This window comes from Primulina eburnea, chromosome 11 (genome assembly GCF_022965805.1).
Source record: "Primulina eburnea isolate SZY01 chromosome 11, ASM2296580v1, whole genome shotgun sequence".
NCBI classification, from domain to species: Eukaryota; Viridiplantae; Streptophyta; class Magnoliopsida; order Lamiales; family Gesneriaceae; genus Primulina; species Primulina eburnea.
This window is the reverse complement of record NC_133111.1, coordinates 39761368-39832869: the sequence shown is the minus strand read 5'-3', so window position 1 is coordinate 39832869 and position 71502 is coordinate 39761368. Positions and strand designations below refer to the sequence as shown.

General features: G+C 35.0%; 7 protein-coding genes and 1 long non-coding RNA gene across 13 annotated transcripts; 1 reads left to right on the top strand and 7 right to left on the bottom strand.

Moving 5' to 3' along the window:
- Positions 1–8951: 8951 nt before the first annotated feature.
- LOC140805624 (uncharacterized) lies at positions 8952–9953 on the top strand. The gene has a single exon (XM_073161882.1). It carries the CDS (start codon positions 8952–8954, stop codon positions 9951–9953), a length of 1002 nt encoding a protein of 333 aa, XP_073017983.1.
- Positions 9954–12082: 2129 nt separating this feature from the next.
- Positions 12083–14923, bottom strand: LOC140805989 (uncharacterized). 4 transcript variants are annotated; one of them, XM_073162388.1, is made up of 6 exons: positions 14342–14923; positions 14095–14265; positions 13453–14014; positions 12941–13377; positions 12396–12853; positions 12083–12320 (listed from the first exon to the last, which is right to left on the bottom strand). In XM_073162388.1, exons 1-5 carry the CDS (start codon positions 14861–14863, stop codon positions 12638–12640), a joined length of 1908 nt encoding a protein of 635 aa, XP_073018489.1. In that variant the 5' UTR covers positions 14864–14923; the 3' UTR covers positions 12083–12320; positions 12396–12637. The 4 variants fall into 4 exon arrangements, with proteins under 4 accessions (XP_073018489.1, XP_073018493.1, XP_073018490.1 ...); XM_073162392.1 differs by having other exon boundaries at positions 12396–12453; positions 14342–14922; XM_073162389.1 differs by lacking the exon at positions 12083–12320 and having other exon boundaries at positions 12647–12809.
- A 4234-nt stretch (positions 14924–19157) lies between these two features.
- On the bottom strand, positions 19158–21248 carry LOC140805988 (nascent polypeptide-associated complex subunit beta-like). The gene is made up of 6 exons (XM_073162387.1): positions 21093–21248; positions 20395–20462; positions 20088–20236; positions 19931–19987; positions 19568–19606; positions 19158–19471 (listed from the first exon to the last, which is right to left on the bottom strand). The coding sequence occupies exons 2-6, from the start codon at positions 20460–20462 to the stop codon at positions 19305–19307; spliced, it is 480 nt and encodes a 159-aa protein (XP_073018488.1). The 5' UTR covers positions 21093–21248; the 3' UTR covers positions 19158–19304.
- A 2561-nt stretch (positions 21249–23809) lies between these two features.
- LOC140805986 (uncharacterized) lies at positions 23810–38747 on the bottom strand. The gene is made up of 10 exons (XM_073162386.1): positions 38710–38747; positions 36879–37761; positions 36672–36791; positions 36226–36274; positions 35644–35858; positions 35488–35556; positions 34111–34205; positions 33357–33450; positions 26482–26551; positions 23810–24955 (listed from the first exon to the last, which is right to left on the bottom strand). Exons 2-10 carry the CDS (start codon positions 37701–37703, stop codon positions 24147–24149), a joined length of 2346 nt encoding a protein of 781 aa, XP_073018487.1. The 5' UTR covers positions 37704–37761; positions 38710–38747; the 3' UTR covers positions 23810–24146.
- A 1819-nt stretch (positions 38748–40566) lies between these two features.
- LOC140805981 (NAC domain-containing protein 82-like) lies at positions 40567–50467 on the bottom strand. Of its 3 annotated transcripts, XM_073162379.1 has the most exons (6): positions 48500–50467; positions 46147–46164; positions 45890–45975; positions 43138–43515; positions 40814–41130; positions 40567–40704 (listed from the first exon to the last, which is right to left on the bottom strand). In XM_073162379.1, the coding sequence occupies exons 1-5, from the start codon at positions 48660–48662 to the stop codon at positions 40999–41001; spliced, it is 777 nt and encodes a 258-aa protein (XP_073018480.1). In that variant the 5' UTR covers positions 48663–50467; the 3' UTR covers positions 40567–40704; positions 40814–40998. The 3 variants fall into 3 exon arrangements, with proteins under 3 accessions (XP_073018480.1, XP_073018478.1, XP_073018479.1); XM_073162377.1 differs by having other exon boundaries at positions 45890–46164; positions 48500–49689; XM_073162378.1 differs by having other exon boundaries at positions 40814–41127; positions 45890–46164; positions 48500–49679.
- Positions 50468–52094: 1627 nt separating this feature from the next.
- On the bottom strand, positions 52095–53393 carry LOC140805982 (uncharacterized). The gene is made up of 2 exons (XR_012112426.1): positions 53087–53393; positions 52095–52662 (listed from the first exon to the last, which is right to left on the bottom strand). It is a non-coding gene; the product is annotated as an uncharacterized lncRNA (long non-coding RNA).
- A 5655-nt stretch (positions 53394–59048) lies between these two features.
- Positions 59049–60383, bottom strand: LOC140804695 (uncharacterized). The gene is made up of 2 exons (XM_073160790.1): positions 60079–60383; positions 59049–59990 (listed from the first exon to the last, which is right to left on the bottom strand). The coding sequence occupies exons 1-2, from the start codon at positions 60206–60208 to the stop codon at positions 59137–59139; spliced, it is 984 nt and encodes a 327-aa protein (XP_073016891.1). The 5' UTR covers positions 60209–60383; the 3' UTR covers positions 59049–59136.
- A 7198-nt stretch (positions 60384–67581) lies between these two features.
- LOC140805623 (transcription factor IND-like) lies at positions 67582–69775 on the bottom strand. The gene is made up of 2 exons (XM_073161881.1): positions 69142–69775; positions 67582–67661 (listed from the first exon to the last, which is right to left on the bottom strand). Exons 1-2 carry the CDS (start codon positions 69773–69775, stop codon positions 67582–67584), a joined length of 714 nt encoding a protein of 237 aa, XP_073017982.1.
- Between the last annotated feature and the right edge of the window lie 1727 nt (positions 69776–71502).

The window sequence follows — 71502 nt, the reverse complement described above, 5'->3', positions numbered from 1 at the left end:
ATGGACAGCTATTTCCATTGATGGTAGTAATTTGACCATAGAATGTGTCATGAATGAAATATATGAGACACTTGGTCTGGCTAAATCAGATGTTGAATTGACATTGAGTTATTTACCAGAAGTAGATTCTTGCAAACCATGCCCAATCTATATACGAAATTCACGATCCTTGGGAACATATCTATCATTTGGTAATTCGCGTACTAGACCTGTTTTGCATGTGGAAGTAATTGAGATTTGTGATATTGGAGTTGATAGAGAAAAAGTTAATGACAGTGATGTGCATTTTGGAGATGCGGAGGGTAGTGCTGTGAATTATAATATTAATGTAGAAGATAGAAAAAGGAAATGTGATTTTGATGTAAATGTAGAATGTGGAAGAAAGGAAATTGATTTGGATATGGATGCTTTTGATCAGGGTCTTCATGATGAATATTTTGGTTGTACTTTTATCCAAGATGGTTTTGAATTGACTGCAGCAACAAAAGAAGTCGTCGTTGAAGAAGATAATGCCAATAAAAACTTGAACCAAATTGATGTCTTCGATCTACCAAGAACACAAAGTCCACATGTTGATTTCTATCATTCTGATTTAGTGGAAGCGAATACACAAAATTTGTTGGCGATTAACGATGGTGATGGTGCATTTTCTTTTACCGATGGATCGAATTTATCAGTTGGTCAAAAGTTCAACAGTAAAAATGAACTTAAGAAAGAATTGACTATCATTTCTTTGAATGCTTCATTTGAAATGAATGTTGAAAGGTCGACAAAGACACTTTATGTGGTGGGATGCATTACAGAGAAATGCAGTTGGAGAGTGCGAGCAACACGAAGGGCTAATTCAACTCAGTTTGAAATTCGAATTTATTGTAACATACACACATGTGACCTTTCTGACAGAAGACGAAGGCACCGACAAGCAAGTTCAATTGTAGTTGCAGATGTATTGCTAGAAAATTTTAGAGGGCAACAAATTACCCCCGCGCCGAAAACAATAATGACGATGATGCAAAATAAAGGGCTTGGTGTTAGCTACTACAAAGCTTGGAAGGGCAAGCAACTTGCTCTTAATCATTCGAGGGGAGATCCAGAATAGAGTTACAGAACTTTGCCAGCTTATTTATTTGTTGTTAAGCAAGTGAACAAAGATACTATAACTCATTTGGAGAGTGACTCTAGTGGAAGATTTAAATACATGTTCCTAGCTTATGGGGTATGCATATCTGGGTTTCGTAGGATGCGAAAAGTTATAGCAATTGATGGGACTTTTTTGAAGGGAAAATATAGAGGTATTTTGTTTCTTGCAACAGCCCAAGATGGAGATTTACTGTAGTAGCCCGAATTCCAAATTGGATAATTAACAGATTAATGGTAATTAAGAAGGTTTAATGTGTAATTTTGACCGGGTCATGATCGGACGGACCGAAGATGGTTCGGTAGCACCGAAGAGTTCGGACGGTCCGAAGTGAGTTCGGTGGATCCGATCATGAGGTGTCAAGTGTTGATCGACACGTCATTTTCCATGCATGTTCGGACGGTCCGAAGTGTATGATCGGAGGATCCGATCATGAGCTGTCAAGAGCCAATGGACACGTAGTGTTCGGACGTTCCGAAGTGTTGTTCGGAGGATCCGAACATGGCCTATAAATAGTGCTCGGATTTCTCATTTGTGACTTGCCAATTCATGATTTTGCCTCATAGCTGAGAGGATTTGGAAGGTTTCTAGGGTTAGTTGTTGGTCGAGCGATAGCCAAGAGCTGCCAGGAGTAGTAGCGTAGCGGCGCCTGAGTTTCGAGGCAATCGACATCAAAGGGCTGTCGACGGACGAAGGTAAACCCTAAACCTTTGGTAGTACTAGGGAGTACTGGTTTTGCTAGTCGAGCATGGTAGTATTGTTCATTGAGTATGCTTTTGATGCGTAGGCTTGTTCTAGACCTGATTAGCGGTGTTGCGTAAAGCTAGGTTTGCTGTGATAGAGGTACGAAAGTACTATCCGAGATATCCTGGTTGAGTATACATTCATATATGTGTTGCATGATTATGTGTGCATTGTTATATGTCATATTATGCATGCTATTATGTCACGTTTTATGATGCATGTTGCATTTCACGTTGAGCCGTATCTCCTTCGAGATAGCCTTTACTGTTGAGCTGTATCTCTTTCGAGATAAGCTATATATATCTTGGGGCCGCTCAGCCCTATCTTGTGGACGCATGGACACCGAGAGTACACAGTGGCCGACGGGTCGGGAGGGCTTCGGTGGTCCGGGACATTTTAGGTCCACGTCTGTCTTGTAGTGGATGCAGTGACCCAGAGGTTGGACCGCGCGGCACTATCCACTTGGCGCCTCTAGACTGAGCATTTTGAGATCCTTTGTGACTCCTGTTCCTTGACTACCCTGGTATCATATCATAGCATGTGCATTTCATATAGGCTTGTATACTCATACTTTTGTGCTGGGCGTTCTTATCGCTCACGTCCTCGGTTTTGTTTATTCTTGGACACCCCATTCCCACGGGGCAGGCCTCAGGTTGGATGGCTCAGGAGGAGCAGGAGGAGGACGTTGAGTAGCTGGTTGGTTTAGTTTTCAGTGTTTTCCATTTGATTCGATATGGTTGTACTGGATATGTCATTTGAGTTAGTCTAGACTTCGATTTCGATTGGGTTGTATAACTATTGTTGTTGGCCATATTTCCGCTGTTATCTCTGATTATTGTTAATTATGGTAATTGCATGCTTAGTTCTTGATTAGTAGGTGATTCTGGAACGGGTCACTACATTAATGGTATCAGAGCATGCTTATGATTTTGGGATATAGATTTCTGTTTTGGGATTTTCGTTGACCATTTTACCATTTTTCCCCATTCTATCTTGTAGTGATGGCTGACCACTTTGATGACGAGAGTAGTCAGGGGAGTGTAGGTCGTTGGGGCGACCAGGATGATTATAGGCGTCATCGTGAGCATCGTCATCGTCGGGATGGTCCTAGGCGTTTCGATATGCATCGTTTCATGCAGATGGGGCCTAAGCCTCTAGTCGGTGGAGAGACTCCCGATGATGCGGAGGATTGGTTAGAGCGCATGGAGAGTTGTTTCCGCGCATTCCAATGCACCGATGAGCAGAAGATGGAGACCCTTAGTTTTCTTCTCGAGGGCCGTGCTCGCAGGTGGTGGCGATCGACTTCTGCGCCGATAGTCCAGTCCCAGGGTAGGGTGACTTGGGCTGATTTCCGTGCAGCTTTCATGCAGCTGTATTTTCCTCCAGCCCTTCGCCAAGCGAAGACGATTGAGCTCCTGAACCTTAAGCAGGGGAGTATGTCTGTTGATGAGTATCAGCAGAAATTCTTTGAGTTGTTACCCTTCGCTCCTCATATCAGTGGCAGTTCTGAGGCCAAGTATGATCATTTCCTCCAGGGTCTTAACCAGGAGATCTTTGACCGAGTCACTGTCTGTGATAATCCTACTTCTTATGATGGGTTAGTGAACCGGTGTCGCCAGGCAGAGATCAGTCTCCAGCGTGGTAGGGCTATTCTTTCTTCTAGACCTTCGAGCACTTTGAGGCCTCGATCTCAGTCGTTCAAGAAATCTGGTTCGTCTTCTTCTGGATCTGGATCTCGATCTAGCGGTGTTTTCCGTTTTGGTAAGAAGGAGTCTTGTGCGCATTGTGGGAAGAACCATCCATCGGAGCGATGCCGAGCAGCCGCAGGAGCTTGTTATCAGTGCGGAGAGATGGGACATATTAAGAAGAATTGTCCTCAGTTGCGAAGTGGAGCAGGATCCGGTTCTGGATCTCAGGCGACTGTTCAGCAGAGGAGGCAGGGTCAGGCAGTGGGTAGTTCGAATCTTCGACCTCGTGCCCAAGGTCAGGTTTTTGCGCTGAACCAGGATCAGGCTGCAGATGAGACGGAGAGAGTCATAGCAGGTACTTTTTATTTATGCGGTATTCCTGCTTTTGTTCTTATAGATACCGGAGCATCTCATTCATTCATTTCTTCACGATTCGTTAAGCGTCATAAGTTACCGTATGTTTCTCTAGACGTCATTCTTTCTGTTTCTACCCCGATGGGTCATTCGGTTTTAGCCAAGCGTCTAGTGATGGGTTGTCCCTTAGATTTTGAGGGTAACGAGTTGACTGCGAATCTTATGATTCTGGAAATGGAAGATTTTGATTGTATTTTGGGTATAGACATTTTGACTACCTACCGAGCTACTGTGGATTGTTACCAGAAGCTTGTTCAGTTCCGTACGACTGAGAGTTCTAGTTGGTTTTTCTATGGTGAGGGAGCGCGACCTCCGATGCCAGTGGTATCTGCTCTGAAAGCCTGTCGTGCTTTAGAGGCGGGCGGGGAAGGCTACCTCATCTATGCGATTGATACGTCCACATGTAGTGTTGGTATAGAGGATATTCCAGTGGTTTGCGAATTTCCTGATGTGTTTCCAGATGAGATTCCTGGTTTTCCTCCGGTTAGAGAGGTGGAGTTTGGCATTGAGTTAATGCCAGGGACTGCACCGATTTCTCGTGCCCCCTATCGTCTTGCGCCGTCAGAGATGAGGGAACTAAAGCAGCAATTGCAGGATCTTATTGATAAAGGTTATATTCGCCCGAGTGTTTCACCTTGGGGAGCTCCAGTCCTGTTTGTCAAGAAGAAGGATGGATCGATGCGATTGTGTATTGACTATCGCCAGCTGAATCGTGTGACGATCAAAAACAAGTACCCATTACCTCGTATCGATGACTTGTTCGATCAGCTTCAGGGTACCTCTGTTTACTCCAAGATTGACTTGCGATCGGGTTATCATCAGATGAGAGTCAGAGATGATGATATTTCCAAGACTGCATTTCGTACTCGTTACGGGCATTACGAGTTTCTAGTTATGCCATTCGGATTGACGAATGCGCCAGCGGTGTTCATGGATCTGATGAACCGAGTCTTTCGTGATTTTCTGGATCAGTTTGTTGTGGTTTTCATCGACGATATCTTGATTTATTCTCACAGTGTGGAGGAGCATGTCCAGCACTTGAGGATTGTGTTGCAGATTCTTCGCGAGAAGCAATTGTATGCTAAGCTGAGTAAGTGCGAATTCTGGATTGATCATGTAGTATTCCTTGGTCATGTGATTTCCAAGGAAGGAATTTCTGTGGATCCCAGCAAGATTGAAGCAGTGCTGAATTGGTCACGTCCTACGACGGTGGCCGAGATCCGTAGTTTTCTAGGTCTGGCCGGGTATTATCGTCGCTTCATCGTGAATTTCTCCCAGGTAGCTAGACCTTTGACGCAACTTACTCGGAAGGATGTTCCATTTGAGTGGTCATCTGAGTGCGAAGATAGTTTCAGAGAGCTTCGTCGACTTCTGACTTCTGCACCTGTTTTGGCGTTACCGTCAGGATCTGATGGTTTCAGTGTTTACACCGATGCCTCTTTTCAAGGCTTAGGGTGTGTGTTGACGCAGAATGGTCATGTGATCGCTTACGCTTCCAGGCAGCTGAAATCTCACGAGGAGAAGTACCCTATTCATGATCTAGAGTTGGCAGCTATTGTATTCGCACTGAAGATCTGGCGTCATTATTTGTACGGGGTTAAGTTTGAAATCTTTACTGATCATAAGAGTCTGAAGTATCTGTTCACTCAGGCTGAGTTGAACATGAGGCAACGTCGTTGGATGGATCTATTGAAAGATTATGACTGCGAGATCAAGTACCATCCAGGCTCTGCGAATCTCACAGCCGATGCTCTTAGTCGCAAGGTGAGAGCCTCTGCACTTCAGACCAGTGCTATGATTAGTACTATCCAGGATTGTTGTTCGTTGGGATTTAATTTCAAACATCGGAAAGGTATGGAGAGCATTCGTGTTGCTACCATTTTATCTGAGCCAGCTTTGTTCGCTCGGATTCGAGATGCTCAGATGTCTGATCTCAAGACTCAGAGATTAGCTCGGTTGGCTGGTGGAGATAGTAATTTCCATTATCAGTCTAATGGTCTTCTGTGTTTGTCTAATCGGGTTGTAGTACCAGAGGATGATACGTTGAGGGAGGAGATTTTATCTCATGCTCATCGAAGCAAGCTGAGTATTCATCCAGGAAGTAACAAGATGTATAAAGATTTGAGGACACGATTTTGGTGGAAAGGGATGAAGCGCAGTGTTTATCAGTTTGTTTCCAAGTGTCTTGTTTGTCAGCAGGTTAAAGCAGAGCACCGTCGACCTGGAGGATTATTGTTGAATCTACCTATTCCTGAATGGAAGTGGGAGCATATCACGATGGATTTCATTACTCACTTGCCATTATCGTCGAGGAATAGTGATGCTATTTGGGTAGTGGTGGATCGACTCACCAAGTCTGCTCATTTTCTGCCTTACAACCGTGACTTCACTTTCGATCGTATGGCTCGATTGTACATTCAGGAGATTGTACGTTTGCATGGAGTGCCTGTCAGTATTGTTAGTGACAGAGATCCTCGTTTTACCTCACGGTTTTGGGGTAGTTTCCAGTCAGCTTTGGGTACTACACTGAGTCTGAGTACTGCTTATCATCCGGAGACTGACGGTCAATCAGAGAGGACTATCCGTACGCTTGAGGATATGTTGCGAGCCTGTGTTATGGATTTCGGACCCGCTTGGCAGGATCATTTGCCTTTGATTGAGTTCGCGTACAACAACAGCTACCATCGTAGTATTGGTATGGCACCATTTGAGGCGTTGTATGGGCGACGTTGTCGTACTCCATTATTCTGGGATGAAGTCGGGGAACGACATGTTGAGGGACCGGAGTTAGTCCAGCAGACTATTGATAAAGTTGCAGTAATCAAGAAGCGGATTAAGATTTCCCAGGATCGACAGGCTAGTTATGCGAATACCAAGCGTCGACCTCTTCATTTTCAGCCAGGGGAGAAAGTGTTTCTCCGAGTTTCGCCTTTTCGCAGGATTTTGAGATTTGGTCTCAAGGGTAAGCTGTCTCCGAGATTTATTGGTCCATTTGAAATATTGGAAAGTGTGGGAGATTTGGCTTACAGACTTGCATTACCGCCGTACCTATCCAGTATTCACGACGTGTTCCACGTATCTTTGTTGAGACGATACGTAGCAGATGAGTCTCACATATTGCATCCCTATGAAGTTCAACTAAATTCGGATTTGTCTTACGTAGAGCGACCAGTTCAGATTCTCGATCGCAAAGACAAGGTGTTGCGGAATAAGATCATTCCTCTTGTCTTAGTTCAGTGGCAGCGCAGAGGCACTGAAGAAGCCACTTGGGAGCTAGAGAGTCGTATGCGTTCGGAGCATCCAGAGCTCTTTTGAGTTGTGCTTTGTATACGTTTGTGTTTTCAGTTGTAATCATAGTATCAGTTGTATTCAACAACAATTGAGATGTATTAATGATGTTGTTATTTCGTTTTGTTCATTCTCTAAGCCTGATTTCGAGGACGAAATCTTTTTAAGGGGGGGAGAATGTAGTAGCCCGAATTCCAAATTGGATAATTAACAGATTAATGGTAATTAAGAAGGTTTAATGTGTAATTTTGACCGGGTCATGATCGGACGGACCGAAGATGGTTCGGTAGCACCGAAGAGTTCGGACGGTCCGAAGTGAGTTCGGTGGATCCGATCATGAGGTGTCAAGTGTTGATCGACACGTCATTTTCCATGCATGTTCGGACGGTCCGAAGTGTATGATCGGAGGATCCGATCATGAGCTGTCAAGAGCCAATGGACACGTAGTGTTCGGACGTTCCGAAGTGTTGTTCGGAGGATCCGAACATGGCCTATAAATAGTGCTCGGATTTCTCATTTGTGACTTGCCAATTCATGATTTTGCCTCATAGCTGAGAGGATTTGGAAGGTTTCTAGGGTTAGTTGTTGGTCGAGCGATAGCCAAGAGCTGCCAGGAGTAGTAGCGTAGCGGCGCCTGAGTTTCGAGGCAATCGACATCAAAGGGCTGTCGACGGACGAAGGTAAACCCTAAACCTTTGGTAGTACTAGGGAGTACTGGTTTTGCTAGTCGAGCATGGTAGTATTGTTCATTGAGTATGCTTTTGATGCGTAGGCTTGTTCTAGACCTGATTAGCGGTGTTGCGTAAAGCTAGGTTTGCTGTGATAGAGGTACGAAAGTACTATCCGAGATATCCTGGTTGAGTATACATTCATATATGTGTTGCATGATTATGTGTGCATTGTTATATGTCATATTATGCATGCTATTATGTCACGTTTTATGATGCATGTTGCATTTCACGTTGAGCCGTATCTCCTTCGAGATAGCCTTTACTGTTGAGCTGTATCTCTTTCGAGATAAGCTATATATATCTTGGGGCCGCTCAGCCCTATCTTGTGGACGCATGGACACCGAGAGTACACAGTGGCCGACGGGTCGGGAGGGCTTCGGTGGTCCGGGACATTTTAGGTCCACGTCTGTCTTGTAGTGGATGCAGTGACCCAGAGGTTGGACCGCGCGGCACTATCCACTTGGCGCCTCTAGACTGAGCATTTTGAGATCCTTTGTGACTCCTGTTCCTTGACTACCCTGGTATCATATCATAGCATGTGCATTTCATATAGGCTTGTATACTCATACTTTTGTGCTGGGCGTTCTTATCGCTCACGTCCTCGGTTTTGTTTATTCTTGGACACCCCATTCCCACGGGGCAGGCCTCAGGTTGGATGGCTCAGGAGGAGCAGGAGGAGGACGTTGAGTAGCTGGTTGGTTTAGTTTTCAGTGTTTTCCATTTGATTCGATATGGTTGTACTGGATATGTCATTTGAGTTAGTCTAGACTTCGATTTCGATTGGGTTGTATAACTATTGTTGTTGGCCATATTTCCGCTGTTATCTCTGATTATTGTTAATTATGGTAATTGCATGCTTAGTTCTTGATTAGTAGGTGATTCTGGAACGGGTCACTACATTTACACCAATACCCCATTGCATGGGCTGTTGTTGACTCAGAGAATGAAATGTCATGGACTTGGTTTTTGCAGAAATTGCATGAACTGATTCCAGATGATCCTGATTTGGTAATTATCTCTGACAGACATGCTGCCATTATCAGCTCAGTGGCCGTTGTTTACAAGCACTCACATCATCTACATTGCACATGGCACCTTTCGCAAAATATCGGTACCCATTGTGGTAAAAAGGGTGGTGGGGTTGAGTTGTTCATGCAAACTGCATATGCTTGCAAAATATCCGACTTTAACATGTTGTATGAGAAGTTGAAAAATCAATACCCAAGTGTGGCTACATATCTTGAGAAAAGCAGTTCACCAAATAAATGGTCTAGAGCTTTCTGCCGAGGTAACCGATATGATATTATGACAACTAATGGGGCTGAGTCGATAAATTCTAGATTGTCTGAGGAAAGAGAGTTACCAATCATAGCACTGTTGAATGCAATTCAAAATATGGTTTCAGTTTGGTTCAACAAACACCGCACTGCAGCAGAGTTAGCTTCATGCAGAACGAAGTTGACTCCATCTATAGAGTTGATTTTGCGAACTAGGTTTACTCAATCACAGTGTCTAAAGGTAACTCAGTTGAATTATTCTGAATATCATGTAGTAGGTGATGATACAGATGAAATAGTTGATTTCTCCACCTACTCCTGCAGTTGTTGTGTGTTTCAATGTGATAAAATTCCATGTAAACACGCATTAGCAGCTTGTCATCTAGCAAATTTGGGTATCTATGAGTTGTGTTCACCTTATTATCTTGTGCATATGTGGCGTCAAGCCTACTCGGGTACCATTTACCCCGTGCCTCATTCAAGAGATTGGAAGATTCCCGATTATATTTCTAATTTGGAAATGCTACCTCCTAACTTCAAGCCAAAACGGGGGCGACCAAATAAACGAAGAAGACCATCTATTGGAGAGTTTGGACGACAACGAAAAAAGAAATGCAGCTTATGCAATGATGTTGGACATTATAAGACGAAATGTACTCGTAAAACTACTTGATGTATTAGAAAATATTGTTTTTTGAAAGTGGATGGTTGTATGTTTTTTTTAAATGTAATTGAACATTAATGATTTAGTATGGATGAATCGAAGATATTTTGTACTAATCACTGTATACAAGGTGATCAAATTAATGTTTTGTGGACTATTTACTGTATTATAGTATATTATAATTGTGTGAGTATAAAATATAAAAGTGGCGTAAAATAATTCAAAAAGCGACTGAGAGCGACTGAGAGCGACTGAGTGATATATGATTCTTATAATACAAAATAGGAGCAACTTCACGTTTGTGGTCTATTTACTCTATTTTAGTATATAGTATAACGGAGTTATAATGTAAAATATAAAAATAATGTCAGAATACAAATAGCGACTGAGAGCGACTGAATGATATATGAGTGATCCTAATAGAACCACTTGAAGTTCTATAAAATATAGTTTTTTGGAAGTGCAAGTTTGTATGTTTTTTTTAAATGTAATTGAACATTAACGATTTAGTATGAATGAATCAAAGATATTTTGTACTATTCAATGTGTAAAAGGTTATCAAATTAATGTTTTGTAGACTATTTACTATATTATAGTATATTATAATCGTGTGAGTATAAAAAATAAAAGTGGCGTAAAATAATTCTGAGAGCGACTGAGAGCGACTGAGAGATATATGATTCTTATAATAGAAAATGATTTGAGCAACTTCACGTTCGTGGTCTATATAAAACATGAACTTGGTCACTATTTTTTACTATATCACTCAGTCGCCATTCGGTCGCTCCCAGTCGCCCTTAGTCATTTTTGCCTTATCACACTGTTTAATTTCATAATTTCTTATACATGAAAACACACCATAATATAGTAAATAGGATATAAAACACGACTCACTTTATTTTTACCATATCACTCAGTCGCCATTCAGTCGCTCCCAGTCGCCATTCGGTCGCCCTTAGTCATTTTTGCCTTATCACACTGTTTAATTTCATAATTTTTTATACATGAAAACACACCATAATATAGTAAATAGGATATAAAACACGAATTTTCTCACTTTGTTTTTACCATATCACTCAGTCGCCATTCGGTCGCCCTCAGTCATTTTTGCCTTATTTCACACTATTTTTAATTTCGTAATTTCTTATACATGAAAACACATCATAATATAGTAAATAATGGATATAAAACACGAATTTTCTCACTTTGTTTTTACCATATCACTCGGTCGCCATTCGGTCGCTCCCAGTCGCCATTCGGTCGCCCTAAGTCATTTTTGCCTTATCACACTGTTTAATTTCATAATTTCTTATACATGAAAACACACCATAATATAGTAAATAGGATATAAAACACGAATTTTCTCACTTTGTTTTTACCATATCACTCAGTCGCCATCGGTCGCTCTCAGTCGCCATTCGGTCGCCCTCAGTCATTTTTGCCTTATTTCACACTATGTTTAATTTCGTAATTTCTTATACATGAAAACACACCATAATATAGTAAATAATGGATATAAAACACGAATTTTCTCACTTTGTTTTTACCATATCACTCGGTCGCCATTCGGTCGCTCCCAGTCGCCATTCGGTCGCACTAAGTCATTTTTGCCTTATCACACTGTTTAATTTCATAATTTCTTATACATGAAAACACACCATAATATAGTAAATAGGATATAAAACACGAATTTTCTCACTTTGTTTTTACCATATCACTCAGTCGCCATTCGGTCGCTCTCAGTCGCCATTCGGTCGCCATTCGGTCGCCCTCAGTCATTTTTGCCTTATTTCACACTATGTTTAATTTCGTAATTTCTTATACATGAAAACACACCATAATATAGTAAATAATGGATATAAAACACGAATTTTCTCACTTTGTTTTTACCATATCACTCGGTCGCCATTCGGTCGCTCCCAGTCGCCATTCGGTCGCCCTAAGTCATTTTTGCCTTATTTCACACTATGTTTAATTTCGTAATTTCTTATACATGAAAACACGCCATAATATAGTAAATAATGGATATAAAACACGAATTTTCTCACTTTGTTTTTACCATATCACTTTGTTATAAAAATTTAAAAAAAAAAAACTAAACTATGGAATCCAAAAAAAAAAAACACACACAATTGCATAATATCTAGTAGAAACACTACAAATCATCAGTTTTTGTTTGCAGTGGTACATGATCAAAAAAACTATAAAGCATCTCAACAACCACCATGGTATCGCTACAAAATCCAATCTTTATTCCAAGTACATGCTGTTAAATAGGGTCTACATGAGTCGACTATCTTGTCATTTATTTCATAGGGATTGAGACGAGCTAATTCCACCTCGATGGTCTTGATCACCCATGCACCACAATCACCTCTGCAAAATTAATATATTAAAATTAATCATGGAATAAATGTAAAATAAAATAAAATTGAATTTGGTAAAACAAACCCAGCAATATTCTGAGGGAATGACGACGGTCGTGTAATCTTCCATGTATCGGTTGTTACTACACCCACAGTATTCAATAATCGAGGTATTAGAACTTGTAGCGGACGAACATACGACTCCATGTTAATCTCTTTAGTTAAACAGATTCCACAATCATAAATTATGATAGATGTGGCCTTTATATCGATTTTTACAGCAACCCAATGGTTGGGGACATGGTAAGGCACAAGGATAAATGATGTTTATTTCCATGGCAATGATTTCCATTTTCTACTTGATCCTTCAGCCATTTGAATCAAATCATCCCAATGACAATGAGACATACCCTTTTCAGCTTTGGAATGGACAACACCCAAAAGTCCACTAAAATAACCACCCATTATAGCAATGTCTTGTGCCACTAAATGAGGATACCTTTTTTGAAGAACCAAAAACCCATTCATGCATTCGTTAATGTGCTATAAATAAGAAAAAGATTAATGATTAGCACACAACACATGAAGAACATATATATTAATTAAATAGATGAAATCATATATACTCACAGAAGATCCAAGCCATGACCTAGGCAAGAGCAAATCATTAAACCATTTCTTATCGTAGGCGGCCATTAGGCATTGACGAGTGTCTTTCATTGTTTTAATTTGCTCCTTCAAAGCTTTAGTTAGCTTCGGTGACTTTGCTATTTGAAGTGGTTGAAATGTGCCATTACATGATCCAAGTTGATGGCTAACTAATACAGGGGGCGTCTCTGACAATTCCATGAAGGGCGACGATAAGTACGATGACTTCTTGATTTGCCTCTTAACCCTGACGTAGGTTAATAACATGTTATTGTAAGTTTTCTTATCATCATTATTGTTTGCATCTCCAACTGGCTGGGCATTGGAAGCTCCTTCATCAACTACGAATCGTTGGGGAGTGTGCAATATATGTTTGCTTGGTTGGATCATGGAGTGTCCATTTTGAGGAGATGTAGAACCTGTATGTAAAAATATATAGATCTTAAAATATTTAATCAGGTGACATGACTTATCCACTAAAGCATGTGACTTACCTTCTGATGGCAAGACTTCTTCATTAACACATTTGATATCAAACATCTTTTGTCTCTTTGCTTCCGGAAGTGTACTAGTTGGTTGACGTGATGTCTCTGCTGGATTTTTTTCCTGTTTTTTTACCTGGACAGATACCTCTTCAAGCTTCTCCTCAATCTTAGTAAATCTTTCATCCACGTATGCTTGCAATTTTGTAAACTTCTCATCTATATAATCTCGAAGTTGGACAAAATAATTTGGAACACTGGGAACCTCTCCAACAAAAGCAGTCGGATCAATATGTGTGGAGGTGTGTGGTCGATCTTCTTCTTGACGAAGTGGAGGTGATTGTTTGTCATGTGCATCTACTCTCTGGCTTTGCATATCTTCAAAAGATTTTTGCTCTTCTAAGGGTTGATCAACGTTTTCGGGACTGCTATCTGCATAGCAGTATACATTTTGTCTCTCCGACAACAATGGCAGAACATGCGATAAATTAGGATCTGAATTAGAAAAGTGACCATTTGCGATGTATGAGGCATGTAGTTCCAACTCTGTAGGTGTCAACACGCTAATAACCATCTGTATATTTCAAATTATAAAATTCCAACACTCAATTACAATTAAATATCTTTGAAATAATAAATAAATTATTGGCTCACCCTATTTAAACACTCATGTGATGCTTGAACAACTTCATTGTACTTTGGAGATGATTTCACATGCCAATCATTTGAAATCCATCCACACATACGCGGAAGTATCATGTTATATCTATCTCTTCGCTTAGCAAACTTCTTTGCAATGCCAGGAATACATTCATATGCAAGAATCTGCATTAAAAAAATTATAGCCAACTTAATATTAAATAAATTAACTAAATAAATACAAAACAAATAAATATCTTACTTGCAATGGATGAACAAATCCGTTCAAAGTAAACGCTCCATATTCGACAATCTTTTCGTTCTTCTTCTTTTTCTTCAATTTGATTGAAGTTAAATCTCGCTTTATACTTTTAAGAACTTCGTTATAAGCTATCGTACCCCAAGGATATTTGTTAAACAAATCCAAATCCTCCACTAAACTTAAAAGCATGTTGTCAACTTGAGGAACCGTCTTTTGTCGAACTGGCCACAGAACAGCAGCACCAAAGTACAAACATGCTAACTTCAATTTTTCCAAATTTATAGTGCGTTCAGGTGTTTTTCTCATTTCCATTAGCTTTGTCGCCACCTCCTCAATATATACATTTTCATTTCCACAAAAATGTCTATCCCGAAATTGCATCGTCTCTCCAACTTCAGGAAAATCTTCTGAACAATCAAGCCCAGTTATAAGTGCATACTCCATTTTCGAAAATCTCAACGGTCTTTGATTCACAATCATCCACAACTCATCACTAGTAGTCTTACATGACTGTCTAGCCATCAAGAACCATATAATCTGACTAGATAAATTGTAATCTCCTACATACTAAATTAAATTACCAAATTGAGTTCCATCAATCATATTCTGCATCTCTGCATCATTGAGGCATTCCTTGATAGTCTCTGATACACTTTTGAAATGAGAGTTTAAACTTAACTTCCATTCAAAGTGATTCTTTCTCAATAACTGAGGTTTCAATTTTACCTACACTCGAAAAAACATAAATGATATAAAAAATATAAATATTTTTCAAACATAAACAACAAATACAATGTTGAACACAATTTCTCAACAAAAACACAAATACTTTATTCATTTATCAGTTACAGATATGTAAGAAAGTTTAGGCAAAAACTCAATTCCACAAATATAACTAAAAGTAAAAACTCAATAAAAATCATATAAAACGATAAACTTACCCAAACTTCTTCTTCTGCCATTTTAATTACAAATGCTAAATGTATGGTTGTTTAAATGGTCCTTGATTAGTGAATTAGACCATTGATTGATGGAAAATTTCAATTGAGCTAAGAGAAGAACGGTCAGTCACCTAAGGAGAAGAAGGAATGATATTGTTAGTTTAACGTCACTCATAAAATACTTATATCAAAGAGAATATTCAAAACTAAGAATTGAACTCATGCAAAAACAATTTTATAAATGATTTACTAAAAAGAAATAAATTAACATCAAACACAAATAGTTTATTAATAATAAATCGTTTAGTTGAACTTGCGGGATGGGTATCAATTATAGACCATTGATTGATTCAATGGAAAATTTTTCTAAGCTGGACTTGCGGTCTGGGTATCACCAAATCCGGATGGATTCCAAGGACATTCACAAGACAGTTTTTCGGACTCATGGGGATCATTATGAATTCACTGTTGTGCCATTCGGTTTATCAAATGCACCCTCTACATTCCAATCTGCTATGAATCGGGCTTTTAGCTCTTATTTGCACCATTTTGTTATCATATTCTTCGATGCTATCCTTATCTACAGTCAATCAGAGGATGAACATCTCGTACAGCCACAAAAGATTCTCGAGTGTATTCTTAATCAGAAATTCTTTGCGAAGAAAAGCAAATGTCTATTTTTTCAAAGCACCATTTATTATTTGGGACATTCGGTGATGACAGGGATGGTATGGCCAATCCAGGAAAAATTGAAGTCATGACACAGTATGAAATAGATGTACAGCAACTTGTGGAGCAACATCTAAGCCTCGTACATAATGATGTTCAAAGAACTTGATTTCTTTATATATCTCTATTCATGTGGAGATTAGGAATCCAATTGGGTGTTAATTTTCCCTTTCCGTGAGACAGGTTAGAGCTCAGAACTACGCCTAATCATTCGTTCACATATTTTAAATTTGTCAATGAATTTTGTTTCTTGTACAAAAATAAATAGAAAATATAGACTAACAAACAATATGATCCAATCATGAAATGGTGAATGATAACTTACCTGTGAATGATATTTCTTTTCAACGCATGCCCGTTTGGTTCATAACAAAATACAAGATTGAATCATACAAAATCCAGGACATGTCAAAGATGCATAAAAAAGATGACACAAGTTATTACATTATTGCAAGCTAAAATCCTACGCTAAAGAGGCTCACACAGACATACCTCAAAACTAGTAAGCAAAAGTTATATCATTCTTTCAACAATTAATCACATGGACAATAAATTAATTACAAAAGTGACTCTCTCAATCCCTTCTCTTCAAAACACATATTATTATACAGATTCAATCGTCGATTTCATACCTTTGGACTTGCAACAATCAACACAGCTAAGTCCTTTGAAAAAAAATCAAACGCATACAATAAAATTATGAAAAGGAATCGACGGCGGCTCACCTTCTGTTTAAGATTGTAACGGTGCCACTCAGATTGGTAGTGAAGCTTCTGCTCAGAATCGTCGAGGAATTCCTTGTTGCAAGCCAATCCCGTGTCTGATGGCAACCAATGCAGAAGATGACAGGGAATGAGATTTCAAAAAACAAAACGTTAGGGTTAAAAGAAAAAAAATAAGGATTTTTTAATTTTTTAAATGAGGGTAGTATAGTCATTTTAAAAGTGTGGGCTAGTTTTTTAAATATGGTTTTGCAGAGTGTTAATTGCCTAAATTTCCCCACAAACACTTGTTATTTAAGCCATTTTTCTTCTGCGCATAGCGTGTCAAAATCTACCAGAAGTCTCGGATTTTTTTTAATATAATATAATATTTACCAATTAATTTTGAAACAATTAGAATTTTTAGACTAAAATTTTAATTTTATGAGTGAGTTTTATATGAGACCGTCTCACGGATCTTAATCTGTGAGACGGGTCAACCCTATCAATATTCACAATAAAAAACAATACTCTTAACATAAAAAGTAATATTTTTCATGTATAATCCAAATAAGAGATCTGTCTTACAAATACGACCCGTGAGACCGTCTCACAAAAGTTTTTGCCTAATTTTGTTGAACTCTATCTTTCTTTTCTATTTAAGCTATCTAAGCTAAATACAATTTTAAATTATATCATCACCATAAATTAAGCTATAATTTATGGTAATGATATATTTAAATATTTTAAACTATATAATAGCTTATACATTATGTTTCGATCGCTCTTATGACATAAACAAATTAACTCCCCAACACGGCTATAAAATTAGCTACCCCTTTAAAAAATTCACATAACATTTAATATGAATATCATATTTCGATCGTTCTTCTGACATAAACAACTTTAACCCCCGACATCGTCTTTGAAATTAACTGTCCCTTTTAAAACTTCATATAACGTTTAAATTTAATCACCAAATCCAAATGTATACCAAGTCTTTTGCGTTTTTTTAACGTCCCATCATTAAAAAAGAGTGTTTGTTGGTTAAAGTGAGGTTGAAAAATGATTTGCTTGATTTTCTTTATGGGGTTTCAAGTTTCCACATTCCTTTAAGAAACCCAAAGTTGCTAAATAATACAGAGTTGCAGTCATTTTTGGGAGTCTCCGATATTACATAAATTATTATTATCCCAAATGGATTGAAATATCAAGAGACTTAGTCCTGTTTTGACATTTTCTTGGCCACAACAAATCTTCAAGATTTAGTTTTCGATACGATTGAGAGACGTGAATTAGATATTGTCAGAATAAGTATTTTGAATATCGGTATGGTTGATCGTCTCATAGATAAAAATTTATGAAACCGTCTCACAAGAGATCTACTCATTAGAGATAGAACTGTCAAACGGATCGGTTCATCAGAAACCCATATTATTACGGGTTGAATAATCTGTATCGACGGTTATTTAAATATCACTGGATAAATAAAAAATAATACATTTTCATGGATGACCTAAATAAGAGATCCATTTCACAAAATACGACCCGTGAGACCGTCTCACTCAAGTTTTTACCTTTCACGAAAAGTCAACTTAAAATTCAATGAAAATAATTTCCCTACATCATATACGAACCTGTCAAATAACACAAGGGAAGATATTTTTCTAATATTACATTAATTTCAATTCTTTAACGACCATTTTTTTATCATTCAATAATTTTATTTTACTTAGGTAGTTCATATATATTTATTATTATATAGAAATAATTGTTCAAAAACTTCTGGACGGTTTCAATTAGTTGCAACTTCCCGAAGATGACCGGCAGATTGATATTATTTTGGTGTAATTAATTTTGAGCAGAGTTGAAGAGGAAGAAATTTGGAATATCATCGTGCACGGGCACACATATACTTGTCACGAACTCGAGTAAAATGCTTTAGAATACTAAATTATCCGAAATTTAGCCATAAGTTGAATATGAAACAACTAACTTAACAGAATTAAAGGCTATTTTCAAGTTAGATTAATGCTCGAAAAAATCGAACTGTCAAGCTCAAGTTATCCGAACTCGAACATATTCGAATATTTTTCGAATCGAATTCGAGCTAAAATTATATTGTTCGATTGTTTGCGAATCTTAGTATTATATTTAAAAAATAAATAAAATATTATTAACTATATATATATATATATAATATTATTAAGTCTAATCGAAAATAATAAAAATTCGAGTTTCAAATCGAACTTCGAATATGTTTATTCGGATTCGAGCTCGAATACTGGAAATTTCTTAAAATTCGATTCGTTTATAGCCTTAGTCCGTTGCAATTTAAATATTTTCATTCAACAAAAACTTCAGCATTTGCTACAAAATCTAAAATATTTCATTGAATTTCCCGTATTACATATGTTTCGATATCCTTTCAGGAAAAAAGACCTCTCAAGAAGCGAGTATCGAATAGAGAACTTTGTGAAAACATAAAGCCACTAATTTTTAAAAGCATCAAGAACCAATCTTCAATTGTCCGAATAGGTATTGAATAAAGCAACATAACATATTTCAAAGAAAAAAACGAAAAAGGGAACTCTAAGAAGCGTGAGTATGGCCTTCCTCTGCAGCTGCTTCAAACGTCTCACCTTCAACAAGATCTGGCACCTCATCACCATCGTCTTCTGGTGCTCCGGTGCCAGAAGTGGGAGCTTGTTTTTTAAACTGTTCTGCTAATTTCTTCAAATTCTCCAAGTTATCTGGACCTGCGGGTACGGAAATTAATTATCGTTGAGTAAAATCCTTGGAGCCAGCCGAATTACATGTAATATATATCAAGAATATGTATATACAAAGCTTACCTAATTGGTGAATAATTTGAGGAAGAATGTCTTGCAAATCTGGAAAAAATCAAGAAACAACATTTTAAACTTAAATGATGAACAACAGCATAAAGGGATAGCGATCAAGTAAAAAAGGTTCCCTCCTAACTATAACCATATACAGGAAAATAGATGTCCAGTACTAGGTGCCCAAAAACAAAGGAGAATTGGAGACAAGGGCAACCACTGTCATCCCAATTAATAACATATCACATGCTTCCCACATAAAGAAAATTCATAGGTATCATAGGGCAATAACAAATTAAACTAAAGGAAGAAAAAAACACCATTTGGATATAACAGCTATCAGAGAAGAATTTGATTCAAGAAAAGAAAACATACTCTTGGTCTGGGGAGTTCCACTGACAACCCAAGTGTTTGCAGCAACAGAAGCTTGAACTGAAACAACAAAAGAAAAGAAACAATCAATGGCAATAAGTAAAAGGCGAAGAAATTTCGATGAACAAAATGAAAATTCTGGTAAAATATCTTATAGTACCTTTTGGGTTAAGGAACTGGATAACCACATCCTCCTTGAAAATGTTGACTTCTTCGATTCCAGGTATGGCATTCACCCCTATTCTTTTCAAGGTGCTTTGTAGCCTCTTGTCATCTGTTGTGGTTGTCTTGTGAACAGCCTTCTTCTTCCTGCATTTGAGGGTAACTATATAATAACATTAAGGAGAGAAACATATGAAAGTAACAGACACTCAAATTCTGACTTCATGTTACACTAAAAATAAAAATCTCAGAATCACTCGTCGCAGCCAAAAATATCTCAATTGCAAACAACAAAAAGACAATACCTTCTCACAGTACCCTTCCCACCGGTCCTGACTGAACCAGCCATCTTCATTAGTTTCTCCACATTCATCTGCATTCAAATGCAAAAGAAAACTGGAGCTATTTTCTACCCCTAATTTCGCATTTACGCAAAAAACACAAGGTAAAACAGTATTCCACAAGATTCTAACCACAATCACTTAAAACTTTGCCTTTACAATGCTATTAAATAAAAGAAAAGCAAGCCCATTTTGATTTTCTACTCATATACCAGAGGTAAGATTTAGATTAAACCTTAAATCTTAGAAAAAATAGCAATATACATGGCACTTTAACCGAGCAAGTCTAAAAATTCAAATTCAAGTTCCGTACAATGAAGTTTAAGAAGTTTCTTCCGGAAAACGTTAAACCAACTAAAGATAGCTCGGACTTACTAAAAAACCTGAAAACCGAATACATGAAGAACAAGCCCATAGAAGTACAGATTCAAAGTCGCACAATTCAATAAAACGCTACGTATTCGCACAAAATCAAGAATCAAGAAAAGATTAATACCAAAGCCACAATAATTCCACGAACACATGCTGAAAATATTATACCCATAAAAAATCCCAGAAAAAGAACCCCGAAAACCAGCAAAAAAAGGAAAAAAAATCACGTCCATAACTCACATTCCGAACTCAATGGAAAATTAAGAAGAAAACGGAGTTTCTTGAATCACCTTTGCGATCTGTAAGAACTTGAGTTTTCGAGATTGAAGTACAGAGCAGGGAAGAGTGGGGACGGGGGCAGTAAAACAATTGCAAAACCCTAAATTGAACACGGAAGAAGAAGAGCAGGCCAATTTGGTAATTCCACACTTGTATTAGGGGTTAAGGCAGTAAATTCAAACTTTTCATGCTGTTTTCCATTTCATCTCATCTGGCGGTGAAAACGAGTCGAGTCTATATATATATATAAAAAAAATTTAAAAAACCATCTTAAAAAAATTTGAAATCGAGTTTTTCAAGCTTAAATAACTCGATTCATTATTGAGTCGAGCTCGAAAATAATTACTTGAGTCTAATTGAACTCAATCTCGAGTAATTCAATTTTTTTCGAGCGAGTGGATTACAGATTACACCACTAATTTCATCTTTATTATTTTTGATTTTCTACAATTTCATATACTTATAATTGATTTTTGTAAATTTTTTAAATGTTTCGGTTCAAGAAATAAAATTCAAGCAAGTCCAAAAATCGAATCGAATCAATCCAAATCAAAACATTGAACCAATCAACCCTATAGCTTGCATCATTTTTTTTCCCTACAAACTTTCTGTAACGCTCAAGATTCGACGACTGTCCTCACTGTACCCAGACAAGTCTTTCCAACGCGCTTATGTCCTCATTCACACGCACCTTAAGAAACTTCACAGGGGTCACCTATCTCAAAATTGCTCCAAGTCAAACACACTTAACTTTGGAGTTCTTATGTGATGAGCTACCGAAAAGAAGTTGCACCTTCTTGATATGAGTAGTACCAATTAAATCTTTAGCCCTCTTCAACTGTACAGTCCTATACTTAAACAATTTTGAATTTCCTCTTCTTTCGATGTAAGATCGGTTCATTAATATTCCATCCACCTAAAAACCTGCCAGGAGCCGCTTATTGTCCGTGCAATCTCATGGCACCGACGATCACTCATCGCCCTCTTTGGACCGGGCTTCACATGCCCACCAGCTTCCGCTTGATTCGTCCCCGAACCACACCGTACTAGGAGAGGTCGACTCTGATATCAACTATAATGTTCCAAAATAAAAAATCATTATCCTCTAGCTTGCAACCCTTTTTTTCCCCTAAAACTTCCAATCCTATTTTAAGGAAAAAGATAGATGATTGTTTTTCAAATTATATTTTAAATAATTCAACATCTTTAAAATTAATTTTAATTTCTTCCTATCACATAAAAAAAATTTGTTTCATATTAATGTTTAAAAATATCAAAATATATAATTATTACATATACATTTACTTCACTCACAACTCGTGTGCGTGATCAGGGCTAGCATATATAAATTGGACACGTAGTTTAAGCTATTCTTTATATTAAGAAAAGATAAGAAAAATAATATTGGGAGAATTAGACACACAGTCCTCAACATGTATTGCATGCATGCAAATCTTTACTTGAATGATAACAAATTTAAAATCAATTACCGATATAAATGAGTTCTGATACCATGTGATCAATATTGAGGTTTGTATCTAACTCGATCTCAAAAAGTTAGTTAAAAAAAGAAGGATTGTTCAAGTCCATATATACAACACTCAAAGACTTAATTTAGTCGATGTGAGACATCTAACACACTCCGCACACGTTCAAGAACAAACAACTGGAACATGAAGTTTACAAGACATTATCGAGTGAAACATATGATAGCCCAAACATAACGGTAGGCATGGGCTCTGATACCAGATTAAGATTGAGACTTGAGCCTAACTGAACCCCAAAAACTAGTTCAATATGGATGATTGTCCAAGTTCATATTCACAACTCCTAAAGATTTAATTCAGCCAATATGGAACACTTAACACACATCCACATGCCCAAGAATGAAAAAGTGGATCGTGAAATTTACAAGACATTACATTAGCACGTCACCAATATGACAGTCCAACTCATAACTACTGACTTGAGCTCCGATACTATTTAAAGACTGAGACTTTGATGTAACTCAAACACAAAAACTAGCTCAAGGGAGAAGCATCGTCTAAGTTCATATATACAACTCTCAAAGACTTAATCCAGCCGATACAAAACACTTGACATTTACGACCTAAATTTCTTCAAGCCATAACTCCTCAATCTGTTAATAATCTAATTTTCATATGGGAATTTTCCTGCGGTTCCATGCATAATTCGTAGCTCTCCTCCGAGTGTCACTATATAATTAACAAATTCACACAAATCTGAAATATATCTCAAGGTCCGAGCATGGTAGATAGATAGATACAAGGAGTACGATCCACATTTACAGCATAATCATCCAAATTAATAAAAGTCTTGGCTTCAATAAAAAAATATAAAATGTATAAGTTTTATTTGGTCAAATTAATACTAATTTCGCCATAAAAAAATTCTCTTTCTGGTTCAGAAACTCTACTTCAGAATTTACATGTACAAATTTATATTTAGCCTACTCTGCCTTTCCTTCTTAACTTTGGGTTCAGGTTTTGCCATAACAGAAGTATGATTAGCAAAGAGACCGATGAAGAATTAATACTGCAGACCTGATTTTAGTTTTAAAGGAATTGTTCTTATCGGAGATCAAAATAATTTGTCAAATAAGCTATCAAAATGAAAAGATATGCATGCTAAACATACTTTATATTAAAATTTGATATAAAGATAAGACAATGTTACATGTATCAATAATTGTGACATATGCTCAGGAAAAAAACTCATCTCATACTGAAGCAATAGATTCTACGAAAATCCTAGATACGATTCATGTTATGAATCACATTTATACAACAATGATGTCGTCGTAACCATGATCATAACTTGAAAACCTTAAAAAGATGCACACAACAGGCACAAAAACACACAAAAAAGAATGAAGAAAACCCAAAAACTTATAGTCAAGATAAGATGTTTTCATTTAGAAGTATACTTCCCAAGAGGATTCAAGAGAAATACAGAGAATTTATGAGCTATGTTTATAACATTTTGTTTCAAAGAGCAAAAGATGATCAATTTAGAAGTAACAAAGCACATCCTTGACAAAAAAATTATTTTAGGAGTTCAAATAGGCCATCAAAGTCCACGAATTCTTCAAGGAGGAGATCATCAAATTCTGGCGATAGGTACTTGCCTTCGGCATTGTGAGGGAATACGTCCATGTCCATAAAATTGCTCGGATTCATTTCATTATTTGGAGCAGAAAAACAAATCTCACTGTTTTTTACCTCGTACTTCTCAAAATCCATATCCACAACCCGATCTGATGCAGCTGAATTGCCATAATTGCTTTTGTCACCATTTGCATGCATAATCCCATTCACATTTTCAGCACCATTGTAAGATTGAGCTGCCAGGACCCTTTGAATGATTTTATTAGCAGTGCTTGGGGAATTAATAGGATCAGCTAAGTTTGGGCGATGATCTTGCTGCAATAGCGGTGAGATTTGGGGTTCCAAGTGTCTTTTTCTGACAGTTGAATCTTCCCTTAATTTCCCATGAAAAGATTGAGACCCTAGAGGATGACTGCTTAATAATGGAGTTGATGCAGCAAGTGCAGGGAAGTTCAATTGTCTGTCGGCAATGGCTGAGAATCCAAGAGATGTCATCTCTACTGGGGTCTGACTGTTTGAATCATTACGCTGCCGTTTCTGGCCATTTGATCCCATAGAAGTATAAACACCAGTGCTACCAAATCCATTGCGGCAGAAGCCAGTCCCAGTTCCAGAAATGACAAGAGAGGAAAACTGAGGTGGCAAGGAAGTTTCAGGAGGTGAATGCTGCAGCCCAGCTCGCTGATCTGAATTTCGCCCAGATTGTGATATGCCAGAGCCACATTGTAGAAACTTAGCCATACATTCTGATAGATCATAACACGAGTGAGCAGATGGCTGTAATGTTTAATCACATCTACAATAATGTATTTTTTCCAATATTGGGCAAGAAAGGTAGAAATTCTATGAAATCAGTAGGACAAGAGGAAATTTTTAAAGGAAATATACTGTGATTATTAAAAGAGTTACTTTACATGTAGACCTTCTGGGGTGGGCATTTCCCACCAGATCTTTCACTTATCAATGTGGAAGACAGCAAAACTTGAAAAGATGGTAATCGATTCCTTCCAGTATAGTTAGAAAAGTGTCATGTATTCTTTTTTGACTTCTCCTACATTAGTAGAACTACTATTCCTAACAACATGTCATTACTCAGATGTCATCTTATGGGTTAGGCCAGTGGAATAAAATGTTCGCTACATGCCTAAAACGTCAAGATGGTTAATGGATCGCATTGATCCAAAACTGATCCAGTTTAAGTCCAACAAAATCCGATATTCTAAATGAATCAGATTTTTTTTAGAAATTTGATCCGGAACCAGATCCAAAACGGTCAAAAACTGAATCCAATCCAGCCTCGAACCTATTTGTGTAATTAAGTTATTCTTCCGCTATAATGATATTATAAAATAGTTTACTATAACACATTATCTAGACATGGAAAAATATGATTAATCAATATTTCATGATTTAAAAACAAATAAAAGCTTCAAGTTTAATTACTGAATTTAAAATGACAATATATTGGATCAAGTTAAAAAACTTGAGGTTTGACAAGTTGTTCCACATCATATTTTACTAATCCCGTGCTCCTTTATATTTGCTTAAAATGACTATTGATAAGAAAATAAATTTAGCGGCACGTCATGGGCCCGAGCCCGCCGCAAAAGCGCGACATCACAATAAGCCACGCAGCAACTACTCCGTATTCGTAATCGCTTTATGAAAATGATTAAATCAAATTGTAGTAAACGTTCATTGTAAGCTATCATAACCAACTTTAAACTTTCATTTTCAACCAATAAGAGACAAGAATATTACATTTAAGAGTGTTAATTAAAAAATTATTCTATTTCAATCAAAATCGGTTCAATATATTTCATCTTGACCCAATTTTGGAGTGGGTTATACACCCAATCCAGTCAATATGGAACAACTCAAATCCGTTATACTATCGGATTGGTCCAATTCCCTCACTTTACACGATGGAACCAACTTAATCGGTCCGACTCGGTCCGGTGACATGCCTACTAAACAGATCCATTTTCCTAAGCAATATGATAACATGATTTTCCAAAACCAAAACGGAAATAAGAAGCTTGAGTAATACATGGAAATAGCATCATGAAAAAACATAGCATACATTAGATAAACTAATATAATCGGTACTATTGAGATAAAGTCAAGCGTGATATTGTCACATTATTAATTCAGTATTCCATATCTACTGCATGTATCTTGTCTCGGTATATGATAAATTACATACTCACTGAATGATAATAGTATTGAGTAAAGCAAACATAATATTGTGAACTGATAAACACTAACTTACCCGTTGGCCTAATCCCACTTTCTCGGCTGTAATGAATCAAATCATTCATTAAATTGAGCACCTCTGATATCTGTCATTCAGGGACAGAAAACATCAGTTAATGAACTGATAATCATATACACACTTTCGGTGACAGCGATATAGTTTTTCAGTTTATTCTGAAGAGCATGAACATAATTTTCCTTATCGCAATTGTATTTTTCCTCCTAACTGCAAAAGCCAGGACTGCGGCCAGCCATGACTATACTGGTTTCCCTTTTCCGTAGTACAATATTTTCTCAAGTAATACATCACACCGATCACATAGAGCAAACATCTTTTACTAAAGGCAACCGTTAATATTTTTCTACCAGTTATCTGACAAGTTATGTTTCGCTCTAAGTTATCCCAAGTGATCCAAAAAATTATTTGATGTCGTTTGCATAGTTAAAAAACTATCATTAATCCTCAACGCTTTGAAGTACCAACATTTTGAAAAATGTGGTTACTCATGTTCCAGTACAGTGTACCCTTCAAGACAAAAAATATTAAATTTATTCAACATTTTCTGAAATGTGACCATTTTTTAACTAAGTTATAAATCTTGGATGTATAAAACTGTGGTGACCTAAAGTCAATCACATATAAATAATGAAGTGAGGAATTTGGGTTTACCCAAAATTAGAACAAATAAGTATAAGATTTACTAATATGCTTTGATGAAGAATAACATTTGGTAAAGTAATGTCTTCTTGAATTTACGCTCATAAATGCTTTATAAGCGGCTGGGTTCAGGTCCACGCAAAGCATTGGAAATTACATGTTCAGCCAATAAGGTAGACTTCATATCCACTAACGTGGCTAGCAGTCATATCCGGACAGTTACAAGTAATGCGCTACCCAATTATGATAGCAGACATGTTGCATTGTACACAGTTCAGTCTCAAATATTGGGACAGAGGACAATTAATGGAACACCCGAGTCAGTCATGGTACACTGTTAAACCTAACATATCTTTCCAGGCTATTTTTGGCAATAAATATAACGGTGAAGAACACTTGAAAACAGAACATGGAAAGCTCATAAGATGGAACTAGAACAACCTATTGCTTCAAATAAGATGGAACTAGAACAACCTAGTACCTACTGCTTCAAATATAGCTGGAATGGCTGTTCCCCACCCATTTTAGAATCAGTAGAGGGGGAAGTTTGTATTCTAACTAGAAAACACGCATTAGGGTACACAGTCGGACACCTAGAAGAGTTAAAACTCGTGAGGGTTTAATGAAACCCCTAAAGTTCTGACTGAGTCGAAAAACACACTGATGATTGAGACATGCCATATTCATGCAAGAAAGCAAGTCTATAGTTTGACATAGTCCTCTACAACAAACATACATTGGGTAATACGGTGGCCGAAGAGGTGGCATCTCGATGTGAAGCATTATGAGTCTGGATCAGCTCCCAGTTTACATTGGGAATCAGCGAGATAATACCACAACTGATTTTCCAAATAGTGGAAGCAAGTCCAGTGAATAGGAAAATAGCTCTATATGATACACGAGTAGATGTTGGAATATGAATAAAAAGTTTGTTTATGAATAAAAAATTTGTTTACCTAAGTCCTCACTCCTCACTTAAAGGACCATAGCACTTTTAGTAATACAGTTATTCTGTTTATGAAGATGGTTAGCCAGGATGATCCATGCAAGATGATAGTATAGGGGAGCAACCACCTCTTAGCAGGCGGCTAGGAGAAGATCTTGCTAAGGATGGAAGGCTTCAATTAAACAAGACTGCCAGTACAAACAAATTTAATATCTAAGATCAAAATGCATGTGGCCGAAGTTAAGTCAATTTCAATGCTTAAAGTGCCAAAAGCACTATTCGTAGGCAACAAAGCAAGTTGTGAATTTTAGAAACTGATTAACACTTTACCTCATAGAATGATGGTTTGGTTCAATAGTTTGGAGGAAGATATCCGTTTTCTTGAGTTTTTGGTTTCTTAATTAGAAACAAGCTCCCAAAGTTCTATTGTTTTAAGGTTGCTTCACAATATCTTAGAAAAGTGCATGGTTTGAACCAAACATGTTAAATTTGGGCTTCTAATTCATCGCTAGCGACTATTTCTTTTGGGGGTATTGTCATGACATTGTCAAATGATATCTTCCAGGTCTCCTTAAAGTGCACTTATGGCACTACAAGACACATCCCAGAATCATATGAAACGAAAGAAGAGAATAGGGGAATATAAAGGGTATGGGAAGATGATTGTGAGGGGGTCGGGGTGGGTTTCTTGGAGATTTCTTAGAGTCTCTCGACCATATCTTTTGTAATAGAACATTGTATTATGTAGTTTAAATATGTTAAATGTGAGAACATCTAATTTATCACTAATACCATATCAAATTTTAGGGACTGAGTCTGGATATTGTAAAAAAAAAATCTTCCACGCTCCTTAGAGCGATTAGAGCATTGCATGATAACAGTGTGGAAGGGCCGAAGGGGTAGATTAAGATTCTAGGAATATGATCAGGAAGGAGTAGAATTTTCTAAAAGTGGATATCCAATCCATCCCAATTATTCTCCCCACATAATAGGCTTCTACTGAATTTTTCAGCAGCTGAGAAATTTACTGTGTTGCGAACCTTCATTTTTGGAAGAGAATTCCCCCAAGGAAATGGCAGTAAAGTCATGATTTTCATGCTTAGAGAAATTTAAAGGCACCACTTGACTTGTAGGATGAGATAATAAATGATTTACAATATGAAAATAATTTGAATTGTACGGATAATATAATTACTTTTAACTTAAATTATCGTATAACTTGAGCAAAATAGGAGAAAAATCAAAGATGTGAAGTCTTATCCTTCGTTCTAAATGGTGCCAAAGACTCAAAGAGTAGGAAATTGAATCATTAGAGATGTCTGGCTGTAGGAGAGACACAAGCTCATTTTCATGTAAATCCCTTTGTCATGGACCTACAAGATGGAAAGTTCAAGCCCAATGAATTATTCATTTATCATCTTTTATATAGAAATATGGTTTGTTTTTATCTTATCTTCATTTGAATAATATGATCATTTTATAGATATGGTGATCTTCTATTTATGACAGGATTTGAGTTTTTCTTTAGTAGTTAATAGGAAAATTTATCATGATCTTTAAGAAGTTGAATGGAAGAAAGATTTTATCAGGGGTGACAATTTTCCTCACGGGTTTGGGGTCACACGGGGAAAAGCTGACATAGAGACTGGAATCCCCGATTTTTTCGGGTTCGAGGCGGATATGAGATTACTATCCACATCCCCGAATCCGTCCCGAAAGTAATATTAATAATAAAATAATAATATTATTAGTATTAATAATATAATAATAATATTGTTTTTTAAAATATTAATAATAATAATAATATTATTAATATTGATATTAATATTATCACTGATAATAAGACTATAAGAGATAATAATAAGTTTTTGTTTGAGAAAATCCCCGAACCTTCCTTTGTCTTGTCTCATTAATATTTTTGAAACGGGGATGATAATTTAATTCCCGTGGTTTCGGGTTCGAGGAAAAGCGGGGATCGAGGCCGGTACGAGGGTGGGGATGGAATTCGGGGGTGGGGGCGGAGATGGAAAACCCGGCCCCGCCCTGACCTATTGCCATCCTTAGATTCTATGTATTTATAAGTGTGTGCATTGTATGGAAATAAATGGTTAAGCATAAATTTTCTTAAAAGCCTAGTGCTAAAAGATCGCGGAGTTTTCTTCAACTAGCCTCAAACTATCTACGAGATCATGAGGTTCTCTCCCAAAACGAGCCTCAATTTTCATCATAATTCCACCAACCCCTATAACTTGATCCACAACTTGGGATCATAATAAATTGGTATCAGAACCAATTGTCATGGGAAAATCCCAGGCACTACAACATCAATTTGAAGCTTTCATGAAGCTGTATCGGGAGGACATGACAGCTACTGAAAAAAAGCAGCAAGCTCTAGTTAATCACTTAGAGAAGATGCTCAATTATCTATCAACCATGCAGACTAGTATTGGTGAGGGCAGCAGTAACCACCGGCATGATGAGGAAGCATGTTTTGTGTACACAATCCCCATGCCACGATCGAGCTTCTCGAAAGTAGTAAAATCTCATATTTCCACCACAGGATTGCAACAATCAATAAATAATGTGCAAGAAGGTGAATTGGTCATTGAATGTGAGGGTCAAATCGCAGAGAATCTCCAACTACCGGAAATTAAAAAATTCACACCATGTTTCATTTCTCTTTCTTAAAAAAGGTCAAAGGAAATATTGATTGCAGTCTACAACTCCCACCTGAAGATTTTCAATCATTGCCCCAAGTTTTTGGGGATAAGCGAATACATAAGAGTAGAACACAATTTTCAATACCCTTCCCTCATGGTTGAGGACAACCATGATCTCCAAAGAGGAAATAATGTCATGGGCATACAAGAAGATGGAAAGTTCTAAGCCCAGTTATTTATTTTGCTATCATTTTTTATTTAAAAATATGGTTTGTTATCTTACCTTCTTTTGAATAATATGATCATTCCATAGATAGGGTGATCTATTTATGTTAGGATTTGAAATTATCTTAGTAGTTAATACTTCTACAGAAATTCATCTTGATCTTTTAGAAGTTGATAGGGAGAAGGATTCTATGTATTTATAAGTGATTACATGGAAATAAATGGTTAAACATAAATTTCCTTAAAAGCCTAGTGCTAAAAGATCGTAATGTTGTCTTTAACGAGCCTCAAACCATCTACGAGATCGTGAGGTTTTCTAGCAAAACGAGCCTCAATTTTCATCATAATTCCATCAACCCTCTTAACGCGATCCACAACTTGGGATCATAACACCGTTATTCTCTCTCTTATTGATAACTCCACCACCTTCTCGTACATATTCATATTCACATTTAAAAAACTCGAATTCCTTCCAAATACAAGGATTTAACTTGATATTATCTTTCTATAAATCGAATACCACAACCTTTAGAAAGAAAAAATAATCATAAGGTCTCTTTAACAGATATACTATAATAAAGAATCGTATGATTCAGTATAAGCATGCTAAATAGGACATCTAATTCATCACCAGCATCTATTCTGATTTTGTGGGGGCTATCCGAACGTTGACAAGAAATATCTTCTTCCATGTCCCAAGAGAATTGTTAGGGCACTACAAGAAACATTCCAGAGTCACAAGAAATAAAAACAGTGATGGGAGTATATTAAGGTTCTGGGAAAATGACGGGGAGAGGTGGGGTCTCAAAGAGGTCACAATTCTTTCAACTATCTCTGCTGCATAATGGACCTCTCAAAAATTTCAGTTGATGAGAACTTCACTGCAAGGAATCTTGGAGAAGAATTACTCCAACTGAAGAAGAGAAGGTAAGGTTCTTACTGTTCTACATAAAGGAATCCAAGTATAGAAAGTTGAATGATGGGAGGTTTTGGTTGTCAGAAACGATCAGCTCATTTTCAAGCAAATCACTCTCTTTCCCTTGCTGATGATTCAACCTTCTTCTCATACAAATTACCAACTCTCATTTAACAGGATATTATCGTTTAACAAAACTGAATATTCATATTCAGAAATAAAAAACTTTCGAGTTTTTTTCCCCAAATACCATGTCATGGGAAATTGTATGCTTTAGCAAAAGCATGTTGGATTTGAATTTGGACTCTTAATCCGTCAGTAGCACCTACCCAATTTAGGGGTTGGGTGCAAACTGTGAACATCTACAAGTGATATCTCTTCCACGTGTTTTTAGAGAGCAATCAGGGCATTACAGGACAATCTAGAATCATACGGAATGAAAGTAGGGGAAGATGATTGGGAAGGGATGATGTTTTCTTTGACAAGTTTCCGAATAATTTATATCATCTTGTCATGGACCTTTCTTGAACTTTTGAGCAGATGATAACAATAAAATTCTTGAGAACCCCAAATAATGGGGTTTCAAAACGTATTTCTTAAATATGTTTCCAGAGAATAAATTGGTATTTTAGTGAAGGTCTCACTTTGTTTCCTGAAAGAGACATTTCGTTCCGCAAACATCTCGTCATGTAAAAATGCGATGACTTGTTTAATTTTATAATAAATAGTGGGATACTATAAAATATGACAATATAATTTATTGGATTTTTAATATAATATACAATTTAAAGTTGCATTTCCATGTAAAGAAAAGATGAATTGAAAATAATGATTGTATAGAAAAATGTGAAACAAGAAGGAACCGTGTTTTGAAAAGGAATCGTCGCTCAATAAACTAAATACCTACAATGGTTAATAAAGGAAAAAATCTTGATATTAAACCTAAATTGATGTATTTTTCAAAGATTTTAATAAAACTAAAAATCAATGTTTCCCCTCTTTGCAATTTCATAGCTATTTGGTATAAAACTATGAAGGAATTCAATTTTTACCACGTTTGGCCACACTAACCAACAAATTTATGGGAAATCAACCATATGGTTGGAGGAGGAGAAAATGCAATTTTTTTTGGAAATTTGTGATACTTGAACTGCATAGAAGCCACATAAATAAAGGTTCGGGATGATTTTCGAATAACGACAAGGCAAAATAACTGAAATGTGAGAACATCAAGTATCAATCACAATGTGATAATAGTCGAGCAAAGATCTCGAAGGAATTCCATGGAGTTCTTGACCGACAGGATGAACTCGTGTTCTTAAAGTTTGTAACTCTGTGAGAAGACAACAATTGGGGTTTTTCAGGTGGTAATCTTTTACAAAAATGTGCAGTCCATAACCACAAAAATACTAAATATAGAAAGTCCTATGCTATGAGAAAGTAGGTTGAAAATAGAACAATTCCATATAACGGACATTAAAAGTACCTGAAGACATCGCACAAATCGCTTTACAATTCCTATTTGACTAATAAAAGGCATTTTGAGAGCATCCACAATTTGATAAGCAGATGAAACAAACCTGAAAAAGGAGAAAATACCAATTAAAACCCGGTATAGATGATGACAGAGAACATGAAACAAAAGGACAAATAGTAAATTCAGATTTCATATCCACAAGTCCACAAAATCGAAATCAGAAAATATTCACATAAATCATCAAGGGTTCCTAGTAGCAAAATGAGAGGCAGAAGCAAGGATTAAAAATTGAGGATGTTAAGTCGACATTATGATGCAGAAGATTTCAACCAGAACAAGCAGAACGTCACTAAGCTTCAAGAATATGGTGACAGAATTGGCTGGCTGAGCAGGTATCTTCAGCTGATGGGAACATTCTTAAATCAAAGGACCATACAACATATTGTTTCTGTAATTTTTACAATTCAACATGATTTTCCTCCGATGAGCAGATGACCTTCAATTATGTGCCAATAACTATCTATAATTGCTCAATCAAAATTCTTCTCAAACGGAACGATGATTAAGTAGCATCACTGATGCTTAGACTGAGTACAAGCACAAGTGTGTTTTAGCAAATGTAGAAATTAAAGGCAACACAAACATCATTCTAATCAGCACATATGAATTATTATCAAATCTCAAAAGATAGGTAGCTCGTTCATTTGACCACTAGATCTAAGGAAAAAGAAAATACGGCTAAAGGTACTTGATATAAACTTACATGTCAGAACTTTTTCGTAACTCTCCAAAAGGAACTAGAGAAACATCATGAGCAGAAAGCTGGTAGTTTTGCGCTGCAGCTCCAAGCTGATGAACCTAAATGAAGCACACTTAAGTATGAGAATTCTATTCCACATTCATCACATAAAACAATCACATAATTTATATGATTTTTAGGATTATAGTTGATTTATATTAAGAGTTGAAAAAATCTTTAATCTGTTTGGCAAGTATGTATCAAAAGGTTATATCCATATTCTAAGGGAATAAATATGGTATGTTTTGTGCTGTTTGTCAAGTGACACAACCTTTCGATGGCATGGTGTCATACAAAGGAGAGTAGAAAGTGTTTAATGGAGCGCCGTGCAGGTGATGACAAATCACCATGTACGGTTTCACATTGGCATGCCAACACAATGCCATGTAAGAGCTGCCTTAGTTACGTTACATAATCAATACAGTACAAAAATCTGGTCGGATGCCTAAGATGATAAATACGGGTTGACCTGACTGAACTCAATACGCACACTCCCGTTCCCATCCTTGCTCCGACCTGAGCTCGGACTAACCGTTGCCGGAAGAGACTTGAAACAACTTATAATAATGAACAAACCATAGATAAATCGGATGGTTTAGGACTCACTACTTTAGGACTATCAACTTTAGGACTCACTACTTTTCTGTGAGTCTGTTTTGGCACACACTAACTTGGCCAGTGGTCCAACCATACTAAGAAAGCCATCAGAGTTACAGGTCCTAGCGATAGGAGGGCTAACCCAGGTGTCGTTTCTCTCTTGTATGATATATCAAATTTCCCCTCAAGGAGCCCCCAATCCTTGTATGATTTCATTTGGATCTTATTAACTGATAATATTTGTTTTGAATTTTATAGCTCACACCTATTCCCACAATAACTTCAATAATTTCAAATGACCAACTCTGACCGTTAATTTCTAAGTCATCCAATAATGGTTTCGAGAAAATAAGCTTGCTATGATAATTACCCGCAATATAAATCACAGTTCATCCAAATTATTTTGATAATCAACTCAAGGAATACATGCAAAATATTTTCTGAGAAAGACTGATAAACATGAACCAAATGCACATCAACACGTAATGACATAATTCCACCAATGACCACTGTATTTCTATTTCGAGCTTATAATTCAAAGTAAATATAGTAATACCATTAAGACAATGTGGCTACTCGTGTTCCGACATACGAACTCCAAAATTTAACAACATTTTGTCCCATGATAGCATGTGATAAGCTAATGAATTTTTTTAAAAATTGTCAAACTTTCTAAAATCTAATCTCTAAATCTTGAAAGACGTCCCCTACAACATTGAATCAACTGGAAAAGCGAAAATTTACCTGAGAAGTTATGGAGTTGCGGCGTATAAACTCTTCATGATTCCGGGAACAAAAATCCCAAGAACAAACCTACCAGACCCAATCGCAACAAATTAAAACACAGGAAACTTAACTCCCACTAAAAAAAAAATCAAGAGCAGAACTGAAAACTCAAACCTTGAGGTCCGGAGAGAAAACAACGCGAAGCTGACCGTATCGAACGATTCGCACTTGCTCATATTCCGTCTCCTCAACTGCCTCAGAATAGCGGACGTAAATCTGACCAGATTCATCTCGATGCTCGCTGGGTGCATCGATTCGAAGATGCTCTTCTAGCAAACCAGTATCGTACTTGATTTTGTATAGCCTTGGCAGAGGCTCTCCACTGATTTCTATAAATGAAACATGTCTAATTTATTTATTTATAAATAGATTTTAAATAACTAAAAATATATATAGCTCAAATATCAACTTTTCTTAAATCTTATTCTTATTATTGTTATTATTATTATTGCTCATTCGACGTATGCGTTGCGTTGCATGTACATAAATATAATTTTGTAAATTTCAATTTATTTATAACTTTTTCTTCCTTGTTATGATATTAAAATAATGATAATTAAGACTCGAGATAGAAGAAGTTTCGGAGTGATCGTGTTTTTTTTTAAATCTCAATTATTAAATAAATTGAAAAAATAATACTATAAATAGAGTATATACAACATAATACTAGAGATCAATATGAATTTAAAAACATACCGAATCCACAGCCTGCCTTCTCATTACACAAGTCACATTGCCAAACTGCCTGCAACAATTAATGAATGCAAGAACCTAGATAAGTTAGCAACAATTACTTGGGAAAAATTGCAATATTTGCTTTATTTGTTTGCTTTTTCGTAATTTGATAAATAATACGATGAAAACTAAGTTTTAATTTCATATATCAATTTTTTTTTTTGCAATTTCAATCATTTTTTCTTGTGGTATTAGTGATGTGATGTTGAATAAGTCAGTAACTGTCGACGTCATAAGATGTCAGTATTTCTGTAAAATTGTACCAAAACAAAAATAAAAAACAAAAAATTAATTTTGACTAAAAAAAACAAAAATTACAAACTTTTCTAGTTATATGAGCCTCGATTTTTTATAATCCAAAAGGTTAAATTTTTTATAATCAGTGAGTGAAAAGGAAAGCAGCAAACCTTGGAGAAAAGAGTCTCTATCTGCTTATCTTTTTTGTAAAGAGAGACACACCATCTTTTCTTAGCATGGGGAGCAAAGAAATCAGCGACAAGTTTCTTCCAAAACTTGATATTGTTGTCCTGCATGTACAAAAGATTTACGCTGGTTAAATGTGCAAGTGCTAGTCTTGCATTCTTTTCAAACTCAATCATAAAAACAGCATATACTTTGGGTCTGTTTCGCAGCTCCGATACGAATTCATTCACACGTTCGCCACCACTTCCAGGTTTATAATCTGAATTGGATCCACATTTCTCAGGTGGGACATCTTGTTTTTCAATCATGATCTGTTTTTCATAATCAGTTCCGTTTTTTTCGATCTGTCGAACCAGATTTATCTGAGCCCAAGTAGTCATTGGAGAGACTGAAGATAATGTAGGTGCATGTAGAGGCTTAGCTTCAGCATTAATATATCCCTGGTTCTGGCCAAGATTTTGTGGAAAAGTACTGGAATTCGTCAACAACCTCGAAAACTTCTTGGGGCCGTTTAGGCCGCTTGTCGTAGTTGCGGTCCTCGGGGAATTGAACATGATCAATCCACAATCCTTTGTTTTCTGCTGATCCCAGATAGACTGATCCCTCACTTCTAGCATGTTTGGAACAGATGATTGTCCTGGTATCCCTCCATCCAGAACTGCTAGAGATTGATATTTCTCGCTAAACATCGAGTGTTTCCACGAATCTTGAATCTGAATTTCATGAACAAGGGGAGATAAACCGGTGTTTCCTTGATTTTGCATCAGCTCAGGAGAGTAAAAGTCAGCGATTCGTTTCCCATTTTCAAGAACTCCTCCTCTTGTATATATATTGCTTGACGATCCAATCGGCGCTCCTGTCGCGTGCTGCGGGCTAGGGTGGGGGAATGAAGCGTTCCTCGCATGCTTCGACACAGGAACACTTGCTAGTTTCAAGCCTTCGGAGCTTAGCTGCAGAAGTACTGCTGATAGGGGCTCGGATCCGCCGATTGGGATTGGTAGACCGCTCGACTCCATGTGATCTCGAAAAGAAGATATATAAGTTCAAATTTCTGATGCTAGAGCTGTTCTTCGTCTGCAAAGAAATGGATTCGTCCACAGATTGAGGATGTGGGTGTCTTAAATTAGTCTTTGAAATTATATTCATGTTGAAGAAACATGTAAAAATACATCGGTATTAAATTTTCTTTACCAAAAACTGGATTTCATTCCTTTATTTCCCTGCTTTATTATCTTCTCCTAAATTTTTCAACAAAATCCTAAAACAAACATAATCTACACCTTTAATTTCTTCACATGCATTATTTCATTACTTTCTTTTCTCTCTTTTTATTTTCTCCATTTGCAATTCTAAATCTAAACACACACTCGCACGCAAAAACAAAAAATGAAGGAACTCAAACACAAACGACTTTAAGTACATCAAACAGACACAACCTTAAATCTTCATTTGAACAAGATCATATATATCTTGTTTAAACTTGATTAAAACAGAAAGAAATTTTCTAGATTCATATTCAAATAAAAAACTTGGATCGCTGAAATATGGTCTTGATTAAAAATATATATTTTTAATTTATCACCCTTCTTAATTTTTTTCCGGAATGAACTTCAAACATATAGGAAACAAAGAGCAGATGCGTATTTCAAAATATTAGTCAAACAAATATTATATTTTCAGTATGTGTCTACATATGGAATAAACAGACATAATCAGAATAATCCGATCAGCATCTGCAGTAGACTAATTGATTTTAAGACACAATTCAACACAAATTCAAGAAATTGGACAAACGAATGAACAAAAACAAGAAACTTCAGACAAGAAGATACCCAAATTAAAAGAGAAAAAAAACAACAAAGAACAATGCTAACATCTCAGAAACTCACAGAACTTCGTTTCTTGTTCAGCGAAAACCTTCGAAGTTCACAAGATATTTATGAATCAAACATTAATCATAATAACATTAACATATAATGTAAAAAATTGTGGGCATTCTGAAAAGCTAAACAAGAAACTGACCTGTATATGTAAACCCTATATATATACTTTTTTCTTCTGCATGCAGAGAATTGTAACCGAAGCTAAAAGTAAAGGGGATGGTGAATTCCAGGCAGTGGGGATTATATAGGAGAACGTGAAGAGGTTGAGGCTGGGATTTTGCTTCGGTGTGCAACTTTGTTTTGTAACATGAAATAATTGACGTGTGGAGGGAAAGACAACAAAGTGACCGTTTCTTGAATTCTTTTCTTGATTTTTCTTGAATTGGCAAAAAGCTAAAGATAGAAAAAAAGTAGTGGCACGAGTTGAATTTCTCACTATCAAAAAAAAAAAAGTTGAATTTCTCAAATACTGACTATACTATCAGCATTACGCTAGTATTTATGGAATTCATTTCTTTTTCACAAGTCAAAACAATATAACAAATTTGACTTCTATTTGGACTTTTTTGAAATTCCAATAAAACCTTTATTTCCCTCTCACTTCTGTATCCGAAAATCAAAACTGCTTCTTCTATATATAAAAACTTCTAAACTTATCCTACATATAGCAAAAGTCGACTAACAGCTTGGTCTCTACTCATGTATCTTATATTTCATGGTCCATAGATTTTAAAACCGAGTCAACTATCAATATTAAAAACTAGTCAAAACACATATTTTAGGGTAAAAGCCTTTCTTAAATCGAGTTATGGAATCAGTTAATTTTTGTAATTGAATTATACATAGTCAATTAGTATAGATATCACAAAAACTCATGTGACCATCTCACAAGTCAAATTTGTAAAACAGATGTTCAATCCGACGTAATTCAAAAAAAAATATTATTTTTATGTCAAAAATATTATTATTCATGATAGTTATAGATTGAACTAACCCGTCTCACAAAAAACTTATTTTATATGTAAATTATATCGCCACCTATAGTTTACAGTGAAAATATGTGGAATTTCTTATTTTCTGAAGAAACATTTAATATATATTTTAATTAAAAATGTAAATTTTATATTTTAAAGAACTAGCAAATGAAATTAAACTATTTTCCGAACAAGCATGCTTGTCATAGCGACAACTATTTAAATTTATTGCCTAAGTCGAGCTACAGTAGATCCCATAAAGAACAGAGAAAATCTGACCAGGTTCATGCCTGAAAAAGAGTAGAAACTCTATTAAATGAGAGACTAATTCTAAGGTTCATGATCCACGAGACAGAGAAATAAGACCGTATATGACAGATTGAGAGGGAACTAAAAATGGTGGAATCAGTTCATACCAAGCGTAAACGAAATAGACAAAGTCCCAAACAAAGCAGCAATACCATGGATAATTAAAACTTCAGTCCACAAAATAAATCCAATGAATCCCAAGTGACAGTCATAATAGGTGAAACTGCTGGAGATAGTTTCTCCAGCTGCTCTAACAGGTAGACTCCACCCAACAGAGATGGAGAGAATCTACATAAAAATAACCATAATTTTTTAATTCCTTTTTTTTTTTCCGAATGCTCATGGTCTCAAAATGAGGAGTACGAAGGCAAAATCCAAATGCTAAAAGAAACATCCCAGTTTTCCAAGCCAAGATGTGCTTGCAAAATGTCAATGCTCACCAAAAGTTCCAAGTTCTAATATTTTCTTAAGTAGATGCGACAGAAGCTCATCACATAATAACCAGCTCCATCACAGATTGTCATCATATCCAGCTGTTTCCGTTTCATGATAAAAAAAGACCCCCGTTCTGCAGTTGTCCATAAGAGGCGTCCAAGCCAAACATAGCATTAGCTCCATGGTAATAATCATCATTTCCTACGTTTCAAGGTTAAAGTATAAGGATGGAATGTGTAAAAAGAGGAATACTGAGTGGAGTTCTTTTACAATTTAAAAACCAAGTTACTGGTCTCACCATCTGAACCAGATTCAGAAAACTGTCTGCCATATTTGATTCTTCTGGCACCACAGGTGGTTGACTTGAGAAGTCTGAGGCATACAGCATTAGATCCACGGTAATAATTATCATTTTCCTGTATTTCAATTATTAATGTTAAAGGAAAAAATAAAATAATAAAATACAGGAATGAAATCTATGGGAACTCCGTTTAAAATTTGAAAAATCAAAATTAATGGTCTCACCATCTGAGCCACATTTAAAAAACCTTCAATCTCAGATTCTTTGGGAAGCAATGGTAGCTGACCAATGCAAGAAGCATAATGGGCCGCACCAGATAAATTGCATCCTTGCATATTCTCATTAAAGTAGGATCCCACTCTGTCACACATTTGAAATTGTTCGGTGCCACAGACTGCAGTAGAGAAATTCACACTGAGAAATCAATTCCAGCTTCATTTATCTGTGTATAATGTGCTTGGGCATTGGTGCTGGTGTTAACATCATTCCCATCAAAACCAGGTAAGACAATGTTCTTTCCCTTGCCAATGAGGTCAGCCTGCTAAGCACAACATACTTCAGCACATCTTCAAATCAATACATAAAAGTGGATGAAGTTTTATTTCACTCGCATTTAAAAATATGGATCTATCTTAATATTTCAAGTTGTGGCAACCAGAGACTGAGAATTTGTTTGGCATAAGGAGCATCAAACAGTCGAATATTTGTAAGAAAAAAAGAACAGAGGTGTATGCCAATGACACAGCATTTCAATACAATAACAAGGGATAATCATAAACAAACAAATTTATTGAATAATCATAAAAAAAGAAGAAGAAACCTGGGACCTCTTTCCCTAAATTTTGATTATTAGCGTTACAAAGTCAGAAATTTAATTTTCACCGACAAATTCAATAGATCAGTGTCGCTGATAAGCCACCAGAATCATAAAGATGTTAGTAGGACCTTCATGATTCATATGCAATTTTGGAAATACCTCAGAGCTGATGCAGTTAGGTGTGTAGATAATCTGATAAATTGTATGTCATCATTGGTACTTCACAGGATATACCCTTTCCACGTTTGCACCTCATCGCCCAATTTTGAATAAATCTAGTCTTATGATATATCTGATTTGTTCAAGATCTGACCTATCAAGTACATGTTTGATATTCTTGCACTCAAAAGTGATGTAGATGTTATTTTTTGCGATGTTACTCCTATAATTTTGCTTTTATATACCACCTTTCAGTATTCTCCTTATTTGTTTCAAATGATGAGCATAAATTGAGACTTTCTCCATTTTTACCTCAGCCTACCAATCCATCAGCATAATGATGTATCTGTTTCTATTATAGGCAATCGAAGCCTACCACAAAGCATTTGTTCCTAGTAGATACCTCAATGCTATCGTAAGGGCTACTGCAATAAAAACAAAATTAGAATTGTCTCTCACAAGCTAGAAAATCCAAAATCGAAACCGAGGACTTATAGTTCGTTTTGCTTCCTAAATACAAGAAACTTGAATAACGTAGAACCAAAGTTAAAACCAGTATTTATTCATAAATTTAAGGTCCTGAAATATACATAGATGACTTAATTTATATAATCAAGTTGATTTGATCACTTCACTAGTCATACCTTTATTTTATTCTTGACATTGATAATTTAAATGAATAAATTTCATTTTAAACTGGTTCAAATCATAACATAATCGAAACCATATTTAGATGGTTCTGTTCTGAATGGTACCTTTCACTGGAACTGGAACAGGAACCATCAATTTTAAAATCCTGGTCATGTTTACAAGAATCTATTTTCAGTGTATTAGTGTTAGTTTGGCAAACTAATCTAATTTCTTAGTTCCACGTCTTACACTGGCTAAAGAAACTAATACATTTGTTTTTGGCTCACAACAAAATTGAGCATAAATGAACAAATATTATAACCACAACTGCTTCAAAAATTTGGCTCATTTTGGTTTATGCTTTGTTTAACCCAAAAAAAAACCATATGATGCTTGCCACAGCACTACTAAAATATTACCGCACTAAAGCAGACCAGACAAAATCATGAACTCGTGGTTGGTAGTCCTAATCAAATGATTTAAGAATGAAGCTTCTTTCTAATATTTTAAAAAGGGATGCACATAAGGGAAAAAAACTGATGATTGACTGCATGATTACTATACAAATTAAAGCCTTATACCAGCTCACACCATTTATGTGGCTAGATGATCAAATTGGGTATACGTATGAAAAGACCCAAAAATGACGGTACAAAAACAAACACATTTGAAAATTCAAAACGAGTAATGATGCCATAGTCATGTGGTTGATAACATTCACGTGGTTATATCATATGCAAACACGTTGCATCTCTTTCATAGTTCATATTTTTATCTTTCTAAATGATACAGGTGGCCACGTTCACCACTTCATGCATGGCCGAGATGTGCCAGGATGAGGAAATAAAGGAACAGGAGGACAAAACAATCAAATGCATATTTAACTAAAAGGATATGATGAGATCAAAAAAACAAATCAAAGTTGATATAAAATATAACTACCTCGAGATTTCCATTGTCATTCAAAAGCAACATAGTGTCATTCACATTACAATCCACAAGCCAGGCTAATAAACGCTCAAGTTCAGCATCTGGTTCATCCACAAGAACCTGGCTGGTAGAAGGGCCCACTGAGGATAGTGGACAATAAGCAGAAGTGCTCCCAGGATCATTTATGCCTGGTTCAACTGAAAGGCTTTGCTTTTCAGGCAAAACTAATGCAAAAGTTGGACCATTACATTGAGAAGATATGATATGATTTTGAGCAATATTGATATCATCACTAGCCCAATCTGCCTCATCAAATAGGGCTCCAACACGTGAACCATTTCTTGGACCCAAACCGTTCTTCTTAAAGACTTTACAAAGCACATAATTGTCCTGCAAAAACGGCAACACTTGAATAGGAATTTTATAACTTTCTCATCAAACATATATCAAACAGGATGAGTGCCTAGAACTATCTAGCGGTTCATAATATAATTGAAGTGTTAATAGTTTCATGCAGTTTATGATAATCACAACTTCGTTTGCAACATCGAAGAATAGAAAAAGCAACTGTAGTCAAGAGACAGTGTGAATGCAAGTCATAGAGTTTCATATAAATCAAGGCCTTATCATGCATCAAAACAATCTTATTTGATTGCCAGAGACGCTTATGATCCCTAAAAATTCATACTTTAACCGGAAAACATGGTCTATTACTTCTATTGATAATCATACTTGACTTAGTTGGATTTATCTGATGATTTGAAAAATTATTCAAAGATTTCCACAATATATGGTCGAAAAACAGTTTTAACCAAAATAAGCATTCCTCAAACTAATAATGGAACTTCATCTTTAACAAATATTTGGGGAAATTTTTTTAAATAAAAAGACATTGAACATCAATCCACTTGTCGTGTTACTCCTCAACAAAATGGACTTCCTGAAAGAAAATCCGGCATCAACACAAAGTTGCCCAAGCAATAATGTATTCTATGCATGTTCCAAAGTAATAATGCGAGAAGCTGTTTTAACATCATGTCATCTAATTAACAGGAAGCTAACATGTATTTTAAAATATACAATGCCCCTAAAGAGTAAAAATGGTTTTCGTGAAAAATGCATTGATCTTAAGCTGAAAAATGCATTGTATTGGCCATGTGTTACGGACCCAATTATTGCCTAGATCCAAACAGCCCAAGAGTTACAAAACTTTAGAAGAGTCTAGAAAGAGGGAAAGAAATAAATATGTGAAGGAGGGGAGCTGTTATTCATTCTGTTTTTCTTGTTTGAGTGTTGAGACTAGCTTTTGCTAATGGAATTACGCAGATATATGAAATCTATTATCAAGAAACTTTTGCATAAGTTGCAAAAATAGACTCAATCTAAGTTCTTATGTCTCCAGCAATACTTTGATTAGCCATTACACCAATAAGATGTGAAGAATGGCTTCCTAAATGAAGACTCAGAATAAGTGTTCACAGAGTCACCACTAGGTTTTGAGAAGAAATATGGCACATATAAAGTATGTTGCTTAAAGAAAGCTCTTAATGGACTCAGCAGTCTCCCAGAGCTTAATATGAGCAATTTAGAAAGGGTTTCAGAAGCCAGGGGTATTGCCAATTCCAACAGGATCACGCATATTTTCAGATGCTCTAAAGTAGGGGACGATTGTCATCGCATTGATGAAATCATCTCCATTAGCGATGATCATGTTTAACTTAAAAGATCGAAAGAAGCACTTGTTAATGAATTTGCGATCAAAGATCTAGGAGCATTGAAATACTTTTGTGCAGTGTAGAGTTTATATCATCCAGAGAAGATAAGCCTTCTGAAAGAGGGGCTTATAGGCTGCAAAGCAACTGAGGCACCAGTTGATTGTAATGTGAAGCTCCAACAAGTCACGCCTAAAGAAGTAGCAGAAGAGATCGGTACCAATGACTTGTTTTAAGACTGATCTATCTTTCACATACTTGCCCTGATATAGCTTTTGCACTTGCCAATTTAAGCACTCCCAATGCCAAACACACATAATTTTTAGGTATTTGAAAAGAACTCCAGGAAAAGGTTTATTATTTTAAAAACATGGCAGCCTCAAGCCACAGTTTGCATCAATGCAAATTGGACTGAAAATGTCATTGATAGAGATCGGCTTCTAGCTATTGTACGTTTGTTAGGGGTAATTTGGTTACATGGGAAGCCAGAAGTAACTTGTGGTGGCTAGCTGTGTCGGGCTGAGTTTTGAGATCTTGCTTGAGGTGTTTGTGAGGCAATGCGGATCAAGAGATTATTGGAAAAATTAGGAGTCTCTCATTCTATGCCTATGAAAGTATTATGTGACAATTAAGCATCTCCATCTGACATAACTCAGTTCTTCACAATGGTGTGAAGCATGTCGAGATTGATAAGCACTTTTATCAAGGAAAACTGGATAATTATATGGCTCATATTCCAAGTACAAATAAGGTTGCAAATATTCTTACTAAAGGACTACCCTCAAGAGAATTCGAGTACTTCGTCCGGAATATTCAAGCTGTACAAATCTGTATTTTCAGTAAAATTAATCTAATATAATTAGCTTAAATTTAGCTTTCCTTTACAGTTCCTTTGTATATCTTTGAACACAAGGCATGCAAATTAATTTTATATTGCAATGAGAAATTAACAATCTTGATTTCTCCTTTCAACATTCTTTTTACAAAGCCGGTCAACTTAATTAAATTGTAAACTTTAAATATTTCAATCAGTAACTAGTTCGCCAATATACCTGAGCGCCTGTTGCCGCCAATTCTTCATCGAGGATCTTGTACTCATGAATAATCCAGTCAGTTCTTTTCCCTACTGGTGCGTGACCTAGGTGGAATACCAAGGTTTTCACAGTTCCAACAATTTTATCATTGTAAAAGACATTTCTGTCTTTTCCAGTAATTTTCCAATATCCATTATCTGTAGTACGTTTCACTCGGAATTCACTTGCATACTTCTTCTCTCTAGGGCAAAAGAAAAACCATTCCAGATCCTTACCTTTTAAACAAGCTTTATCTGCAGAAGAACAAATAAACCATTACTACTCTAAAATTTGTTGACACGATAACAACAATTGGAATTGAGACTAAACAAACAATATACATGGCTGGCATGGATGATGGTGTGAGGGAGTCAATTTTGGACCTATTTAACTTCCCTTCTCGGTTTGTGGGATGGATCATGGAGTGTGTCACAACAACCTCGTATTATATATCTTTGAATGTACAGATTCATGGATTCTTTCTTGATCAATGGGGCCTCGCACAAGGTGACCTGTTATCCTCTCTTCTGTTTACATTATGTATTGAAGCGTTATCGATGTCTCTGAATCACATGTCTTTATCCCCATCTTTTGAGTTCCACCCGAGATGCAGTAAGCTGGGTATTACACATCTTGCATATGCAGATGATTTACTTCTATTCTCAAAAAGGGGATATCAGCAGTGTTTCTATGATGATGGATTGCTTGAATCATTTTGGTAATACGGCGGGGTTGACAGTAAATATGATGAAGTCTAACATATATATGGCTGGTATGGATGATAGTGTGAGGGAGTCCATTTTGGATATGACATGTTTTAATGTTGGCCATTTTCCGTTTCGATACCTCGGTATTCTTCTTGCATCTAAGAAGATGTGCACTTCAGATTATACTTGTGGATGCAATTGGGGCTAAAATTAGCTCCTAGCCAAGACACTCACTATCATATGTCGGGAAGATCAAAGTACTTCGATCGGTACTTCAAGAGGTAGAATACTTCTGGTTATCTATTCTACCACTCACTTCTAATATCGTGGATGACATTTATAGGATTGTAGGAAGTTTGTGTGGCCTTCGAAGCAACCTCCTATCTCGTGGAACATGTTTTGTAGATCAAAGGAAGATATGGGCATGGAGCTTAAAAATTTATTTGGCTTGGAACTGCTTTGATTGCAAAAACGTTGTGGAAGATTCATATGAAAAAGGATAGCCTGTGGGTGAAATGGGTGAACGAGATAGATGTACAGTTTGGTGGTGTTTGGGAATGAAATTGGAAAAAACACGAGTCTCATTTGATTAAACAAATTGTGAGAATTCGAGAAGTTCTTCTACTTAGACAACCCTCGGCTGAGAGTGGGGGATGCTGTTGGAGAGTTGGTTAAGATTTCATGGTGGTCTTGCTCGAGCTTATGAATTCTTTGTTCAAAAAGAAGGGAAAACCTACCATTTGGAAACATTGCATACTCCCCAAGCATCGTTTTGCCACATGATTGTTTGCACACAGTAAATTCCTAACTATAGATAGACAATGCGATATAGAGAACAAGATGTATGTACTTTGTAATAACAATAATGAATCAGCTCGTTATATTTTCTTTGCATGTGATGTGTCGAAGAGAAATTGGAATGACATCAAAGATTGGCTGCGTAAAATCAAGGGATCTGCAACATCGGTTCAGAAAGCTTTCCGAGGTGTCTATAGAGATAATTCTGCATTGTCGAAGTTGACATGCATTGCAGTGGCAACATGTGTCTACAACATTTGGAATGCATGCAATCGAGCTATTTTTGAAAAAGAAATGCAGTGTCCCGAGGGTATCATTAGAAAATCAAGATCCCAACTCTTTGATATTCGCCAAGTTATATGGATATAAGCTCTTGATTGCATTATTATTATTTATGATGTGTGTGGATACGATCATTTTTGCTTGTTTCTAGAACCGGGGTATGCCTTGTGTAGTTGGTGATGATATCATGGATTTTATTGGTTCGATATTTGCTTTCTCCCGGGTATGCCTGATGTACTTGTACAAAAATCTTTATACCTTATTTTAATGGATTTTATTCTTTAAAAAACAAACAAACAATAAAATACTAAATAAGTATCGAAAGTTGAAACGGAGGTGGCCAAACCTCAAGCCTCCACCTCTAAATACAGTTTGATGCCTAGGAAAAATAGGAAATAAATTGTACTTTTTAGGTAATTGTTTTTAAATTTCTAGATTATTTGCGTTTATCCTTTATAATTTAGAATTTACTTGGTGGTTGAATGGCACCGTTGGTGCGTCTCAGTTGTACTAGGGCTTCAACTACACCATGTCCACCCTAAATTTTTAATATTAATAATATGGCATAATGATCTTTATTAAAAATAAAAGAAAATATCAAAATTAAGATGCATCTTTCTTAGCATGTTCTACAAACAATAAAGTTGACAATTATTGCGCCTACAAATTCATTCCCAGAATATTAAGAAAATCTATGTAAGTAAAAATGTTTTGCTCATGTGGTAGAGTATAATTTTTACTAGATAAAAACAGAGAAGTGCCACATAGAATGAAGGGGAAAACAAACAAGTAATACATTTACCTGGAAGATCCCATGGAGCGAAATTATGAATGTTGATCTCTGAAATAGCTTCAAAATGAAGCTTCTTTCCCGTAACCTTTCTCTTGAGATAGTACATCACCAGCTCAACATCAGTTGGATGAAATCGAAAACCCGGGGGTAGGGTGAGGGACATCCTTGCCATTGAAAGAAGAGAAAAGAAAACACGGAATCCAACTTACTTAGACTTCCAAAAAAAAAAATTATCCTGCACCAAACTTTTATCTAACCTTTTTCCACGGAAAAACACCCCTATGGCAATCAAAAACAAAGAAGAAAATAAAAGATTAAAATGTAAATACACCACAATTCCCTGGATGACAAACCTTCCACTAAACTACAGGAGTGATAGTCAGGTCCAATGACGAAATAAAACATTGGTGGTGCATCAAAGCCCCTCTTGGTTCTTGAAATATAAAGTACTCCAGATTAACCACTGATGCTTTTTGTTGGGATCAAAAGGCATACAATGTGCAAAACAAGCCCTACCGTTTTCACAACATAGGTTTATAACGCAAAAACACCAATAAAACCCTCTTCAAATAATATGACTAAATTAAATAACAAACAGATCACAAAATAAATGTTGTTTTGAAATACTACATTTGGAACTCGACTACAAGGACAAGAAGCCAAATCTAATCGTAGATCCAAAACCATAGAAAGGCTTATGAAAGGTGACCGATTCAACAAGAAAGCACGAGAAAACAAAACAAACTATTTTATAGCAAAAAATTGTTAAAAAAACAGACAAACAAACCTTGAAGGAAGCCCTGCACAGAAACAAAGAGGGGAAGGTGGATCAAAAAGTACTAAGGTATAGAAATCTTATGAATGGGAGAAGGAAATGAGAGTAAAATTATAGGTAGCATTGGATTTTAGATAGAAGATCACGGGAAAAGGTTTTAGAGAAAGCGAGTACCACAAGAGAATTTGCGAGGACTTCTGGGGGAAGCTTGGCTTCTCATTGGTTGATTTATACAATCCTTATACTTTCTATGCACAAAAAATTGAAATTATTAATATTTGCGGATTTGAGTTCACTAGATTACATCGAATTAATGACCTGCATTATATCTTTTAGCGAGTTAGGCATATGCGTCGTAATTGATTATACAACTAGTTAACGGTTATCATATAGAAAGTACTTCTTTGAAAAAAAATATATAATAATAATAATAATAATAATAATAATAATAATAATACCTAGGCATAATTCTACACGGTAGTGTGTGCACGATTTTAGGGAAAAAAATAGTTGTGCAACAAAATCTACCTGGATATGGTCGTTGTTTAGTAGTCTACGCCATGGCAGTTACTTAACTCTTGTGAAAGATAGAAACATTCCATAATGTTTAGAAGACATGGAGTAGTAAATTTAGTGCTACCCTTTGTGATTTCATTGCAAGGAACCAAATCCAGATAAAAAAAACATGCCTGCAATTACATTTTCATGTCATTGAATGCAAAATTTAGTGACACAAAGGAACCGCTAGAATGTAGATAATAAAAGAACAAAATACTATAAAGTAAATGTATGTGCATTTAAATAGAATTCTTAATGTGTGGCCTTGAGTGTAGTAAAATTAAATTTTGGATGCCACTTCCAACCGTATTAGATTGAAAACGCTGGCATAGTTCAGCAAAAATTACAGAGCCTAGGAAACAGGAATAATATTATCTTACAAATATTGAGAAGCCTTCTGATCAACCCTTGAATCCAGCTCAGGATAAAATACACCGATACACTCTCAGTTTGAGAATGAGTTACAGAAAATATTTCCACCAAAAGAACGAACTTTTAACATAACAATCAAATATAACATTTTGACAAAATGTGAATCACTAAAATATGCAGATGGTATTTAAAAAGTAAATTTATGTTGAAAGCAACATTTATTTAGCATAGATGTGAATGCGACCAAAATTTCCTATACAGAAAAAAATTAACATGAATAAACTAAGATTGGTTTTAATAAAAACATATATGACATACTTTTATCAGTTTTACATAACATTTCCAATGAATTTTATTGCATGTTAAAACTTTTGTAAATTTTCAAGAATTTTTCATCATACAAACAATTTTTTTAATCATTGAATGTATATACTGTATATAAGAATATATTCTGTCCGATTTACTTTAATTGTTATATTGTTATTTATATCTAGTTATTAAGATATTGTTTTCTATCATTTTTTGGTGAATGTACAATATGTTAATTGGGTACATATATATCCAAATAAACAAATAGTTCAATACTTTTCTTAAAAAAAATATTAACATATCGTTCACCAGCAGGAACATATAAAAAAGTAAATGTCAAATGATATATACTTTATTATCATATGATAAATATATATTAATCATAACAATTTTATCAATTGCTCTCGGAGTATCAACTATGTCACAGTCGACCACATGAAATTTGGAGATTGCAGTGTCATACTCCGAAAATCCAACTCAAAAGTCAGGTCCAGTTTACAGGAGTGAGGATTAAAATTCATTAAGCATAGCAACTAACATCTGCCAGTGTAATGAAACCAATTCAACATACTCAATCCATAAAGTTCAAGCTAATTTAGTAGCCTCCGACATATATGGCTTCTTTTTTTTTTTTTTTTGATAGGAAACATAGACATATATGGCTTCTCAAACACTTTGCATGCTAATTACTAAGTGAAAGTCAAATTAGTGCAATACATAGAATAATGCATTGAATATTTGATCAACTATGGGGTACCGACCCTTGAAAACAATAATCTGATTGAACAGTTTGGTACCCAAAAAATGTGTTAGTTCCAATTCAAGCCACCAACACAGTAAAGGACAAAAGTAAATCAGAAAACCATACTCAACTATGAGCCCAAATCTAACAGGAAACTTTCTGATGAACAATCATCGATTTATATCAAATGATGTTGACATCTGGAACTTAACATAAACAAGGACAACTTTCATTCTTGATTCTATAATGATGCAGGAGCATACCTGGTATATCTCCTGGTAAGTAATGACCATTCCAAACAATAATGTGTGCCCAAATCAACATTTAAAAATCATTACACCATGAAGCAACCAATTCAAACCTCTTGGCCTACAAAGAGAGGACCAGTGACCACGTGGACCGGGAGCAGCAGACTTGTCCCATTCCAGCAACACACAGAGTTCACACGAGTCAACAAATGGACCGTAGTCTAAAATAAACAAAGTTAGTCGAATGACGAAATGGTCTTCAGAACGCAACTATAATACTATATTAGAAAGACTAATCCTAACAAAATCTATAAACAAAAACATTCAAAATCTGAACAGATTGTTTATAGTTTGAAATCACGGACACTATTCATAGAACTTAATTCCTTCCAGCTAAGGATATACCAATTTTTATTTGTGGACTCTCACAATGAAGTTGCTTCGGAAGAAATCAATGCTAGGATTTAACACTGAATAAGAGCCACGTGCATGATATAAAAGTCTAGCCAAATCTCGTCTTCCTTCTAAACCCTTGTTAGATTGAGAAGATCCGTTTTTAAGATGTTATCTTATAATTTTCTATTAAATAAAACTGCTAAATTCTTCGATAAGTGTGATCATTATTCAAAGTAATTTAATACAACTAATCACAACATTACATTAAAGGTCAGAAAAAAACTCAAAATGAGCGGAGTAAAATCAATTATTTGAATGTCCCACTACAGTTTCAAGAAAAGAAACTTCATTCCTGCCAGGTGAACAAATTTTCTATAAACAGCAGAAAGTTTAGAATACAAAAAAGGGAATTTGTAAAGTGTTCTTTCATCAGATAAGCCTCCACATATCAGTTTTGCCGACATAGTCATAATGCGTTGTTGGGAACTGTTGACTTTGACAATATCTTTGAACAAGACCAGTTATTGAGAATGTCTTTAGGAATCGTTGACTCTGACAACATCTTTTAAGCAGAACCATCGCTCTGTACTCACGAATCCTCAAGCATTACAATCTGCATATTCCCATCTCCATGTATGTCATGAACAGGAGATTAAAATTCCATCCGTGCTTGCTAGTCTATCTCCTATTTAAGAACCTCCAAGAGTAGTGATAATGAAGTGTCCCCAATGCATCCCTGCATCTACTCATTGGAGAGAGGACACAGGATGAGCTGCTAACAGAGACCATAATTTTAGTGAAGGGAAGCACAAAACATAAAATAGTAAAATAAGAGCGAGGAAAAAGATTGAACATCTTAAACTAAGATGAAACTGTTCCTCCCTGTTTGTATTGTTCCCAGGAACGGAAACCAGAACCCAGCAAAGCATATATTTTAAATCTGAAATCTATTCAATCTAACATCAACAAATGGCCTATTCATCTATACTTATTTCAGTTCGCTCATGCTATGAAGGAGATTTTTCCGTCATCCATCATCAAGCACAAATACTGTAGTACATGAATATTCACAATAACACACACAAAACAATAATTTGTAAACATAAAAGTTTAAAATGCAACCGAATGCATTTCCATCATGAAGTTTCAGTGTTGATGTATCATTGATATATACAATTGCACAAATAGTTGCGAACCTCGCTTTATGGTGCTCGTACAAGAAGACAGACTCGGATAATTGGGCTAACCAATGCTTTCATCCATCGATAACTCGCGGGTGCTTCGGCCTAATTGCCGAAGCCCCGATTGGATCCCTGCAAAGCCGCCATGTTCAAATTCCATATAATCCTTAAATTGAAATTCCAAAGCCCAACTCCTAAAACCGGTAATATGGAATAATTTCCTCTAATTTTGAGAGATACAAGTTGGGTCGGGGGTTTACATGCTTCAGGTTAGGGCTAGAAATGGCAGATTGAGAAACTGGGGCCTTTAGACGACACTGATAACGAGGGATGTAATCGAGAGTGGTTAAACTCTTGAATGTTTGAGCTCGTTTAAAATCGAGCCGAGCTCAACTCACGATCTTATTCAAGTCTTTATCGAATTTAAATAAACTTAATAAATATGAATCATAAATTTAAATTTTCATTAAATAATTAAAAATAAATTATATATTAAAAAATATATTATTTTTATTAAAATTTAATAGAATTTTCTATATATTTCATAAATAATATGCAAAATCAATAAATCAAATATCAAAACTATTATTTTTAGTCTAAAAGATTACTCATGAACTTACCAGCGAACATATTCACGAGCTAACGAGCCGAATACTGTAAAATTTGAGTTTGGTTTGTTTATCTTAACGAGCCTCATTAAACGAGCTGAAACGAATTTTTATCGAATCGAGCTTCAAATAGCTCATTTGGTTCGTTTACATCCCTATTGATAATATGGAATAATTTCCTCGATTAATCTGGTGTTTAATTATAAAAATAAATAAATAAAATTCTTACTCTTTACATGATTTTTAGTCAATAATTTAAGTAAAAAATAATAATCTATGACATATGTAAACGAAAAGAAAATGAAAACTCATAATAAATCAATTCTTCCCTTCCCGAGTATCGTAGTTAAAGAGCAAATTATTATTTTTTAATCACAATTCTAATTACAATTTTAATCAATTAAACTAAACTTATTATTATTATTATTATTATTATTATTATTATTATTAACCACTTATATCCTATCCAATTTTCTAAAAAAATGATCCTATAGATTATGGAGTAGATATCTTGTAAGACGATTCGAATAAGATATTTATCTTATAAAATACGATATGTGAGACCGTCTCGCACAAATTTTTACCTAAATTATGAGACCTAACTACATTTTACATCCAAAGAATGATGAGGTAAAATGGAACATCCACTTATAAGACCAAATTAAATACAGTTTCTATAAGATACCGATTGGTTAAGTTTTCGATTTGAATTTTTTTACGATGTATTCTTCACTTATGATGAACTCAAAATTGAAGGAGATTCTCGGGACCTTCATTTTCGTATTTCTTAACCCAAATTTTGGGTCAGCTTCTTAGTTTAATCAAAATCAATAATCTTTTGCAATCCTAATACAAGGAAATATAAGTTGCCAATGCATCTCATCGGGGTTTGCCTGGAACTAAAGGTGTACATAAGTAGGAGAACCTTGTTTTACATCCTCATTCTCACCATTCCTGTAAGGCCTGTGGCAGAAGATGGTGGGAGATGATCGTCGGTATCATGAGGTTGTACAGGCAATGAGCGGCTCCTGACAGGCTTCTAGGCGAAAAGAACATGAATGAACCGATCTCACACCGGAAGGACAAGGATTCCAAAACTATTCAGGTATGGAACTGTGCAGTTGAGAAGTGCTTAAAAGATTTGATATGTACTACTCATATCAAGAAGATTCATTTTTTTCTCAGGAGCTCATCACATAAAAACTTAAAAGTTAAGCGTTTTTGACTTGAGGTAATTCTGAGATGGATGACCCATTGGGAAGTTTCCTAGGATGCTTGTGCTTGGGGTAATTCTGTGATGAGTGATCCCCTGAGAAGTTTTTTAAGATACGTGTGAGTGAAGATATAAGTACGTTCGAAAGACTCGTCTGGAGTGTTATAATTCTCCTTATAAGAATGAGAACTATATGGGAGTACTCTGCTTCTTCTTTTGCACCATCATCATATGCACTAGCGAACAGGGGCGGAGGGACACTATAGTTCACCCGGGCTTTAGCCCGGGTGTTCTTAAAAGAAAGTAAAAATTTTATATGTAATTTTTTTTATAAATTTGGATAAATTTGATATTAGTCTGGGTAGATCTATTTAAAATATTAAAGATTTTAGAGTTTAAAATTCTAGCCCGGATATAATCGGATTCCTGGCTCCGCCCCTGCTAGCGAATATTGTTGTTAACGACGTCTGGCGTCTCTTATTTCCATAACTGACGACTTCCTTAATTTATTCAATAAATAAAACTTTCTTAAGCATGAAAGCAAACGAATTAGACTATGCCGACATAATAAGGATGTAGGTGAACCGAGCAGAGCTCGATATCCATCATGCAAGGATATGACTAAAAATGAACAGAATCTGAAGAACAGCAATATGCCTGATGGTTTTCGCTAACCTTCATGAGTATGATATAGCTCAAAAGCAATGAAACAGCTTGAAAACTTTCCAATCTCATGCTACAAAATGCTCTTCTCAAATGATGAAACGACAACTTCAAATTTCAAGATAAACTAAAAACAACGAAAACTGTGTTCAATAATTAAGCTGCAGATTCTATTAAGCCAGTACTCTATAAATCTAGCTTAAGAGTTCAGTCTCCTGTTCCGAGTTGAAGGGTGGGCTAAGCCTTGGTCACTGTGAAAAGCTTCTATTAAATTCTGAATTGGGCAAAAGTGAGTGAATTAGTAAAACTTAGAGGCTTGGGCTAATGCAATTTGCTATGTTTTACAAGGGTGTAATCACAAGACACGTGGGTTGAGTTAGTTGTCATAATTCATCACTCAATACAAGTATTATATGATGAGCGAAAATATGTGCAACTGTTTGTTAAATAAATTAAACAAGTATTCCATAGAAAGTTTATTTGTAAACTTTATTTTTTCGATTATTTTCTTAATTCAGTATAAAAAAACAAACAAACGTATATATTTGAGATATAGAGAGTATAAACTTATATTATTTTTTCTTTGAGTTGCTACTTAAATATATAATTTTTTTGTTGGGATAGTTGCATACACAACCTTTGTGAAATCCCAAAATTGATGAAAACTCGTAAAAATTTTTTTATCTATTATATCTCCGTGTTTTCAAATCTCGAGCATACGTACCCATGAAAACACAATAAGATAAAGGTGTTTGCGATCAAGATTTGAAAACATGAGGGATTCATATATTATTATTTTTTTATGAGGGTTGTTAACAATATCGGAATTTCACATAGATAGTGTATGCAATTAACCATTTCTTTTCAATTTTGAATTTTATTAGTGCAAGGATCTTAGCTCCTACTGGTAAACCATGCAATTTTACCACAACCTAGTTAAATTTTTTGATTAACATGAGCCAAAAAGTCCTGAGTTGTGTCATAATTAATTGTTTAAAAATTTGAAAAATCATCCTTACTTCTATCTTTAAGAAACTTAGGTAAAAGTAGAATAATAATTAGTCATAGGCTCCTAGAAAAGGTTTGTATCGATCTTGTTAACGCTTGACATAAGCCTTAGTAATCTCATACTGGATCTCACATGTATAAATAAACAATCAATATAAATCGCTAGATATACAATAAGGTAAATTCGGTTTTTTTCATACTAACCACACAGGTAGTGTGTTTATCTACCCAACACATGATACATGCATTGAGTTAATTGTCATAATTTATCACTCAATATAAGTATTCTATGATGAGTCGATGATGATAAAATCCATAGAAGTATCATATATCATGTCGATAAATTCATTGTACTTTCCATTTTTACCGCCTTGGTTAATCAATCTAATCATTAATAAATATTTGCCGACAAGAAGTAATTATCCACCTTTGTCCTGCTTTTTTATATTTTAAACTTTATTTTATTTTCATAATTACCATGGCCACTCGCCATAATCACTACTCTTACTTTGTCAATTACTAATAATTTATCATGGATCCTTCTTCCACTTTTCCGACATCGCATCCTGGTAATTTACCAAATCTGGCCTGGTAAATTGTTTGTATAAATTTTATTGATACTTTTATAACTACTATATATTAAATTTAATTAAAAATATGCATAATAAAATACAAATAAATAATTATTAATTTAAGTAAGGGAAAATTGCAATTTTCGGTCTTTATATTATCTATTTGCAATTTTGATCAGTGTCATCAAATCAAGTTTTGGTCTTTTTTGGGGGCAATTTTATTCATTTTTCTATAGAAAGTGTTGATATGATACTGCACACGTAAGCACCACATCGACTTCAATTCAGTGCCATGATAGTGACTTATAAGCGCTACGAGGAAAAAAATGTCAAAATAGAAAAAAATCAAGATAACAAACTAAAACTGAAATTTAACCAGATAAAATATCTAAATTATAATTATAAATATATAAGATGAATTTTGTAGTTTTTTATTGAAGCAATTATGTAAGAAGTGACCTTGTGAAAGCGATTCTTCATTTTTATAAGAAACCCAAACCCGAAAACATCTTTCATTTCACGTTTCTATTTATTTTAATTTTAATTCTTTCTTGTGCCAATGGCAAAGAGGAAGCCTCGTGTTATGCACTCTCATATTATAAATAATTATAATATGTTGAAATTATCAAAACCAACATTGGGATCAAAGAAATATCAAAACCAACATTGGATCAAGAATAAATAATAATTAATATTTTTCGAAATAATAATAAGTTAATAACAAATATGGTTCATTGTTCCAAATATTAATTTAAGTAATTGATCGTGTATTATTTGTTAAACCAATTAGCGTCAATACTACCAATTAGCTTTGATTTAGTTATAAACTTATGAAAGATATAATTCTATATAATACTCAATTGCAACAAAGACAATTACGACATTTACCATATTCTTTTCTACATCATACAAGAACATTAATAATTCTAAACCTTTGCTGCTTCTTTTATATTATCAGTCTGACAGATCTTTATCTTGAAATAAGTCAACTCTGCCCATATTTACAATAATAAGTAATAATTTTGACATTAAAATTAATTTTTTTTTCATGAATGACCTAAATAGGAGATTTATCTCACAAAACTGACTCATAAGATCGTCTCACAAAAGTTTTTGTGTATGTATAATGTCACAAAATCTATACATCAATTGGAGGATTTTACAATTCATCATTTTTGTTTTTTTCTAATTAATATTATCAATAACAATAAATAATTAAAAATAATATATATATATATATATATATATATATATATATATATTTTTTTTTTTTGTAGGTAGAGATTTAGTGCTTTAAGTAGAGGTACTTTATATATATATATATACTAGTATGCGTGCTTGTACGATATGTTTTTATAATTTATTTGATTTATATTTAAATGATGATCAAAATATATTTATAAGAAATAATGAGTGGCTACATTATAATTTTGATATATGAACTAAAAAATAAATTAAAAAAGAATAAAAAAGACCCAAACAAAAATTGAACCTCCAACCTCATGATTAAGAAACATAGGCTTTATCCACTAAACTACATGTGACTTGCTTTTATTTTTTAACACTTTATTATTATGTAGAGAGTGGGGGTGAAGGGTATTTTAGGTATTTTAAAAAACAGACCAAAGAAGTTACTCTAACCTACTCAACCTTAATAAATAGTAAGATATATATATATATATATATATATATTAATTAAGTATTTAAGCTTTCTAGAAGCCCTTTTTCTCAGAAGTATCACAAAGTTTTAATATTTTAAATATACATGCAATCTGAACAAGCCAAATGGCAGAGGAGTAAATAACATGAAAAAAATTAAATGACGCAAGTACTGAGGTATGTATCATCTTGCTGTCCTAAGGTCAAACATGAACCGGATATATTTGAATTCATGATGGTCGTTACATCTGCGGTGAAAGTAATATTAACACTGTAATATCTCTTTATCTGATATATACATTGATGGTAAAATTAGGAATTCGTGTATTATAATGAATAAATTTAGCTAGGCATGTAGTCCCAAGCAACCTGATCGTCCATAGAGTTTACACTACATCCATTGTATAGTACAGGAGAAGGCAATGGCAAAGAATCAATGAACTCAAAATCGAATAATGCAGTAATATTCCTGCAGTTATGATCCTCAAGATTTCCAGAGAGCGGTTGATCAGAAATATCGTTTTGCTGATGCGGTTGCAACTTTAATGGGTCATAATCATGATCTGCTGCCTGTTTATGAAATGTCGACTCGGCGTTAACGTCGCTATGATGATGATCCCAATCATCAGTGTTAATGTTGTGGTCAATATTCAAGATTCCAAAGGGTGGATCTGATTTGGAGTAGCACAACATACAGTCAGCAGCAGAAGCAGTAGCAGTGTTAGTATTCGTAGTAGTACTGGCACCACACGAGATGAGCTGGGTAAATCTTGATGGGTGGTGCTGCTGCTCATTGGATACTATAAATCTTGCAGTAGAAGGAGTATCCTTTGTGAAGTTAGAACACGAGCTTGATCTTGTTATAGGATCGGAATAATTGTTGTAAGGTTGTTGAGGATATCGACTTTTACTATTAGCAGTAGTAGAATTAGAAGAAGACGAGAGGAGATTGTGAGTGTTGGGATCAAAGCCTCGAGCAATGAGCTTTTTCTTGATGCAAGAATTCCAGAAATTCTTGACTTCGTTGTCGGTCCTGCCGGGCAAGTGCTTTGCTATTTGAGCCCATCTGTTGCCTAAGATCCTGTGCACATCTATGATTGTTGTTTCCTCTTGCTCGGTGAAGGATCCTCTCTTGAGGTCGGGTCTCAGGTAATTTATCCACCTCAACCTGCAACTCTTCCCGCACCTTTGCAACCCTGAACGCACACATAACATCTATATTCAACCAATCATTATAAATTTAATCAGTGGCTCTCGCAACAAATTAATGATCCATACAATTACCCGCTAATCTTGGAATCGAACTCCAGCAAGCATGGCCATGTTTAGTGATATGCGCGACGAGCTTTTCGTCCTCTTCGGGAGACCATAGTCCCCTCTTGACTCTCTGTTTATTGCAACACAGATGACCCATTCCTCAAGTTCTACTACCACAGCTTCACCAAAATCATCAGCAGGCATATCCACGCTTATTGCTGGCTAGTATTGCACATTAACAAGTACTATATATATATGGGCATGGTGCATATACTTTATTTACTTATGCTACACTCATTACTGCAGGCCCCCCAGAGTTTGAGTGCTTCAGCGGCTAGCTTCTATGTTCCCCCATTGTCAATATATGTGCGTATATATAGTTTTGATATGGTGCACACCTATCAAAAGCACACTTATAAGAGCACCGATGAGATGACATTCATATATTGAATTTACTATTTTTCAATGTTTCGTCACATCCAATAGGTTAATGTCATCTCATAAGCACGGTAAATATATAACATATGAAATATACAAACATATAAATATACATACACACACACACACAATATGTATATATATATATATATATATATATATATATATATATATATATATATATATATATTGTGTGTGTAAAGTGTCAATCTGAAACATCGGTTGATACAGGGTAATATCGATTTCACAAGAAATTAAAGTTGTGTTGTTTGCTCAAAAAAAGAAAAAGTTGCGTTGTCATACATATATATATATATATATATATATATATATATATATATATATATATAGACACACACACACACACACTCTTACGGGGTTGTATCCTAATTGGGGCAAAAATGGGTTGTGGTTGTCTTGAAATTCAAGTAAAACTAGTCTTTGTGATACCTCATCCCACGAAACTGGATGTTTAAAAAGAACTAGCATCTCATTTGTAGGATGCACATAATATTAATTAATTAGTATGAACTTTTAAATAATTACTTAAAATTATTGATATGAAAAATATATTTAATTATGGCAAAAACTTGTGTGAGACGGTCTCACGGGTCGTATTTGTGAGACGGATCTCTTATTGGGTCATCCACGAAAAAGTATTACTTTTTATGCTAAGAGTATTACTTTTTATTGTGAATATGGGTAGGGTTGACCCGTCTCACAGATTAAGATCCGTGAGACGGTCTCACATGAGACTCACTCTTTAATTATTATATATGTTTTTTATACCATTTAGGCAAAAACTTGTGTGAGACGGTCTCACGAGTCGTATTTTGTGAGACGGATCTTTATTTGGGTCATCCATGAAAAAGTATTACTTTTTAAGTAAAGAGTACTACTTTTTATTGTGAATATGAGTATGGTTGATCCGTCTCACAGATTATGATACGTGAGACGGTGGTGAGACGGTCTCACATAAGACCTACTCTTAAGATTATACCCAAATAAGGATAACAATTCTGTCGTCAAATTGAATTATTTATCATTGTATTCGATATATTGATTTAGTAGAACTGTTACAAATAAAAAGATATTAATAAATCATATATTATTTGTCTATCAAAAATTTAAAGGATAAACAAATATTTTTCATAAAATAAAAAAAATCATTTATTAGATGAAATTTTTGACTAAAATTTTAATTATTTTTTTAACATTTAAAAAAATATTTATACTAAATTTCTAATTAATAATAATGATGATGATGATGTATGAACATGCAATATACAAAAATCACAATGATATTTTTCACTAAAAAGTTGAAAAATGTAATAGTATATAAACTTTTTATAGTTTATTCAATATTTTAGAGAGTACAAAGAACTAAATACATAAAAGTAATACAAAATTTAAAACCGTAATTGAAATTAAATGAAATGGTACGATGAATTCGAACATTTATGAGAGTGTTATTTACACTGTATTATTTTTTTTAAAAATACACTTCATATTTATTTCTTTACTCTAAAATGTCTAATATGTTTTTAAATGATTTTTTAAATATTAATATAAACATAAGATTTCTTTTATATATTTAAATATAAATAATATTTAAAACAATTCACAAAAACTCTTATGCCGTCTCATTAGTAAATTTGTGAGACATACATTCTATCTGATCGGACTCATGAAAAATATTATTTTATATCAAAATTATTATTTTTTTAATTCAAGATATGGATCGAGTCGACTTGTATCATAAATATAAATCCGTGAGACAGTCTCATACGAGACTTAATCAAACTAACTTAGGCAAAAAAAATTACCTTATTTTTTTAACCTTGAGTAGTTTTTCGTAAATACGTTGACAAACAGATTAATTAGAATATTGATTTCTAATATTTTTTAATGTATCGTAAAACATTATTATAAATAATTTTTTCTTGAAAAATATATTGTAATGAATTTTAAAATATTTTTCTATTTATTTAATTTAATGAATTACAAAAAGAAATGTAAATACTTGAATAGTTCGTAATTATTGTCTATGTCATTGTAGATTTAAGTTTCTCTAATGAATTTGTCTTTAATGAAATAATAAATATTTGCACTTTTATAATTTAATTAATGTGAATTATTACTTTAATTACATATATAGATACATTAATATATTTCTATTTAAAATCTATTTCAAAATAATAAATTTAAATAAATAAATGAGAAATAATGATGAATATTATTATTTTTAAAGAATAAATTAATTAATGATATTGCAAATCGGAAGATTATTAAATATAATAATAATCGATATTTTATTTACTTTTTTAGCATGAAGTTTTTGGTGGGAACCAGGAATCTACTATATATAGCAACGATTTCACTATTATACACGTATAGATTTATAAATTCTTACGGTGAACTTCTATAGTAATTTAGGTTTGAGCTTTCATTGTACAATCGTGCTAGCGCGAGTTTGAGTGCGTTCGGGGCACGACAATCTTCCAATTTTTGACATCCTTTTTGTTGTTTTCCTTCTTGTGAACGTATAGGTAGGACATAGACAATAATTATTTAATAATCAATCATTTTCCGTGCGAATAAACCTCATTAAGGAAAGCCTATCATGAGACCAAGTTATTGCACAGACATTAGTCCGAAATGTAGACAGATTTCAAACTCCATCATTAATATCCTCATCTCAATCAAAATCCAAACCATACATGTACACAAAATGTTTGTCAACAAGAAATTGTTGTAGCTGGATGTGTACGTAAACGAATCAAGCTGGTTTGATGACTAAAAAAACCTTTTATTCATATTATATATTATCGAATTCAATACAAACTCGAATGAATTCGATCTTAAATTATTTTATTCATTAGCGCACAAGCCGATTACGATGTTTAATATTTTATTGTAACTAAAAATATGAAATAAATATATTTCGAGTCTTTAGAGAATTTTATTTTTGAGCAATAATTCAAATAGCTCGTAAACATGTTCAAATATTTTCAGACGAACTCTAAACTCGACAAAAATATATATTTAACTTTTTGAGCATCAAATTGAGAGCGAAATCGAATAAAAAGCCTGAAATTTCTCTTGATATTCAACTCGATTAGATTCGTTTATCCTTAGTTGGAGTAAGTGGCGGAGCCACATGCAAGTATATCCGGGCTTTATCCCGGGTGGCCCTTTATTTTAAAAAAAAATTATATGTAAATTTTGTATAATTTTGGAATAATATGATAGTAGCCCGAGTAGATCAATATATTTAAAATATTAAAAGGTTCTCTAAGTTTAAAATTCTACCCCGAACAGAGCAATATTTCTGGCTCCGCCACTGGTTGGATTTATCTACCTTTGTCATTCTTTTTATATTTTAAATTTTGTTTATTTTCATAATCACTATATAGCCACTGGCCGGGCCTAATTATAATTACTACACTTCATTTCTCAATGACTAATAATTTATTATCGAGCCTTCTTCCACTTTTCCCGCAAATGATCCTGCAGGTAATTTGTCGAATCTGGCCATGATTTATGTATAATTAATTGATACTTTTAGAACAACTAGTTGTTGTAAATTAAAACACAAATAATTATTAATTGAAGTAATTATGATCAATGGAGTGATCTTGTGAAATTGATTATTCATTTTTATAAGAAACCCATTATCAAAAAATAAATAAATAAAAAAGAAAAAAAAAAAAAAGAAACCCAGACCACCAGCTCATTCAACTCACAAAACCCAAGTCCAACGGCATCTTTCATTTCACGTCTCTATTTATTTTATTTCTTTCTTGTGGCAATGGAAAAAGAGAAAAACTCAAATTATATATTTTCATTATCTACCTATAAATATATATACAATCAGTCATTTGTCCAAAATATGAATTGAATCTTGTTATACCAACGACATTGTCCTATTAATAATAAATAAACATATAGGAAACATCTGTATCCGATAATTTTTAGGTTTGGAACGAGTTTAAAGAATGTGCTCCTACAAAAAAATTAAGGGCTTTAAATTTTTTTATATTTAAGATCTTTTTTTTTAAAAAAAAAGACATGTAGAGTATAAATAAAAATGCTAAATAATATACAATATTCAAATATTGTATAACAAGAAGTGGTATGAGCTTAGGTTCTTGGATATTAACAAGTGTATTAGAAATGTTATTATTTAAGAGCTTAGGATCTTGGATTATGGTATGAAGTGGGAAAATATATTGGAAATCCTTGTATTAGAAATGTTATTATTTATCAAGTCAACAAATTTTATACCCAGACTTGCAAGATTCGAAATTTGGTATGGGGACTCACAAGATTGAGATATCCTACAAGATCTAAAAGATTAATGTAAGGCCCGGGGCCGAAGAGGGCGGGGGGTGATCGCCGGTGCCATGAGTTGCACGGACAATGAGCGGCTCCTGGCATGCTTCTAGGTGTAGGGAACATGAATGAACCGATCCCACACCAGAATGAGAGGGATTCCGAGACTGTTCAATGTAATGGATTGTACAGTTGAAAATGACTTAAATGATTTGATATGTACTACTCATATCAAGAAGGTGCATCTTCTTTTCGGTAGCTCATCACATAAGAACTCAAAAGTTAAGTGTGCTTGACTTGGGGCAATTTTGGGATGAGTGACCTCCTGGGAAGTTTCCCAGGGTGCGTGTGAGTGAGGACATAAGCACGCTGGAAAGACCTATATTGAGACAGTGAGGACAGTCGTTGAATCTGAGGCGTTACAAAGCATTTTAATGTTCTAAAATTTATCTGGGAAAAATATATATAGTTGTGTACTCTCTGATTACTGATCCAACCATGTTACTTAGCGGAAGAAGTGGCTTGTTGATGTACGTATCTTTTGTATTGTATTCGATGTGGTTTGCCTTTTCGGTAGCTCATCACATAAGAACTCCAAAGTTAAGCGTGCTTGATTTGGGGCAATTTTGGGATGGGTGACCTCCTGGGAAGTTTCCTAGGGTGCGTATGAGTGAGGACATAAGCACGCTAGAAAAACTCGTCTTGGTACAGTAAGAACATTTGTCAAATCTGAGGCCTTACAATTAAGGCATGATATTGCAAGCATTTTTCGAAATTCTACACCTAAAATATTGTGAGGCATGGATACAAGGAAGCATACAAGGTAAATTTGAAATAATCATCAAACTTGTGCACAAAGAAAAATCCTTACCCTAGCCACCATATTTTCGAATTTATGAAGGGTAATGAGATCAAGAAATAATCTCACAACTTAGGTAGCTGAATTTTCGAAAAAGGACAAGGAAATTTGGAGTCAAAATATTGAAAGATTTGAAGCAATTTTGGCATGATTTAGCCAGCATATTTAGCTCCATCCTCCTCCCTATAAATAGTGCATCAATCCTAGCCATTCCCACACCACAAACTCGAATCCCCTATCTGCAATTTTCGAAGTTTTCAGCAGCATTCCCTAGCCGAAATACTGCACAAAAATCGTCCCGAGGTTAGGCTAGAAATCGAAGCCGAAGCGTTGCCCGATCGAGGAACAAGAAGCAAATCCAATCCAAGCTGTGCACTCCACGTTTTTAGCATCCAAGACACGGTAAGTGGGCTGTTTTATAGAATTAATTCGATTTTGCAGTCTTCGTGTGTTTTTAAAAATACGGTCGAGTATATGTTCTTCTTCTACTCCTTTCTTGTGTCGAATGTCATACTGTTTTAAGCACTGTGAGGAGTCGACTGTATATTGGTGGGAATCCCAACCATGACGTACCCTTATGTGGTAGGGGATATAACCGCTATACGGCCTCGCCCTCTTAGATGAGTAAATTAGGGACTGACGTCAGTAAACCATAGAAAGTAGATAAATCACAGTGGCTGGTCAATGTTATGCATCTATTATGAAGTATGTATGCAAGTCACGAAAATTTCTAAATTTATGCATGCTGTTTTATTGTGCTCGATATGCCACCACTTGGTGAGTATTCCCAAATACTCACCCCTTTTACAACCCTTCCCAGATAAGCTTCAAGAAGAACTTGAGGAAGAAGAGTCCGAACAATTCTGGGGATGGTGAATGTTCAAGAGTTTAGATTAAGTTTAAGTTCATTATTATTCAGTTTTACGTTTCCGCATTAAACTCTGTTGTTTTTTATATTTCGGTTTTGTAAAGACAATGGTCATATCGTTGAATTATGATTTATAAACTGGTTTCGGTTTACACTATGTTACAAAGGCTTGTTGTTTTGATCATGTGATTGTTAAACAACGCCTGTCTCAACCCTGAGTTTCGAGGCGTGACATCATCTATAAGAAAACTACACAGATCCTAGGCGAGAACTTGCAAACCTACCATTTTTTATCATGTTATCGGTCAATTCATAGTCTTAATTAAATAACTTTCATTTTTTTTATTTTTAATCTTTTTTCTTCGGTGTGCTGACTTGACATTGAGAATATCATCGATGTTCGTCGTCACATAAATATTTTTGGATGGCACATCATCATTTGTGGCGCCACTCAACGCTCCGATGAAAACACATTAAAATAAAAAGTATAGCAATTATTTGACTAAGACTTTAAATGGACAAAAACAAGACCAAATTAAATGAAAAAATCCCATATTGTGAGATCGATAACTATGACTTGATTTAGAGCACTTCATGATGTATTAAATTATTATTCAGAAAGTACTTGGTTCTTGGTTTTGGTTCTTTAAGTAGTTAATGACTGGTCTTAATGTAATAATTTGTTTTTTTTCCTTTTTTTGTTTCTAGTATTATTTCGCCAAAGTACCGATTTGGCACATGATATTATTGACGTGGCACGAGACATTATTGTCATGTCCAGCGCAACATCATCACTTTAGTGAGATAATTAAGACTAAATACATTTTTTTAAAAAAACCGAGTTAGTGCAGGTAGAACAAACTTTGACGAATTAGAGGATGAAAAAACAAAACACAACTTAGAGGACTTTTACTAAACAAATATAGAATTTATATGGGTAATAATTTTTTCATGGAAAACTTACCTTTTGTTCTATGAATACGTTAAATCATACTCTACTAGCTAGCTTCTTCCACCAACTCTTGCTATCTTAATTGGATCCCTCCTTCGGCAACTCCAACTTGCAGTAATCCCACACAATCTCATAGTTAACAAACACATCTTCAAGCACTACATTTCTCAATGTAAAATGTAAAAAAACATATACATACATAATATAAATTTGGGCTAATTTTAAGCATACCAAACTCTTAAAAGGGCCAGTAAATCTGTGATGATCATGTTATAAATCTAAGCTGATTTCCTTTTAATTTGTGTACTCAAACGGCTGCATATGATTCACATGATGATTTTCTCTAACGACTAATTTTGTATCTATATTCGATTTATACGAAAATAGTAAACTCAAATTATCGTAGGATCCCATTAAATCCTTCTAACTCGTAACATCTCTTCCAATCCATGACCCTTTCTTGCTTCAGTTCTTTAAACAAAAAATGAATCAAAACAAATAATTAGTTAAGCTAGCTATTAGAACGCCACCTTGATTTATCTCTCTTAGTTCTGTGAATACCAAGTTTACGTGCATTCTATACTTCAAGGAAATTAACTTCAACACACAGAAAATTATCGAAATTATTACCATATTCGTTTTTTTATAACGTATAGATACATTATATAAAATTATCCCAACCAAAAGTTCATATACATTTATTGATGTATAATATGTTAATTATATTGTAGCAAGATTTTTCGAGTTCCAAGAAATTAGTTAATTAGAGAAGCTGTACATCGGACCCTCATCATTCAATTAAGAAGCCTATTTCTAGATGAGAAAAAGCACATGATCAAATTCCATGCTCCATAGGTTGCATGCTTCATTAATTAAACTTATATATATGCACACAACTTTCTCCAGAAAACCCATAAAACTTTTTACAAGTATATGCATAAATACACACACACACGCACACCAGGATTTGGAGAATCCCTATGATAATTTTGTGTGCAGAGGCATCAAGAAAATTCATGATTATATGGTAATATCACTGACAAAAATCCTAAAAATGAAAGCTTATTGCAGTTTTTATTTGGGAGTACAGGGTTTGATGAAATGATGATCACTGATGATTTTCTTATGAAAACCATCATATTTTGTGATTACCATGAAGTCTCATCATATGATATGATTATATAAAGCGTGCAAGAAACACACACAGACAGGTGTGCGTGCGTGTGTGTGTTACACATAATATATTCAGAGGGGAATAATTGTAAATTATTATAAACTATACATATAAGTTTCTCACGTCACGGGTATTTTAATATTCCGGGGAGGGAATTAGGACAAAGGAACTTTCAGAACAGAGAGCCAAAAGCCTTGTTTTATAATACTAAAATATTATCCATATAACCGTTTTGATTATTACGATTTCCCTTTGGTCAACTATATCCTAACAAACTTTTTCTTGTTCTTGGTTTAACAATCATCACATGCATCACAGATTTTGGATATTATGTAAAAATTGCATCAAATCCCAACATTAATCCGATATAGATTATACACACAATTGTTGCGTTTTTAATGAAATTTTTATAATTATTGACCAAGAAACATTAGGGTTATAACACATGGGATGATGCTCCTCACCTCCCCCATGATCACTATTATTACCTCCAAACATATACGAGGATGTTCCTCCTAGCGCCACCCAGTCTACGTCAGTTGCAGTAGCAGCGACGGTGTCGGTGAGCGCGGTGCACGGTTGCTGATGATGGCTTCCACCACCTTGGAGGAGCCTGATTTGTCTTTTCAAGAACTTAACATATCGAATAGCTTCATCCAGCATTGAAGCAGTGTCCATTTTAGTCCCACCGGGCACAAGTCTCTGCAAGATTCGGATCTTCTCGCTGATCCTCTCACGGCGGTGACGAGCCGCGACGCTTTGCGGGTCTTCGCTGATTCGAACGTTGCGCCTTTTAGGTTTACGGATCGTGGCCGGATCGATGTCGACTGGCTGCATTGATGCAATCTTGAACATCATTTCTTTCATGGCTCCTAGTTCTTCTTCTAGCCCTTCAGATTCTTGATCTACTTCTAGCTTGAAATTCGCATTCTGGTCGACCCCGACGAAACTCGGAGCAGCTAAAAACTGGCTTGGTGGCGAATTATTTGACGTTTCTTGGAGAATCGCAGGATAACTCGACCATTGTGTGTGATTATTATCAAAAAGGGTTTGGTGATCTTGAAGATGAAGGGGAAGGGCTTGGTCTTCCATTGCCATGACGTTGTATGGCTCCCAAGTGTTAGAGTTGCTCAATTTATGATGGCTTATATCCATAATCTTGTGTGAAAATTGTGAAACTTCTACACAAGATAGTAAGAAACTTGCTGAAATATATATATAAATCTAAAAATATGCTTCTTTCTTGGGTGAAAAAGTGGAAATAATTCCTCAAAATAATCCACCCACGATCGGGAATTCCATATTTTCTCAGAGCAAAAGGGAGCAGAAAGAAAACAAAACAAATGGGATTCTAATAAGAATTCTCTGCAACTTTTGGAAGCTCAAAGCATTTAAATACAGCCTGAAAGTGTGTGAGAGAAAGAGAAGTGTTATATTTATGGACAGAGGGAAACAACGTACGTAGGGAGATTGATTAATGTTGTAACAAGGGACCACCTTTTAAAAAAAATAAAAATAAAATAAATTAAATTACTAAAACTAAATAAAGTGTTATGATATTTCTTTGTTAATCCTGACTAGTGTGTGTAGATAATTGTTAGGGTTTGTGTTTTTTCAAGCCCTCTTTCCACTGCAAGTATATTTTCACAAAATTAAACATGATTATGTTCATCGTTCGAGCTTGTTTAAGTGTAATTATATAAAATGTAAGTTAAATTATGTGAACAAAAAAATTAATTAATCAAGGGGATTTAGGAGTTCAATTATAATCATATTTGGATTTTTGCGTCAGTACGAATGATATCTAGGAATAAAATGGGAGAATTTATATTTTTGGTCATGTTGTTTATTGATTTACGGTTTTAGTTAACTAATTTGTACAAATTTTAATTTTAATCATTTTTCCCGAAATTAAAATAGGAAAAAATTATAATTTTGATCATTTTACTTGTACATTTTTCATTTTTTATTTTGCAAGACTTAATTACCGACAACATGAACAAATCCAAATAAAATGTGCTATAATCTTAGTATGGATAATGTACTATGTGCATGCGGAAGTTGATGTCAACTGAATTAAAATAAACAAACCATGCTTAGGGCTTAAAAGAAAATAAATACACACACATAAATTTGCTTTTGGAAGTTCAATGACCAAATCCCTTCATGTATCTCATACCTCAGTTGTCAGAAGGATTCTTGTCATGCCCCGTGACAAGGGTCAGGAGACTGGTGTGCTGTCGTTGTGCCACCAAATTAATTCCTACCCTTTTAAATAAAACTAGTGCAATGGTGAGTAGGGTCGAATCCACAGGGAACGAGAGATTTATTTCTTTCGAGTAAAATGCAAATAAAGGGGGGATTTGTTTGATAAAAACTAATAAAATACTAGAACTAATTTAACATGCAAGAAGAAATAACAAAATCAAGATGAATAACTAATTAAATGTAAATTAATATTACTAAGCTCGATTCAAGGGATTTCTACTATTCAATTGTATCACTGTTCATCGGCTAACATATATTTATTCATGCAATTACAAGCAATTAACTTTAGAATTATAGGGATAGCCGCTAAAATTCTTGTGTTTTCCTAAAATAATTGACCAAACCCAGCATCCAGTCAAAACTTATCAGTAATTAACTGGGCACGATAGCGTTCCATATTAATTAAAAATAGCATTTTCGTTTTGTGAAAACAGTTAATCCTAAATCTAACAACCGAGATAGCTGCAATTGATAGATCGCGTTTCGTTGATTTATTTAGATTAAATATGCTATGATAGTACAACACTCCTAATCTATCGCTACTCATGTTCCAATCA

Bases quoted from the DNA above. Each gene is read 5' to 3' on its own strand.
- LOC140805624 (XM_073161882.1), top strand. From the start codon at position 8,952: ATGTCATGGACTTGGTTTTTGCAGAAATTGCATGAACTGATTCCAGAT.
- LOC140805989 (XM_073162388.1), bottom strand. From the start codon at position 14,863: ATGGCTAGACAGTCATGTAAGACTACTAGTGATGAGTTGTGGATGATT. The intron at 14,266-14,341 runs GTAAGATATTTA...TTTTTAATGCAG, and splicing joins GATTTGTTCATCCATTGCAA to ATTCTTGCATATGAATGTAT. The intron at 13,378-13,452 runs GTAAGTCACATG...TTTTACATACAG, and splicing joins AGAAGTCTTGCCATCAGAAG to GTTCTACATCTCCTCAAAAT.
- LOC140805988 (XM_073162387.1), bottom strand. From the start codon at position 20,462: ATGAATGTGGAGAAACTAATGAAGATGGCTGGTTCAGTCAGGACCGGT. The intron at 20,237-20,394 runs GTATTGTCTTTT...CCTCAAATGCAG, and splicing joins GGGAAGGGTACTGTGAGAAG to GAAGAAGAAGGCTGTTCACA. The intron at 19,988-20,087 runs GTACTATAAGAT...TTGTTGTTTCAG, and splicing joins CCAGTTCCTTAACCCAAAAG to TTCAAGCTTCTGTTGCTGCA.
- LOC140805986 (XM_073162386.1), bottom strand. From the start codon at position 37,703: ATGGAGTCGAGCGGTCTACCAATCCCAATCGGCGGATCCGAGCCCCTA. The intron at 36,792-36,878 runs GTATATGCTGTT...TTGTACATGCAG, and splicing joins AGCTGCGAAACAGACCCAAA to GACAACAATATCAAGTTTTG. The intron at 36,275-36,671 runs GTTTGCTGCTTT...TAATTGTTGCAG, and splicing joins TAGAGACTCTTTTCTCCAAG to GCAGTTTGGCAATGTGACTT.
- LOC140805981 (XM_073162377.1), bottom strand. From the start codon at position 48,662: ATGGCAAGGATGTCCCTCACCCTACCCCCGGGTTTTCGATTTCATCCA. The intron at 43,516-45,889 runs GTATATTGGCGA...CCGTTTTTGCAG, and splicing joins TGGCGGCAACAGGCGCTCAG to GACAATTATGTGCTTTGTAA. The intron at 41,131-43,137 runs GTAGTTATATTT...TGTTGTGCTTAG, and splicing joins ATGACAATGGAAATCTCGAG to CAGGCTGACCTCATTGGCAA.
- LOC140804695 (XM_073160790.1), bottom strand. From the start codon at position 60,208: ATGGGTCATCTGTGTTGCAATAAACAGAGAGTCAAGAGGGGACTATGG. The intron at 59,991-60,078 runs GTAATTGTATGG...GTGTGCGTTCAG, and splicing joins TTCGATTCCAAGATTAGCGG to GGTTGCAAAGGTGCGGGAAG.
- LOC140805623 (XM_073161881.1), bottom strand. From the start codon at position 69,775: ATGGCAATGGAAGACCAAGCCCTTCCCCTTCATCTTCAAGATCACCAA. The intron at 67,662-69,141 runs GTGAGGAGCATC...TGAGAAATGTAG, and splicing joins TAATAGTGATCATGGGGGAG to TGCTTGAAGATGTGTTTGTT.